Raw genomic sequence first — 60,948 nt, forward strand, 5'->3', positions numbered from 1 at the left:
TAGCCTCAGTGACAGTTTGATGAGAGCTGTTTGACGTGTTTGTCGGAGTTTGTGTGAAAAAAAAAAAGTCTTTGTAATTGTGTGAAAATGTCTCAGGTCCAAATATTGAGAGTTTTTGTGAACCAGAGACTGACTGCGGCTGCTGAAGAGATTTTTGAGCTGTTTGAAAGATCGATAGCAGAGTACGAGGAACAACTCAGTCGATCTAAAGAGGAAAACGAGCGACAACAGAAACTACTGGATTCTGTTTTGAGCCCTCAGCTCCGCATACAAAAATCAGGTTTGTTCCCTTTCTGCCCTTTTCCATCTGTTCTCCTCACTGTTTCTGTAGTTGTGTGTTTTCTTGTGTTGATGAACCAAGGATCCCACGTGGACTCACTTCGCCGTTAAGTCTAACATCACCCCTATAACAGGCCGCTCAGAGCCACCCTCACAGTAACATGCTGTCATAAAACTCTGCTGCTGACCAACGTTATTTACTGATGAGTGATGTACTCTTCTGTCGTTCGGCCAAATGGGCTGATGCTGATGTTAAATGTGTGCATCTGTCTGTGTAGCTTATCTTGTGGATAACTGAGCTATCTAAGAAAAAAACTCTGCACCAAACTTTCAAGCCTGCAAGTTCTGACCCATCAGGGCTGGCCATGCCATTTTTTTAAGGGGAAGAAATTAGAATCGGGTTCTACTGCTCATTATATTTTCACATACAAGGGATTGGACTTGGTGTTTGGTGCAAAATAAGAAAGGAAGAATTAAATTATTAAGAGTTTGTTCAAAACATAAAAGGGTGCTGGACTTAATGAGATGGTTGTAGAAAAGATGGTAGCAAAATAAAAATATAGAATGGAATATAAACATCACTAAAGTTATATACAGACTTGCAAATGGAGAAACTGTGCAGATATGCAGGTACACTGGTGAATTGGTTATGGTGCAGTTTTTCCTTTCTGTGTGTAACACACACAGTGTGCAGTTGTCAACAGAGAAGATGAAGTCTGGTGTGCATTAACATAAACTATAGATACGCATTGTTTTTGTCTGAAGATTCTGGAGTTCAGGGAGAGTTTTTTAGTGGGGAGGTCCGGAGTACTGTTCATGAGGCTGACAGCAGAGGGGATGAAACTGTTCTTGTGGCCGGCGGTTTTGGTCCTGATGGATCTCAGCCTACTGCCAGAGGGATGAGAGCCACCATAGCATTCTTGCCACTCTTAGCTGCTTTTTGATAATTTTTTAACACATTTTAGCCCGTTTTAGTCACTTTTACACTCATTTGTTTTCCATGTTTTTGCTGTGTTTTGGCCATTTTTTGCTACCTGTAACTCATTTTTTGGTAATTCTCTCACCTATTTTTGCCATTTTCTGCCCCATTTGGCCACTTTTTCTCCCTATTTCTCCCCTTTTCACCCACTTTTTGCCATTCTATGCCTACTTTACCTCTTTTCTCCCCCTTTTGCCACTGTTTGACCATTATTCGCCCCGTTATAGTGCCACTTCAATCAGTGTTTGTCACTTTTCAACATTTACATCAAGGCTCTTGCGAAGGCATTTGTAGTAGGTTTTCCACTAAAACCGTCCACAGGAGTTTATGGCTGACACGTGTTTCAAAAAGTGTGTCCTCCACAAAAGTTCGTATTCTCCGATTTATTGAACAAAAAATACAAAAATAAAAGACGTTTTCTGTCCAGACACAGCCTTATAATATGTGCAAATACCTAGACAGTCCGAACACGGTCAGAAAAACCGTGAGCTCCTCTCAGCTCTCATGCCGTCTGCCCACAAAATCACCTAGCATCACAGAGATCACCGGACCTTCTTAAAGCAACAGGCTCTTATTTTTTATCCTTACCACTTATGAGTACATTAACTTCAAATAACAAAATATTATGGCCGTGTAAATTATAATGATGTAAATGTTAATTAAATTAAGCATGTAAAAACTTTTTAACCCTTTAAAACCTGGGTTTCTGGACTCTTTTCTTATTTTAGCCATAAAAGGCCCAGAAAATGTCCTGTGAGTACGTGCTTTTGCCCATTTTTCCACAATACTTAGAACTTTTAATACATGGCAGTTATTTACATTTTACTGTAGGTTGGGACTTCTGGTTTGTAGATGAGACTGTAGACAGCTAAAACAAGGAGCTCCCGGCCGAATAAGTTTAAAAAACGGAGAAAACCCTTATAATCATAATTCAATGACAGAAAAATAATTAACATGGATAAAACACATTTTACTGCATGTTAAGATTGTTTTAACAGTTTAAAATGAAAAAAAAAAAAACGGGGGAACTTTATGCTAGAATCTTAGTGAGAAAAAGGGGAAATTACAGTAATAACCACATGCTGGCTGTGAAGCACAGTTTCTCAGCTTTCAGAAACTGTTTGAATTTTTCAGATAACACAAACAGTCATGCAATTATGGTCATGCAAAGTGTGCTTCAACAGCACACTAGGATTTAAAGGGTTAAATGCAATAAAGTAATAACTAAACTGAAGTTGTCATCAGTTAATACAAACTATGCATACCGCACCTATAGCATTTTTCAACCGCTTGGCTCTTTGGTTGGGCAGGGTTGAGTAATACTGGTTGAAACAGAGAAAAGAGGGTCAAATACATGCTGCCAACTAGTGGTCAGATGTTGAAATTACATCCAAAACTACCACACCAGCAGAGTAATAATTAATAACATATTGATACAGCATTTGAAAAAATTGATATAGCATTTTTAAATATGGATGCAGTATATCACAATATTTTAGCATATTAGTATTTTCTAACACCTCTAGTGCTACTGTTCTACCTGCACATCTTAGCGTCCTGGAGGTGCACAGGTCATAAATGTCTATAATGAATGTGGGGGAGTGTGAGCACTCCAGTGCTGAATTGACTGTAAATACCCATCTCTTTCATAAACAAAATAAGCACAGTTATGTTGCAGTGATTGCAGGCTACACCTTATTTCCATCATCCCTTATGTAAGACAAGTTTTTTAAGTTATCAGGGAAGCAATATTGACAATATTGGCTATGCTGATATTTCCAAGGTCATTTTAATCAATCCCAATATCTATACTGATATATAAATGTAGGTTAGACCTAAAACTTCAGTCCTTATTAACAGTTTAAAGTTTAATAATGAACAAAGAAACAAACTATACTTTATTGAACACAATTTAAAGTTTAAGGAATGAGGATGGACTAAGAAAATAATTGAAGCTGGCATAAGTCACAAACTTCACAGTCTATTTATAACTGCGGCTGATATCCACAGCTGATGTAATTTTTGGAAGAAGAAAATTTCATTCCTGCTTTAACCAAAATTAACTTTTTATGCCAATATCATGCTGATATTATTTATACTTACCTTGAAATAACCAGTGATGCTCGTGCATGCCAATAAGAGAGGCTGCACAGATTTGTTACCAGTCATATATAAAAATATGTTGAAAAATGTGAAAAAAAAAATCACCTCATCGTGCCACCCTCATATAATAACTTGTTTCACTCACATGACAGATGCCTCCTCGTAAGTCGAAGATGAATAAGAATTAATGTACAAGGTAAGTGCCGGTGCTTCTCAGTACAGTGCATGAACTTTAAAGGTCAGCAGCAATTTTTGTGTATGGTTGTCAAAAAAGGTTTAAAAGTGTGTTAAAGTGTGTTTGTTAAAAAAAGAAAAGAAGCCTGTGTGAATAATGCTGTATAGAGCTCTGATTCCTGGGATTGTTTATATATGTTAATTGGTATGCATGTTTATGTTTTTCAGCATGCACTGCAGATATCCAGCAGCTGTTGGTGAGCAGAAAGCAAGCCCCAGTGCAACAGGCGTGGAGCCTCTGTCTGGACCAGGAGGACACCGAGCCCCCACTCATTAAAGAGGAAGATGGGCAAGGGGAGGTTTACACCCCCAAGTTCACTTTCAGTCCTGTCTCTCTCAAGAGTGAAGATGATGAGGAGAATCATCAGTCCTCCCAGTTTCATCAATTTCCAACCAGACAGATGGAAACAGGAGCTGATTGGGAAGTTTTTGGACCAGAACAAACCAGGAACTTAAATCAAGGGGGACATTTACAACCAGTGATTGCAGTCAAGACTGAAGATTCCTCTGAACTTGTTGCTGAGGTTAGTGACAATAACGCGAAGGAGATCAGTAAACATCAGTCAGGCTTAAACTCGAATGATATTAATAAAATACCAGTAAAACCAAAGTCCCTTGGCACTGGTAGTCTTGAAAAACCATTTGTTTGTGGTGTGTGCGGTAAAAGAATGGGTTACAGTGGTCATCTAACCACTCATATGAGGACTCACACAGGGGAGAAACCATTCAGTTGTTCCATTTGTGCTAAACGGTTTACACAGAAGTGTAGTCTGACACAACACATGGTCCTGCACACAGGGGAGAAACCCTTCAGCTGCACTGTCTGTAACCAAAGATTCTCTTGGCGCTCACAAATAAGAAGGCATGAGTGTATTGCAGATCGTGCTTCAGAGCTGCTTCAAAGCCAAACAGAGGAGCAAAGAGAGGCAGAAACAGAAGCTGGTGAAGAGGAGAGCAAAGGAACGGGCCAAGCTTGGAACTCAGATCCAAACAGCCATTTACAACCAGAGATTGAGGTCAAGATTGAAGACTCCTCTGAATCTGAGAGTGATGACAGAGATGAAGACTGGAAGGAGACTAAAGAAGATCAGTCAAATGTGTACTCTCCGGATAATAAAGTGTCAGTAAGTTATAGGTCACATAAAACTGTCAAAAAACCATTCAGCTGCCCAGAGTGTGATAAAAGATTTACATGCCAGAAGAATTTGAAGAAACACATGAGGTCCCACACAGGAGAGAAACGTTATCACTGTTCAGTGTGCAATAAAAGATTTTCTCACAAGGAAACCTTGGTTCGCCACAGTAAGTTTCATTCAGGAGAAAAACCATACAGCTGCTCCGTTTGTAGCAAAGACTTCTCTCGCAAGGAAAACTTTGCCCGGCACATGAGATTCCATTCAGGAGAAAAACCTTTCAGCTGCTCCTTTTGTAATAAACATTTCACTCGACAAGACCACGCTGTGACACACATGAGAACTCACACAGGAGAGAAACCTTACAGCTGCTCTGAGTGTGGTAAAAAAATGAGCTGCAGAACAAGTCTGAGAGTGCATATGAGGATTCACACAGGAGAGAGACCTTTCAGCTGCTCATTCTGCTGTAAAAGATTTACACAGAGGGGAAGTCTGACAGAACACATGGCCCTGCATACAGGAGACAAGTCCTTCGACTGCTCCGAGTGTGGTAAGAGGATCAGCAGTAAGTCGAGTCTGAAGGTGCACATGAGGCTTCACACAGGAGAGAGACCTTTCAGCTGCTCGGTGTGTGGGAAAGATTTCACACAGAAGGGCAACTTGGCAGAGCACATGGCTGTGCACAATGGAGAGAAACTATTTAGCTGCAACGTCTGTGACAAACAGTTTTCCAAGAAGTCACAACTTAAAGGTCACAAGTGTGTTTCAGACAGCAGTGAGTCTGATTCAGCTGAAACTATCAGCAACGATAAAAATCAGGCGCAATCAAGTGTTGAGCAACCCTGTTTGAAACAGAAACATCAATGAAAGATGCTTCTACAACCACCATTTAAAAGATTTAACGTCTGCTCATGATGCAATCTTTTAAACGGTGGTTGTAGACTTCTGAATTTTTAGGTTTTTAGGTTTAGTTAGTTCCTTGAAAGTTGTGAAATTTTTATTTCATGAACTATTAATTTATGTCATTAAGCATGAGCTATATAATTTAACAATTTCAATACAAAACATGAAAGTGATTAGCTGCACATAGTGTTATTAGCTGTTACTAATTTCCAGCTTTTTCCCTAGCTGGGCCGTGTACTTACAGTTTGAAAACATAAACAATATTTAATACAAAAAATCCACTAAACACCACATATTAAGAGTATAATGGTTTGCAGAGGTCAAGCTTTTGTTTGCTCCTCGTTTTGATATTCAGTACAAGTTTGGATCAACAGAAGAAACATAAAGTCTAAGGTGCAAGTCTTCAGTCTTGTGTTGTTAAGATGTTGCTGTGATAGTTAGTATAGCCTGTATTTTACTAAACATTAAAATAAAACCAGAAGAAAACAAAATGATGCACAAAAAAAGGGAGCAATGCAGTATGTTAATGATAAATGTGGTGTGCAGTCACATAGATTTAAGTTCTATGCATCTGTTGTTAGTGAACAGTGGGTGCAGCAGTTATTGATGCTCAGTCACAGCTTATGCACGCCTAGATGGGTTTATCTGCTCACACGATGAGATTGAATCGGGCTGGAGCACTTTCTCAACACCTGAAGTAAAGTTCCTCTTCTCTTTCATATGCACTGCCTTTACAGTCTGATAGCTTCAGTGAAACCCTCTCTGCTTTTTAAAAATAGTGAGAATAAGTGGACATCTGCTTTGTTTTACCTAGCTCAGACAATTGACTCCTTTAGATGATGCTATCAGACAATTATTAGTATATTTGATATATTTCCAGTAACATACTAAACTGACAAGCAGAAGTTTCCCCACACAACTGATTAAAAGACGGAGATGATTTCATGTCAAATCCTGACTAAAATGAGAACCTTTTTTTATGACAATGATGACATCAAAACTAGAGAAATAGATCTTTGGTGAAAAAAAAATGTAGTTTTCACCAGACATTCAAAATCCATGATGTTTCTCCATATTGGTTAAATCCATCACAACACATCATGGCTTTACTGTAGCTGTTCCACCTCTCAGTCTAAAAAAGCAGAGATCCCAGGTTTGGCTGGGTAAATAGAACACAGAGGTATGATTTACTTACAGTTCTGACTGTAAGCGAATCATTTTTTATTGTTTGTTTTCTTCCACTAATACCATTAAGAGTTGAAATAACTAAATTGTGATAAAACTAATGAACATTTTATCCTGAAGGCCAAGAGTAAATTTTTAAAAAGCTGATCAGTGTTTTAAGAATCTGGTGTGTCCTCTATAACTCCACTGTGTCACCTTACTACGGTATAGCACTCTTCTGCGGTTTCTTTTCTCTACTTGTACTTTGTTTGTTGTTCAGTAGTGGTTAGCAAACTGCTAAAGCATTTCTGCCCACTAGGTTAGGGTGTGAATTCTGCTGAGTGTGATTGCCTTTTATCATACAGTTAGAGACATTTATCTTATCAGTGCATGCACCTCACCTACATGTCTAAACCAAGACTTAACAGTATGACTATATATAACATTACACCTAGTTTTATATGTGTTAAGATACTGCAAAATAAATACATCTGTTGTGTACACCAGTATGAATTAAACATTTAAAATGCAATAATGTAGAAATGAGTTTAGATCTGGTTCACTTTCAGCAGTAATGAACTTTTGTTTTGGGAGATTTTAAGCCAGGATTTATTTTATTTATGTGCTCCAGAAATGCAGACTTTAATGCATAAAGTTGACTGTCCACATGTGGATCTATGATGTGTCTTTTGTTACTCTGTTACTGTCCTGTTTTGGAACATATCTGTGATAAGGTAAAAGAATGAGGTTGCAGATAAATTTGAACTGAACTAAATTATAAAAACACAGATGCATAAGTCCCTCTAAACTTTTTAGGTTTTATCCTTCAAGCATGCAGCAGTGATGCCCCAGCTACGTTTTTTTGTCCATAATTTTCAAGCCTGTTTTTATAATGATGAAATGTTTGAATATAAAGCGTGAGCTCAGACTGCCATAGTTTGTGAGATATGAGTGACAGCCGTGGAGCACATGAACTTGTGGGCTGCCTGAGATTGTGTGTAGTGCCTGATGAATTTAAAACGATTAAAGTTGGTCCTTTCTGTGCTTGACATTTTCTTTACATTTTTATTAAATGTGGAAATTATTCTCACAAGCTTGACTTGAGGAAAAAAAACTTTCAAGGGAGCACTATTATCTAATACAGAAACACACTGAAAACATTTTATACACACTCCCCTCCAACAGGATTTGGACAGTGGGGCCAATTCGTTTATTTTTAGTGTAGACTGAAAACATTTGAGTTTGACATGAAAAATAAATACGGGACAAGAGATCAACATTTCTGCTTTTATTTCCAGGTATTTTCATCTGGATCTGATGCACAACTTAGAAGAAAGCTTTATTCGTGATGGAACACTTACAAAGCTAGTGAAACTTAAGGTACTCATAAACTTTTCAATGCCAACAGTTTTATATCAATAACATCTCCATTATTTCATAGATTCTCTGAATCAGCTGTTATGTATGCTAGCTTGCCATCTATAAACAGATGTGACGCAGATAAAGAGACCAAATAAACGTCAGCTACCGATGTCAGAGCGCGCAGTGGTGAAACAACGGTGCTTCAAATAGAAACAGGATGACAGTTTATCAACTCAGCCACACATCCCTCAGCCTGCTGAGCATTTACATGAGAATATTCCACCCCTGATGTTTGCTTTCACCTTTGCATTGAATTGAAGCAGTAGATTAATTCATTGTTGATGTTTTTTGGATAAAACTTTCAGAAACCTCCTGTCTCCTTCCTTGTAGGTATAAACCCCCAAAAATGAAGCCTGAAAGAAGTATTGCATCCACTCTACACGCTTGCATTTCCTCATCTGTATTCAGATGAAACTGCTCTATCCAACCTCAGTGATGTAATTCGCATGTCTTATCTCTCTCAGCTGGATGCTGGGAGTTAAATATCATCTTGTCTCTGTGATCCTCGTCAATAAAGTTCAGCTGTCTTGGATGACACTCACTTTGAAGGTTTTCTTTTGGATTGGATAATGGCTCTGATTACATCACAGCACAGACAGATGAATAAAATCAGAGAGATTCCTTTAATAGAGGGAATCACTGAACTGTCCATTGGTTTCTGAGAGATGTTACAGAGCCAAACAATGCTATTTCTGCCTAACTTGATACATTTAATAAAGAGTTGGACCTTCAGCCTCCTGGCAGTAACAACACACCCCTCTGGCAGTAAACTCCATGCTAAATGGCAAATCTGTGCCAGACTGAAACACTTAAAAGGTCAAAAATAGATGACTTATAACAAAAATAAAAGGTGGTACATTTTTGACATTAAATACATAAGATAAGGGGAAATTAACAGGCACAGTACAGCACAGTAATCAGACATGTTATTAGATTTTGCATGAACAAAATAGTGAAGTCAAATCAGCTTTGTCATACAGAATAGTGATGAGTGTCGTAAGGATCTAAGAGTAGAATGATGAGAGATAGACCATATCATCATAATCCAGCAGAGACAAAAAAAGGCTCAACCAAACTATTTATTACTGTCAATGTAAACTGAAAAGAAGGAGATATGTTTGGTAGATTTTTTCTTTGTAACAGTGCTTCTTGCATACATCTTGTACCATTGGAAAGCATGTTTTTTCATTTATATTGGTCTCAGAGATCCCGAAAACATGCCTGTGAAGTTTGTTGCTGAAAAAAAACACTGTAGTATTGGATTTTTGAATGTCTAAAAACCCCTCTGTTTCAGCCCTGCTCAGAACGAGCTGTTTCTGTGTCTGTGGCTTTAAATGTTAATGAGCTGTCTGACTCCGCCCCTCTCAGGAAATGGATGTGGCTCTTCTAAATTCAGCTGAGAGGAGGATCAGAAGGAGGGTGGAACTTTCTTCCAAGCAGGGAGGAAATACCGAAACATGGGGGCGGGACTAACTCCCCACATGACACCACGAGGGGAAAATCTGAGAACGGCTTGTTTCAGCACACATTTTCTGAAAGATGGAGAAAGGAAGGGGGGTTTCTGGTACTTTGGGGGATTGTGGACAGGCCGGGGGAACATATTTTTGTTGGAAAAGTCTGGAAAAGGTGATGTTTGTATAATATGTCCCCTTTAAATGGTGTCACATCTGTAAGGATCCTGCATTTGTGGGATGAGTAGCAGAGCTGAGTATGTGGGTTCTCTGCCAATGCCAAACAGCTGATTCTGCTGTTGACTTGGCTGATTGGCACCTTATTGTCAGCACCAGTGAGCATCGGCCCTGCTACAGTGGTCAGTAGGTGTCTGCTCCAAGAATCGACATACCACATGTGACTGGTACGATATGGAAACTTCAACCTGGTGTTCCACTAATCCAAGTTGTGGCTTTAATGAGCACCTGTATGTCCTGGTCTCACTAAGTTTTTTGTGCTAGGATCAGTCAGTCTTCCCTGTCCTGCCTGCAGAATGAGCAGAAAGCTGCTGCCAGATTTTATTTTTTAAAAACAGTAATAATGTGTTTGGTTTTTCCAGGAAGAACGATGTTGACCGATCAGTCTAATATCAAAATTTAGCAACAAAAATGACAATGATAGAGGGAAGGAATGATAGCATTTGTTGTTGAGCAGCTCAGACATTCTCTCTAACATTTATCAATTATTCTAGATGTAAGGCTGATATTTATAGTAGTTGGAGTCCACAGCAGAGAGACATCCACATCAACGATCCAGACGCACCTGAGACATGAGGAGCTCTCAGGTAGATGAGTGTTGCATGAAGAGTCACAATGACATTTAGTAATATGAATGCCTACAGAGATGTAAAGAGAGCTTGGTGTGCCTGGACCCACACTCTTGTTTAAAGGTGTTCTATAAATAAAGAAATCTTTGACTGTCTGTGGCCGTGTGGTGTAAACCGTTGACTTCACTGCTGTCGTCTGACTTTAATAAAGGTTAATGAGATGTTGGTGTCCAGCTCGTGCTGTCGTTTCTGTTTTGGTGTTACTCATGGAGTGACGAGGCCTCGGGGCTGATCAGCATCTCTGGGGAACTAATCAGGGAGGATTGGTCAATGAAAATGATTGACTGGAGCCTGTATTTGTGTCGCTTTCTGCGCACAGTGAAAGTATTTTTACCTCACAGTTACAGAAAACCCTGACTAGAAGCAATTAAAGTCCTAATCCAAGTTCTTGTTTTCCAGTAAATTGAATAATTCCCTCCTCTGATTGGCTCTCTGAGAGTAAGGGTCTGTCGCATGTCAGAAGTCCAGGTATCAGTGTTAACATGAGTTCTTTGTTGTCCACTATTGCCATGAAAATAACGGGGATAATGTTGCACAACAGTGAGAATAAAGAGAGGAGAAACCAGTGCACAGTGTGATGTTACCAAGCCCAAAACTCACATTTCCCCTTTCCACATCTTACCAACTAGTTTGAACAGCCTAGCTCCCCATTACCCATATTTCACGTCTCATTTTCATCAGCTCTGTCAGATAAAGTCAAAAATTGATGAATGAATATGAGGATTTCAAAAAGTGAAGGCCACACAGGTCTGGTAAGTTAAGACCTGGTAAGTTAAGTTAAGAATGTATAAACGAGCTGCCAGCATAAGAACACAGTAGATAATGTAGCTATGTAGCTGATGTAGATAAAGCTAGAGCTCATGAAGCTTCACTATATACCAACAAAGCTAGAAAGCTGTGTTAAGACACTTTAGCTACATAGCTACACCATCTATGTAACTTACACACCTACCTTACCTTTAGCTATGTTTGCTAATGCTCATTATGCTAAGCTAACTTAGCTACATTGGCTTAGGTAGATAATCTTACTATGTAGCTAGCTCAGCTATGTTGGCGTTGGCTTAAGCTTTAATTGAGTTCAATTTTAACAGAAGCTGCAGGTAAACATCCTCATGTATCAGTAACACTGCATATATATCTATCTATATATATATAGATAAATTTATTAGACCACCTGTCATATTTGTCTCAGAGGCCATCCAGCTTCATGAAGTGCTTTAATGTGGACTCTTCATTTTCAGTCAGCTCTCCACGTTGTATCATTTTGAACAGGAATGAGGAATTTCAAACTGAATTCACCTTTTTATACCCAAATTGGAGCCGGCTCACTGGGTTTCTCTGAGAAGTCAGAAATGAATCAAGCATAACATTCAACCACTAAAAGTCATTTTTCTGTTTAGGAATGCAAGTAAATAACTATAATTTGACATATTAATCAAGAAATATTAATGTGCTTTACTATTTTTTCAGTTTTTTGTAAATCAGTAAATTTTAAAATTCATGGATAACAATAATAATTATATTTTAACATTAAAAATATCATTTAGGTTAAAGAGCTTCTACATATTGGTGTATTAACCATTGCAGAAACATAAAAAATGATTTTGGTAATTACCAATGCTTTTAATTTAGGGCAGCTGTGGCATAAACCTTACTTTGGTTAGGGTTAGGGTGGTCTAATAAATTTGTTAAGCACTGTATTTCAAGAGAGATTCTTTTTAAGGACAGCGGATATAGTCGGAAACAGGGACAAGTGCATGGGGAAAGACATGCAGGAAAGGGCCACAGGCCGGATTTGAACCCGGGCCACCTGCGTACATGGGGTGGACCTTAAACCACTAGGCCATCTGCACCCCTGTGCATTTGATATTTCTCAGTAAGTTAGATTTTATGGTGTTTATGAGATCATGGTACTATTGGGGCTGTCAGGGGAATTATAATTTTAAATTGCGGTAAAACTCTGAATTCCAATGATTTATTATTGGAATTCTACTGAATTTCATAACATTTTAATGCTTTAATTTTGTGTTTTGTACTTCCTGTTTTGATTAGAAATAGCTTTAATTTTGAAATAGGAAAGTGAGGAAGTTTAGGTAGCCTGAAAGCTAGAATTTTCACTTAATCATGGAAAAAGAATTTGATACGGACTGGAAAGCTCATAAAGATAGCTGAGGGAAGGCAGGGATTTTTTTCTTTCAAAATGTGCATTTTACTTTCAACTGCTGTGGTCTAGGAATTTTTGTTTGTTTGCTTTTTTGTTTTGTTTTTAAATGGAAATGAGACATTCAAGGGTGCACTGGCAGGAGTTTTTTTCTATCACAGAAAAAAATCAAATCAAATCAAATCATAACATTTTGTGTCGTACTTTGTGTTTTATCTCTGTGTATATGTCATACTGTATCATCAGCTATTCTCATCCCCTGTAAATATGTTTAATTCTGCTGCTTCTTAACATGGGAGTCTATGGAGTGTGACTCGCTCCAGGAGCCAGCCTCTTGTGGACAGTGGTGGAACTGCAATTTTTGGACACTTAAGTGCTAACTTTATTTATGGCCCCTGAAATATTTCATTGAGATACTGCCTCAACAAACTTCACTGATTTCCTTCCTTAGATGATGATGTTGATAAGAAGCACCTGTCAGACTAAACTCAGGGCATAGAGTTGGATCATGAATCATGAGGTCGTCAGAGCCAAGCAGCTTTATGAAGAATCTTTATTTAACAAAATAAATGAATCTGAGGGACAGACACTGAAACTTAAAGACAGAAACATGCAGATACAGCCAGGTGAGACAGGTGAGACAGGTATTCTATGTTTATGAGGATATTTAAAGCTGCTCCTCGCTTCCTCAAACATCTGTTTCAGGATTTACGCTCATGCTGATGTGGGTCATATCCTCACAAGTATAGAAGTCCAAACATATGAGTGTTAGAGTGAGTTCAGTAGCATCGCAGGAAGAAGGTGTTACAGGCTGTTCCTCTCAGACAGTCACAGAGTCGACCGATCCGGGGTCCGTGTTTCATCGCACAGCGCTCGCCGACGTCACACTGAGACAAACAGACACAAACACAGGAACAGGTTATGATACAAGTAATCATCAAATACTTAACTAGGAGAAAAGAACTTGCAAAGGGCTGAAAGAAAAAAAAAACAACAGTGTACATTCTGGTAAGCTCCTGTATTCTGGGGTCAGCATCTGTTTTATAGAAATGTCACCAGGAAGCCTTTTTAAAGATGATTGACTGCAAATTTGCATTTAGGTTGAAAGAGATTCAACTTAAAAATAAAGAGGTGGAGCCTAAGGTGACAGCCGTGTTCTTACCCGAGGGATGACGCTGGCTTTCTTCTCCACAGAGAGACCCACACCGCTGTCAGCCTCATCCAGGAAACCCTGCAGAGCTTCAGCCTGCACACAAAGAGTTAAAACTACAATCAGTCAGCAGAAATGCTGAAGATGAAGACAACATTTACTCCAAACCTGCTGACAGAAACACTGTTGTCACTACACTGAACACAGGAGTTGTTGGTCTGCCTCTGCTGCGGTGTTAGACTGTAACTCCTGTAAAGCACAATAATCCAAATTTACAGCTTTATCGTACTAAAATATGTCGTCTGCTTTATTGTTCATGAACATATCACATAAAAAAAATAACTGTTCAGTGGATTAGTTGCACTTTTAATTCAATCCAAACTTTCTTACAGACTCCATTTATCTAACTTTATTCATTCTCTTTTCCTCCACTTTTCAATTGAATATACCTGCACCCCATTATCCCTTTTTTAAAATTGATTAAGAATACATTGTTTTGGCTTTGTTTGCCTTTATTGTAAAGACATGCACTATTTTGCATTAATTCACATGGTGGCAGACTAGATGATTGAGGGGCAGGGGTGAAAATGATAAAAAAGGGACCAGCTGAGTGCAGAGGGCAGAAGTGCTCAAAAAATATTCACACAATTGTCCACAGAGGAGGACCTTAAGACTATTTGTCAAATTTTGTTCACTCAGAGGGCACTTAAGATGGATATTTATCAAATTTTGTCCACTTGGAGGGAACTTCAGAGGGCACTTAAACAAATTTTCAAAAGCAGGATGTCAAATTTTGCCCATTTAGAGGGCACTTAAGGGGGATATTTGTCACATTTTTTGCACTAAGAGGAAACTAAAGAGAGCACATTTTTGCCTGCCAAAAGGGTTTGAAGGGGACTCTTGTCAAATTTTGTCCACCTGAAAGGAACTGAAGACACATTATGTCTAAATTTGTTCCCATAGAGGGCACTAAAGAGCTTCCTATGGGGGCATCAGAGCAAGCAAGCATTTTAACAGCAAGTTTTTCTCTTCTTTAATATCTCTTGCACTTTGTTTCTTTTTTCAAAATTCTTTTTCTTCCCTTTTTTTGGCTTTTATTTTTGTAGGGCAGTGCAGAGAAAAAAAATGAAGGAGAGAGAGTTGGTGTCACAGAGGAGCCATTTATGCAACTTGTTCCTCTTTTTCATTATGATATTGTTAATTTGTGATTTTTAGATTTTAAATTAAATCAGAGGTGAGGAGGAGTTCTGTGCATATGGTTAAATTCAACATCAGCTGTAATGAAAATGATGTTTATTTCTGTTCGCTGTTATTAGGATAACTCCACTTTTGTGATGATATACCTGAGGGCAGATTTTACATTTTTATCAATAGAATTAATGAAAAATATAATTAGATGGTAATGAAAGTAAAAAGTTTGCATAATGCAACATTTATGGAGCTACAGATCGAGGGATTGATGATCTTTTTTTTGTTCTCCATAGAATAATCGAGGTTCAGTTTGATCTCTTTCTTTCAGAGCTGATGACAGCGAGTCTGCAGCGACATTTAACGACCTTTAATAACCTTCAACAGACGGTTACACATGCGGAAACGTTTTCTATCTTTTCATCAGTTTCATGCTCCTGCAGAGGGTTTTTTAATCTCCTGTTTTGTTCTACTTGTTGAGACCATGATTCAGTTTTCCATCACTACTTGCTTAAAATATTTCTGTATGTCTCGTCTATTACATACCGTCTGTATCTGTTTGTCTTCTTTATATGTGCTTTATATGCTGCCTGTTTCTGCACATATATATAAATATATACTTAAAACTTCCATAAGCTGCCAGTAAGTTCATCTTTATTTTGAATAAACCACTTCATGCCCCTTTATAAGTTATGATTTATCTATAATTGTAACCTTACTTTGTCAGAATCAGCTGATTTGCCTTTTCATTAATACCAGTTTCTTCCTGGTACGCTTTGATTGGAATCTGAACATCTTCACCGGCTTATCTTTGAAAACTAACCCACAAACAAACATTCATTATTAATGCCAGTTATTTCTAAATTAGCTGTATTTACCATTATATTGATGATTTGAAAAAGAAGAGATGTATTCACGACTGCCCTTTAAAAAAGCTAGGCTATATTATTGAATGCTTTATAGTAAGTTTTACTCTTTGTAAATCTCACTTTCTTGTGTACTTTGAATCTAAAGACATTTCAAACTCAATTTATCCAATAAAGCACAATTTTAACATGACAATCTGGCAGCCTTAATTTACTGTCTTTTATGGACACAAAGAACATTTTGAGACACACGTTCAACCTTAATTTGTTCAAATTTCACCGTTAACGCTGTCTTAATTATTCGCCCACATTTCAGGCACCTTTTAACTGTATTTTTCACATTTTTCAGATAGTTTACTTCTTAAAAAGCTCACCTTCCTTTATCAGAGAACCACGTTGTCAATGTGAATACCTCCGACCAAAGTTTACGTCCTACTTTTTCCCTTTATTCAGACATTTTTACCTTTATCCACCTCACTCCTAGTCCCCATGATACTTTGCGTTGCGTGAAATGTGGGCGCAACTTCCGGTCTTTCAAACGCGATGCTAAACGCGATTTTAGAGCAATTAGAGATTCAAATATTTAAATTTCGTCTGTTACACCTCAAACTGGATATTATTATTTCTCCGCCCTCTTTTAAAGAGGACAAAGTGAACAAAATGACCTAGAATAACCAGGACAAGCATATTTAGCTCACTTTATTAGCTTTGTATCAGTAGTAACAGACGATCACGTTGGACACAACCTTAAAAAGCATTTCTCTATTTAGTTTATAGGTTGCTGAAATTATTGTTTCACCAACTAATCCCCCTTAAAATGCAGGAAATATACTGATAGACATACATTTATATGTTACTGTCACGTTTTCAGTACCGCGAACGGAGCAAAGGTACTGAGGAGTACAGAAAACAACATTTATAACTTTCAGCTTATTATAACTTTAGCAAAATGTTTGATTTAACAAAAATGAAGCAGCATTTACAACAGCGGATATTTCTTTCTTTCAGAACAACTATCGTTGACGCTAAATCACTTCAGTTAGCCCTTAGAAGCGTTTTTGCTATCGTTGTTACTGAACCGGAAGTTCCACCCACACCTATCTACCCCCAGGATTAAGGCGGATAAGTTCAAATCTTTTACCATTGACAGTGATTTAACAATCAGTCTGTATCCAGCCACATCATATCTGGTTGTTTGGGTATTATTTACCTTCATTTTTGTTGATTCAGTATTTAATTGTCGCTTAATTTAGCATTACATAACTCGAACTCGACTTTAATGGAAATCCCCAGAGATCCTCTCGGATGACAGATGACTCACCAGGTCTTTGGTCGTGAGTCCCATGAACGGCTCGTCCGGTGCGGACGGCAGATGGTTGTCGGCCGACCTCTGACTTTGGCAAAGTGACGTCATCACGGACAGACAGACGGACAGGTAGACCACGGCTCTCACGCTCTCCATCGCCAAAAACGTTAAAAACCTAAAAGATCAGAAAGTTTAACATTTAAGGAAGAAACCTAAAAAGACAGAGCTGAAATCTAAGTGAGAGAAATGAACTCACTGGAAGATAAAATCCTACAAGAATAGACAAATATGCTGATACTTCTTCTTCTTTGGTGTTTTTGTACCCTCAGCAGCTTCTTCTTCTCTTTCTGATGAATCCCCTCCCTGCTCCTCCCGTTTTATACCCTCATCCTCCTCCTCCTGTGATGATGAAGGTGATGATGCTGACCCTCACGTGTTATTCATGTATTCGTAGTGTCTGGTAAAGCTGATTGATGATGTGTCTGAGTTTTAATGTTAAACAGGTAAAAGACTCACAGGTGAAGGTCAAACAGACCTCAGAGGAGCAGAGGGAACACCTGTCTGCTCACCTTATTGATGGTTATCTATTGATTTTATCAGTGGTGGAGTTAGGAAAGTTGAGGGGCAAAATAACAACAAGGATACCTGATGTTTGCTGCAGGGCACAAAAAGTTATCACACATTTATGATGGAAAAGATAGAAATCCTGGTGATGATTGAATGATTTTCATTTTGTGATTATACCGACTGCACCTCTGGATTAAACCAGACAAGAAATTTGGACTATTTAAGCGTTTCACAATAGAAGTCTTCTTCATGTCTGTGTTTGGATCAAATAGGAGGTAGTAGCATGAATTTAGAGAGCCTGTCTTCTCCACATCTGATCCTGATCTGGGTCTCGGTCCTCTCTACTGAAGCAGCTGTCACTTGAGATGTGGCATAAACAGGTTTTCAAGGAGCCTGGTCAGATTAGAAAAGGGCTTTTTCACATTTAGCTCAACAAGAGTGCAGTCGAGTTTGCACTTTATCAAGTTTTGTCTGTATGAATGGTGCCATAGAGGGCACTTTATCATGTTTCCTTCGCTGGGAGTGCACCTTAACTTAGTAGGAAGGCACTTAACTTAGTTTTGTCCATTAAGAGAGCATCTTAGAGGGCAGTTAAGTACCTTTGCAACCCAGAGGGCACTTCAACACATTTTCTCCTCTGGAAGAAAACCCCATAAGGCACTTGGTTGGTTGTATATTGCCAGTGAAAGGGCACTCTAGAGACTCCACCTGACATTGTGCACTGCACAATGTCAGGTGGAGTGCTTCATCACTTTTCCTGCAACATAGACAGCCTGGAGGGCACTTAACCACATTCGGTCCATTAGAATGGCACCCAAGAGAGCATTAACCATGTTGTTTCAACTTTATGGGCACCCCAGAGGTCATTTTTAAGGTCACATTTTGTCCACCACAGAGTGGGCGATGGGGCATTTTGTCCTCTGGAGGGACAGACTGAAAGGCACTTAAACAGGTTTATCACCCTAAAGGGCCCTCACACTAGAACAGCACTAGAAAGGCACTTTGTCACCTTGCCCATCAGAGAGGCCCAAGAGGTCACTTTATCATATTTCTCTACCAGAATGGCACCTTAGAGGACACTTAAATCAGTTTTTCTGACTGTAGCACATTCTTCCAGGGTCTTGGACCAAATTTTGTCTACTTAGAAGAGCACCAAAGAAGACACTTTATCACGTCTTTCCACCAAAAAGTTGCCCTGGAAGACACTTAACTATGTTTGGTCCGCTAGAAAGGCATCTTTAAGGGCACTTTGTCACATTTTGTCCGTCAAAATAGCATCACAGAGTGTATTAAGTCACAAAGTATCCACTGGAAAGACAGTCTAAATGGCACTTTATCATGTTTTGTCCACTGACAGGTTATTGGAGAGGGTGCCTTAATGAGTTTTGTTTATGAAAGGACACCTTGGAGGACATTTTACCATGTCTGTCCACTGAAAGAGCACCCAAGAGGGAACTTAACCCTGTTTTGTCCACTATAAGGGCATCCTTAAGGGCACTTTGTCACATTTTTCCAATGGAAGGTGCATCCTATCATACTTTGTCTGTTGGAGGGGTAGCATAGCGGGCAATTTATCAAGTTTTTCCACTAGAAGGTCACCCTAGACAGCACTAAAATAAGTTTTAATTATTAGAGGGCCTTCTTAGAGGGCACTTGACTGAATTTTGTCCACTTTTTTGTCCACCTTAGAGGGCACTTTGTCACTCAGTGTCCACTGGAAGGATGGCCTAATAGGCAATTTATCATGTTTTGTCAACTGAAATGACACTCTGAGAGAATTTAATCACATTGTTGTTATTTAAAGTGCTCTTTAGGGCAGCGGTTCTCAACTGGTCTACCCTCAGGAACCATCTATATCTTTGACGAGAAATCACGACCCAAGTTTCCAAAGATTTTCAACATTGCAGGTTTGGTAAATAAAAATGTTGCACTTAAGATCTTGGAAAGAACAGAATTTACGACATGAACAAAAGACAGGATAAAACTGATATGTTTTACAGCCCACTTTTCCCCATGTTGATGTGTAAGTTTTAACCAATTTTCTAGCGATCTTGAGAAATAACTTCATTAACATGGTAAAAGCAGCTATTTTATTGCAAGAATAGGAGATAAATGAGTTGAAATATTGATAAAACATTCAAATGTACCCATCATCACAAAAAAGAGTAAAATAAATGTTATGGTTGCATGTTTTTCAGACTTCTGCCACCATTTTTTTCTAGACACACAATGGCGACCCGCTGAAAACTGCTCCGCAACCCACTTTTGGGTCCCGACCCACCAGTTGAGAACCACTGCTTTAGAGGCCACCAAGCTTTGTTGTCTTTAAGAGCACCCTTAGAGGAATTAACCATGTCTTGTTAGTTGTCATGGTGCCCTAGGGGCACTTTAACGTGTTTTATGTTCCCTAGGAGCATCCAGAAGGTTTCTCTTCCTGGCCCCATTCTGTGTCCACCATGGTGATTTTATATTGATTTATCTGCAGGCTGTTTAGTGTCTTTTGTGTCGTTTACGGTTTCTGGAGTCTGTTCATGTGCTTAATGTCTTCCTTTTTCTCTCTATTCATTTTTTTGTCATTTTCATCGATTTCATAGAGTCCTAACCAGAGTTTGCCACTATGATGTTATATTAAATCATCAAAACATTTCTGTATTTTTAAAAGCTTGTTCAGAAAACAAGAATCATTTGAACAACACCGTAATTTTAAAAGATTTCTCAGATTTGACTTAAAATTGTACACTTCTTTTGATGCAGGATTAAAGACTATTTTAAATTAACTGGATTCTCCGAACTTTAGAGGAGACCAGGCAAACATGAATCCTCAGGTAGACGACAAACAGGAGCAGCTTTCTGTTGTTGTGACCACACACTGATTCATTAACAGCATCTCTCTCTCCACCAGTTGATTAAACTACAGCTCCATCCTGTCAGAGGTCAAAGGTCAGGACGGCTGGGATTCACTTCTTTTTGTGGACAAATTTCCCATCATCCACCTGGGCTGACCCCTAGATCAGGAGGGTGTTCAGTGATGACGCAGGGGAAAACAGTTTGTGCCCTTTTCTGCGTCTGGCTTGCGTGGTGAGGCGACCTGCGGTCTGACGAGTCGACTCGATCAGAGCCAGTTTAGCCTCTGCCGCTTTCATCTCCACTCTCATTAACGGCCAAATGTCAAACTGAGCAACGCACAAAAGGACCGCCAACGGCTGACAGCTGCAGGACTGTCAGGTACAAACTAAAGGACAGTATTTACCTCTGAAGGTCAAAGAGTGAGCCACTGCAGTCAGAAATCCTTAATCACACATGCATCCTTCACTTTAATTTGTTAGGTTTTCCTGTGACAACAAAAAACTTTGTGTTGTTTCTTCAAGAACTCCACTTGTTATTCACCATCTATCCTCAAAGTTTGAAAGAATAAAACAAACGTAGAAACAGTCTTAGCCCATGAGTGTGGCCCATGGCAGCAGCTCAATAACGACTAGAGATGGCAGAGCAGTTTTCATTTTAGCAGTCACACTATATGGACAAAAGTATCTGGACACATGACCATCACACCAAGAGAGACTGTGATGACACTGAGCTGGCCCCCTTTTACAGCTGTAACAGCCTCCACTCATCCTGGAAGGCTTTCCACAAGATTTGGGAGAGCGCCTGTGGGAATTTGTGCCAATTCATTCGTTAGAGCATTTATGATGCTGGAGGATATCGATCCATCTCCAGTTTGACCCGAAGGTGTTTGATGGGGTTGAGGTCAGGGATCTGTGTGGGCCAGTCAAGTGACGTTCTCCCAGCATCTGCCAAACCCTGACTCCCCCGTCTGACTGCCAAACAGAGAAGCGTGATTCGTCATGCCACAGGACACACCACCACTGCTCCACAGTCCACCCCAGTGTCCATCCAACACCTACCATTGGACTTGGTGATGTGAGGCTTGCACGCAGCTGCCATGAAAACCTTTTCATGGCGCTTCTATTGCACAGTTTCTGTTTTCTATATTTATGTCAGTGGAAGTGCTGAACTCTTCAGCTCTGGAATCAACAGAGCGCTGGGAACTTTTACCTACTGTACGCTTTAGCAGTCTTTCGCCCTGCTCTGCGACTTTATGTGGTCTTCCTCTTCATGGCTGAGCTGCTGTTGTTCCTAAACTCTTCCACTTTCTGGTAACATCACATACAGTTTATTGTGGAATATCCAGCAGGGATAGACTTTCACGAACCGTCACATTGCAAAGGTGGCATCATCACAGTACCAAGCTTGAAGAACTGTGCTCTTCAGAATGACCCATTTAGGATCAAAAATGTTTGTAAATGGAGGCTGCATAGCTTATACACCTGTGGTAACAGGTCTGATTGAAACACCTGAATTCAATCACATACAGGTGTGGCCAAATACTTGTTGTCCATTTGGTGTATTTCAAATAAAGTGTGTGTCTTTAGATTAAAATCTTGTTTAGTTGAATCCACATTTTAGTCATTTTAACCTTAGTTTTAGTTCAGTATTTGTCGACAAAACTCAAAAATATATGAGACCAGTTTTAGCCGATAAACAGTCCTTACACTTTAGTCTTTGGTTTTAGTTAAAACATTTGTTTTCGTGGCTTAATGAGGAAAATGGTAAAATTATTATGAATCTAAAACACTCAGTAATGCTCCGTAAATGTCTCCATGGGTTTAAGAGGCACTGATGAATTTACTGAAATGCCTCACTAGTATCATGCACTTCACAATCATAAATCCAGCACCAGAAGATTCTGGTCCCATTTTTGCCTCCTTGACAAAAATGTACTTTTGTCTAATTTTTTTTATCACCAAAGATCTCAAAGAAGATTTTGAGTTCATCCTAGGGTGAATCCCTCATCTTCCCCTTAGCCCAGGGCTATTCAATTACAAAATTAGCTGGGCCAAATTTTAAAATCAAGAAATGTTCGACGCCAAGTGAGCAGCTGGTAATGTCACATTTCTAACCAATACGGATCAATTCTGTGAAATTCTGTTAGTAATAATTTTGGTCACATCTTACCCAGGCATATCTTAAAGTGCATAAAAACTAAATTTGGACAACTGTAGCTACCGTTAAAAAGAACATGTTTTATACTCGGCATTTTGGAGTGACTTCTGTCAGCATCATGAGCCACGCTTCAAAACAACGCAGTGCATTGTGGGTAGACTGTTGCTAGGCTACGCACAGTGTTGCATTCACTGTCTGAAACACTGAAACTTGGTTGCCCTCTGCATCCCTGGCATGACCACAGGCTGGGCCTGCCTTAGCCCTTCTCCTGGTGAGGGGTGTCCCAGTTCACTTTTGAATCGAGGGCCGAGGGCTACATAACCCTTGACATGGGGATTCTTTAGGACCACACTTGAAACCAAGGGGTATGATGAATTTCCCACCATGCACTCTGTTCACTTGCAAAATGGCACAACAGACAATGAAGGAGATGCATAAATGTAAATATTTTCAGCATTTATCAATGATTATAGAAAATAAAACAGCTGTTTTCTCATATTCAATCTTTAGCTACTAAGGATGGAAGTTCATTGTATTTTCAGTATGTTTACATGTAAACCAGGGCTATTAACTGTGTGAATAAATGGAGAAGATCATCACATAGGTCGATAGTATGAAGGAGATGGTTGATGCTTTATTGTCACCTCTGATGACGCACTGTTTATCTGCAATGTGTGATAATGAACAGCACTATCTTAAGGGAAGGTTTTCACCCCTACCCTTTACCACTCTGCTTCAAGAGGAAGAGCTAAGGGGGAGAAATGGGATTGGCTGTCTAGTCTTCATCATGGAAAAACGTTATTTAACAGATACTTTTGGTCACAGTTGTAGCTCCAGATACAACACAGTACACACAGGTCCCATGAATGTTTCTTAGGTGTATCAGAGGTGTCAAACTCAATCACAACAGGGGCCGGCTCTCAACTTAAGTTTAACCTGAGGGCCTAACAGGGTCAATATTTAACCATAAAATGCAACCTTATTTTCACTAGAAATGAATTATGGAGGTAAAAAACTTGGCACTGATGATAAATAATTTTGCTATTAAAAGGTGAACATGATAAGTTAAAAAAAAGTCAAATTTAAAAGTTTAAAAGTTAAAAACATGACATTTGAAGTCAAAATAATGTTTTTAAAAGGCAAAATATGAGCCAGAGTATTGAAACCATGATTTCTAAAAGTAAAAAACTGAGATAAAATTCAAATCGTAATTTTTAACAGTCAAAATATGAGGTAAACATCGAAATCATGAGTTTCAAATGTCAAAATATGAAATAAAATTAAAAATTATGCGCTTTTAAGTTAAAAAAAAAAAAGTGTTAGGAATTGAAAATGGTCAAAACTTGATATAAAAGTCAAAACCATGATTCTAAAAGGTAAAATACATAAAATTAATTATCCTGCATCTTTAAGGTAAAAAAAAAAAAAGGGATTAAAGTTAGGAGTTGAAAAAGTTAAAAACGTGAGATAAAAGTCAAAATCATGATTTTAAAAGGTAAAAAACACTGAGTAAGAATTAATAATCCTGCATTTTTAAGGTAAAAAATGAGATTAAAGTTAAAGTTAGGAGTTGAAAAAGGTCAAAACATGAGATAAAAGTCAAAATCATGACTTTAAAAGGTCTAAATAGGATTTGAAATTATTAATCTTAAAGGTAAAAATATGAGATAAAAAGTCAAAGTTATAAGAATTAAAAGGTTAAAATATGAACTAAAAAGTCAAAAACATAACGTTTAGTCATAACTGGGAGATGCAAAATTGAAAATATAAAGAAAACACTAATTTCCTTCCCCGTTCCTGACTTTTTATCAAATTTTTTTTACTGGGTACTTTTTCTCATTTTATGACTCAACAAGGATATTTTCAATCATCAAGGTTAAGTGTACATTTTAATACTGGGGGAACTCTGCAGACCTCATACTGATGGGCCAGTTATAATCAAAATATATGACCAGGAGAGCTGAGTATAACTACACCACGGGCCAGATTTGGTCCCCGGGCCTTGAGTTTGACACCCGTGTTTTATATCCGTCCTGAGGTAAATGAATCCAAAACAATGGGAAAGACAGACCTTACTGAAAACATGGAAACAAGAAGAGATCATGAGAAATAGACTGGAATGAACCTGTAACCAGAAAAATGATGTTGGTTTCCTATAATAACAGGATAAAAAAGTCAAGATCTCTAAACAGTCATTCTCAGTATCGTGGTTACATTGAGCAAATCAGATCAACAGATTCATTCCCACTCAGAGCTTTTTAGTTGATAAAAGGCAACTGTGCATAAATCTTACTATTGTATTTAGAAGATGAGCGATCGACCTGGAGAGGCATAAAAAAGCAAGAAAGCATCTAATTAGATAGATAGCATTTTTATCAGTGTGAAATTAAAAAGGTGAGAGAGCTGGAGATGAACAGAAAATGTGAATAATTTTACACCAACTGTTTGTCTTTCTGGTGTCCCTGGTTCTTCACATTTACATTTTAACTGTATTTATTTGATTCTCTTACTTCCCTGACCTTTATTTCAATATCCAGTCTGCACCTCTGGCCTCGGCATAAACAGGAAGATAAATTTGCAGTCGCAGACATCAGACAGAGTCGAGGCTGAAGCTGACATCACACACACGCTGTTTATTCAGTTTTATTCAAGAGAACCACAGAAGAAGAAGAGAGAGCGACCTCTGAGCCTCGGTGACCTTCAGGAGAAAATAATCCTTAGGGGACGACGTCCAGCTCTGAAAGAGAGGGGAAAAACTTTAGAAGAGATAAAGAGTGACAGGATGACAGGATATCAGTCTGTTTCAGTACTTTATGAAGAAATGTGTTAAAGTTCAAACACTCTGGTAGAGAATGAACTGTTTAGATACCAAATTCATCATTAAATACTGAAAATAGCAGCCTGATATCATTCATAGGATTCATATGTGATCACTGAGGTAACCATAAACATCTGCTTCAGGTTCCTGTGCATATTTTGTTCTTCTGCATTCCCACACTGGCTTCATTTTTCAACCTTAGAGGTAGCTGCTTGAGATAAAGGCACCCAGACTAGAGGTGCACTCACACCTGCAGCATTGAGGCTGTCCACTTTTACCAGATCACGGGTGTTAATGTTAGGTATAAATGGGGTCACTGTCAGAGGGGTGTATGTGACGGAGGAGTATGTAGGGGTGTGTGTGTTTGTGTCTGTGTGTGTCTGTTATCTGCTCACTGCAGAGTTTAACTGAATGTCACAGACTGAAGAAACTCAAACACCTTTAAGCCCCATCACACATCAGACACACCTTTCATCCTCCTTATATGCATCACATTAACTTTAGATTATCAGCCTGTACACCCAAATTATTATGCAAATGAAATTTTTCTCTGATTTTCCTAAATATTAATGCAAATGACAGTCAGTATAATTTTCAAGTCATCAACGATTAGAGCATTTTTCAGATTTTATTGAGCAAATCTTCCAGTGAAAACTTTTTTTCATCAAATATTTAAAAACTCAAAATGCACTGTTCCACATTATTAAGCACAACAGAGTTTTAAAAGATTTTATAGGCTGCAAGAAACCTAAAATGGTCATTTGTTGAATTTGCAGCATTAGGAGGTCACATTTACTGAAATCAAAGCTATTTCAAACAAAAACATCTTAACAGACCAAGTTACATAGGAGCCCTTCTTTGATATCACCTTCACTATTCTTGCATCCATTGAACTTGTGAGTTTTTGGAGAGTTTCTGCTTGAGTACTTTGCAGGATGTCAGAATATCCTCCCAGACCTGCTGTTTTGATGTGAACTGCCTCCCACCCTCATAGATCTTTAGCTTGAGGATGCTCCAAAGGTTCTCAACAGGGTTGAAGTCAGGGGAGGATGGGGACCACACCATGAATTTCTCTCTTTTTATGCCCATAGCAGCCAATGACACAGAGGGATTCTTTGCAACATGAGGTGGTGCATTGTCATGCATGAAGATAATGTTGCTACGGGAGGCACTGCTCTTCTTTTTGTACCATGGAAGAAAGCGGCCAGTCAGAAACTCTATATACTTTGCCGAGGTCATTTTCACACCTTCAGGGACTCTAAAGGGGCCTACCAGCTCTCTCAAACATGACTACGGCCCAAACATGACGCCGCCCCCTCCTTGCTGATGTCACAGCCTTGTTGGGACATGGTGGCCATCCACCAACCATCCACTACTCCCCCATCTGGACCATCCAGGGTTGCACGGCACTCATCAGTCAACAAGACCGTTTGAAAATGAGTCTTCATGTATTTCTGGGCCCACTGCCACTGTTTCTGCTTGTGAGCATTGGTTAGGGGTGGCTGAATAGTAGTTCTCATTATGCCTTTATTTGCACAAACCTGTCTGTTCTCTGAATCAGCCACAAATTTCTTCGCAGTACAATGATCATGCTTAAGTTTTCCTGAAATATCTAATGTTTTCATACCTTGTCAAAGGCATTGCACCATTTGAGGTTCTTCAGCTGCAGAGATCCTTTTTCTTTCCCATATTGCTGAAACCTATGGCCTGCTTAATAATGTGGAACGTCCTTCTTAAGTAGTTTTCCTTTAATTGGGCTTACCTGGCAAACTAATTATCACAGGTGTCTCAGATTGATTTCAGTGATCCAAAGAGCCCTGAGACACAACACCATCCATGAGTTTAACTGAAAAACAAAGGAATGAATGTTTATGACACTAAAATCCAATTTGCATAAAAATTTGGAACTTGGTGTAGTGAGCACAGCAGGCTGTAGGGGGCGCCAGTGGGGATCTATTCTATTTGATCAGTTATGACAATGAATGTCTGTCATTGTAAATGTTGTGGCCTTTCATTAGAAGAAAAAATACTCAGACAACTCTCCTGTTGGTTTAACAGCAGCTTTTCTCTGATTTTAAATAGAGAACTACATTACCCATGAGGCTTTAGTGCCTCAATTTTTTATTCTAACTGCCTTTCATAAGTGTGACAACAATACATCAAACCTAAAAGTCTTTGAAACAGCAGAGTGGTAAGCTCAGTGAGTGGATGTTTGTAAGGGAAATGCATCTTGGGAATTGTAGTTCACATGCTTTTGGTAGCTTTATAGACTTTTATTTCAATCAAAGAGGCTGATCCTTTCTGGAAAAACTGAGCTTCACATCCATCAGAATGAATCTCTCATGTTCAGTCTCCTCGGCCTCATCGAGTGTCTTCCACCTGGGGAGTCGGTGTTCTTCGTGTGGAGGTCAGTCTGGCGAAGCTGCCGGTCTCTGTCCGGGTGTCGTGCCGTTTCCTCCTGGACTGAAATAAAGCAGCGCCTCGGGCTCCTGTCACTTCATCCTCTCGGCCCCTGTCATCGCTCGCTGTGGGGCGCTGACACTGATGGAGGTTTTCTCCTATAAAAGACATCTCAGATCACGATCAAACCTCCTTCACATGCCAACCACAGCTAACACCATAACCACGAATAAACCAGAAATAAACCAGCTAGAGTGGAGCCGGAGGGCTTCCTGTTCCACACGGAGCAGGTCAGAATAACCACATCAACAACAACCACTCCTGATTCAAACAGAAAGAACTGGCTGAATTACAGATGATGTTTTTGGGTCTTACAGGGTTAACTCTACATTTACTGAAATAGAAATGCACACACCTACTATCAGTTCTGTTTTCTATTTCTTTTGTCCTTACTTTTTCCTACTGATTGAGTTGTATTTGTAGTTTTTGTCCCTTTTGAAATCTTAAATCATGAATGAACTGATTTTCCACTTTTTGTGGAAAGCTGAGTTCAGTGTCTCTCTCCACACCCAGACCTGATTACTGCCAGACCTGTTTAATCCAGAGATCCCTCACATAGAACCTGTCTGACAAAGTGAAGTAGGCTAAAAGATCTCCAACACATCATGGCACCATCTAAAGAAATGTAAGAACAGATGAGAAACAAAGTCATTGACATCCATCTGTCTGAAGGGCTTACAAAGACATTTACAAGGCTTTGGGACTCCAACAAACCATGGTGAGAGCCATTATCCACAAATGGGGAAAAATTGGAACAGTGGTTGACCCTCCCAGGAGTGGCCGGCCTTCCAAAATGCTCCAAGAGCGCATCGACAACTCATCCTGGATGACAGAAAAGAACCCAGACCTGCAGGCCTCACCTGACTCACCTAAGGTCAGAGTTCACGATTCAACAATAAGAAAGAGACTGGGCAAAAATGGCATCCATGGAGTTCTAAGGCCAAATCCACTGCTGACCAACAAGAACACAAAGGCTCGTTTTGATGATCCCCGAGAGTTTGGGGAAAATAATCTGTGGACTGATGAGACAAAAGTTGAACTTTTTGGAAGGTGTGTGTCCCGTCACATCTGGAGTAAAACAGGACAGACAGGAAAAGGAAGAGAGAGAACGGGGAGAGACCTGCACCAAACATGCACAGAGATCAGGAAACACCCCATGACCAGTATAAGGGATCCTGCTCCACCAGCTGAGCTACACTGGCACCCCTGTCTGTTCTTTGTTAAGAAAGCTGAACTGAATAAGATCAATAAAATGAGTCTTGATAAAATATCTATAAACACCAGCTAACAGTCACAAGAGTCATCCTCAAAAACTTAACATTACAAATAATCAACAGGAACAGGAAGTTTTTTTCAGTGTTTTTATTGAAAAATTAAAAAAATAATAATTAAAAGCTGTTCTAGATTGTTCTGGAGAATCATTCTCCATTTAACTTCTGCTCACACAGCGAGACAAGGGCCGTAGAAAGTGGACGGATGGGTCAGTTAAAAACTTTTCTTTCTCTGGTTCATTAGACGACATGCCAGCTTCCCAAAGCTGCAGCTGAAACATTCAGAGCTCCCCCTGCTGGTTGAATGATGTACATGTCATTAGTGCTGCTTCCTCCATGTTAACAGATGCAAGAGTACCTTGCTGCAGACAAGATGGCCAACATACATCCAATCCATACCGGAAGTCTCAACCAGAAGTCCGTACGTCTAAGGTTAGGCTTAGGCATTAAAACCCGAGTGGTTAGGTTCAGAGTAAGGCAGTAGGGAAGGTGATATATTTGAGATCCAGCACCAAGGATTAGGCTTAGATGCAAAAAAGACTGAGAAACACTGGCAGCTGAGTCCAACACGAAGAAGAAACTTCCGCTTGGGACTTCCGGCATGGATTGGATTTATCGCGACGCCCATGCCGGCCATCTTGACTGTAGTTGGGTCCCTCTCAAAAGATGGGACAACAATTAAATAAAATCCAGTATATTCTTCTCTAACATGGTTTCTGTATTTTTACTTACTGTTGTGCTCATTAATGTTTATTTATTCTGAAAAGTTAAATGCATAAATACTACTCATCTATGCCTCCAGATATTATGACCAACACAACAAGTCAGCATTCATCATCGGGTTATTTTAGCCTCACTTTTGTACAACATAGGAGGATGGGACACGTCTTCAATCTAAATATATGGTCCGTAAAAAAAAAAAAACATACATTTGACATCAAATTTGATGTGATAAAAACGATCTCATCAGAACAATTTAAAACAGAAAATCAACTAAAACAAACGTCTCTAAGTGCTGATTGTTCTCAAAGTGCTGGGAGTTTAAAAAACGGTTTTACAGATAAAATGGAAATAAAAGTCAGAGACGAGGAAGGAGAGCAGGTGTTTTGTTTCTCTGAAATATTTGGTGAAAATGAAATTCACACACGCACAAAACTCCTGAAAACCTCAGAATGAGCTGCACGTGTGAACGCATTTCAAACCTGACTTTTCCTGGAGGTTTTCTGTCAGACCTCAGCAGGAAACATTCAGGAAAAGTCAGAGCGAACAGCTGAGAGGGAGAGGCGACATCTTCATCCTGTAGATGGACAAAGTCCCACACTGTGAGGTGAAAATGTGAACACGCAGATCAGGAAGAGTTCAGGAGTTTCTGTGTGAAAGCAGCTTGTGTCAGAATAAGACCTTAGTTCCTGTCTTTGGATTTCTGGAAGTGGAGCAGGAAGTGACAAAACTGTGAGAGAACTTTCCAGAAGGACAGAAGAAATATTTTACATGATTCAATTAAAAACAACACCCATTCATTATAAAAGTCTTGACTCATCAGTTTTGTCCTTCATAAGCTTCCATACTCTGTGAATAAACATAATCTCTGTCAGACGGGATCTTTGTTTGTTTGCTGAGATATTAAAGTAAAAACAGTGAAAAGGTGAGACATGAAGGTCGACTCTGTGGTGCTGAAGAAGCTTTGTGATTGGCTGAGGTCCACCTGCAGCCCCGTCCTCTCCAGAACAAGGCTTCCCCCTTTTTAAGAAGGCGTTGGACTATGTAGAGGTCAAAGGTCAAAGCTGAGACTGGTCCCCCTTACTTCAGGTCAGGTGACCCAGGAGTGTTTCTGCTGACCCAGGATCAGCTGTGAACAGGAAACAGATTCTGAGTGAACATCAGGGTGATCATTTACAACAGAGACAGAGATAGTGGACCCCTAAAGGAAACGGGGCTCAGTGATTTGTGCTGTGGCGTCTTCATTTGGCCACAGGTGTGACTGAGGGGCAAAGTCAGACTCAGAGCACAGACAGAAGGAATCAAGTGAGCTGATTATACACGGGTGCAACTACGATAAGAGGCAGGTGATCCTGAAGGCTGGTGTGTTGGTATTTACACTGTGGATTTTAGTTTTTATTCTTACACTTCTGTCCGCTCTTTAAACTTCTCTTCTTTCATTTTGTCTTTGAACAAACAGAACACACACAGGAACATGTTGAATGAGGATTTAGAGTTGTGTAGCAGTGTTAACTTCCAAATAGAGACCAAAGAGTATAACTGCATTAATTATTACATTTTAAATTAACATTGTACAAGGTAACACTCCACCCTTGTGATAAAAAGACCGTCCTCATAGTTTTACAGCCTACTCTTGTCTTGTTTTTGTCATCATTTTGTCAAATGTATCTGTTTATACTAAGTTGGTACTGCTTCTGTCTTTAATGTGACTATGTATCCGTCATCAAATGTCACTGAAGATTTCAGTCAAATCTTTCTGTTTACAGAAAATCCTGCAGTGAAACACGACCGAGCGCACGTTGATGTCTGATTTATTCATGCTGGTCATCATTTATTCATTCGGTCTGTTTCTGTTTTCACACACCAGAGAAGACTCAGTTTCACACGTTTTAATCTCAGCTGTTTACACACAGGTTTCCTTTAGTGACACTCTGTGCTGCTGCTGCTCCTGATGGGGCTCAGTCTGCTGAGAGGGACCCCTAGAGGCTAAAGAGTTTATTACAGCCTTAAACAGTCCTGCTCCACTGATTTTATTTTGTTTTATAGTTAAAATTAAAAAGGTTATCTGAGCATGGTCAGACTTCCACAAAAGAAAGTGTTAAAAAAGCACAATATAAAAACGACTTTCTTGTCAGCATGAGATATTTTTCTGTGAGCAAAAGAGACTTTAACTTTTTTTCAGCCCATGCCCCTTCAAGGGCTCCGTAGTAATACTGTCAAACACTATAATAATAAAAACATGAGCTTCTTAGTTACAAAAACTTTTAGTGGACACACATTAATTAGTCTGGATTAATGTGACAGCCTGGGCTGAAGAAATCTGGATGATCTGAAATTTTTTGTTCCTTTTATCAAAAGTATGATAAATAAAGGTTACTAGCATTAGCCCTTTAAATGATATTATTAACATATGATGGAAAAATCTTTATTTTACCTCATTGTTTTTTTCACTTATAAGCAGAAGTGTATGGGCAGGCACAGATTGGTATAGAATATTATCTCCTTTTTTCCAGTTACAAAATGCAGTTCCCTATGCTTTTAAATCAGGATTTAAAACGTATTTATGTGGCTCTCCTAATACAGAGATGCTAGATTTCTCATGATAACAACTTCACTTTGTCAGATCTCAAGAAAACAAGTGAAATAAACTTTTTATCACCAGAAAACCAGCATTACTAAGTCAAAAAGGTAAGATATTGCAGTTTGAAATCTTAAAAAACAAACAAATATTCTCTTTATCATGGGAAAACACTACAGAATCAAACATCTGGATCCTATCTTGATCATCTTTGCAAGGGTTGTCAAATTTCAGGCCCGGGGGCCAAATCTGGCCCATGTTACAGTTCCATCCGGCCCACAAGATCACCACATATTTTTATTATAACTGGCCCACTGGTATGAGGTCTGCAGATTTCCTCCACAATAAAAATGTAAACTTAACCTAGAGGATTTAAAAAATCCTTGTTAAGCCATAAAAATCTGAGAAGGAAGACTCAAAGTCAGGAATGTAGGAAGAGAAATTCATTTGTGTTTTTGTTTCTTATTTTTAATTTAGCATCTCAACATTATGACTCAAACTTATGGTTTCAAGTTTTTATAAGTGGGGATGCTGAGCATCCACATTATTGATATTCGAGTTGTTTATTCTTCTTCTTCTTTCGCGCCCGCTATCTCGTACTTTGACGTATCGACACCGTTTAAACTTTTAAAAAATTCAGTTTCTTCATCATTCGACTGCTATGACTTTTCTCATTTCTAACTTTTATGATTTTTAAATATAGCTATTTTCATGCTATTTTCAGCTATTGCTATGCTTTTTCAGCCATTGAATGCATTTTTCAGCTACTTTTAGGCCGTTTTATGCTATTTTTGTGCTTTTGGCTGTTTTCAGCAGTTCTTCCACAATTCAGCTCTCAGCATCCCCACACAATTTCAGCTGAAATTGCAATTTTGATCTAGTTTTACACTCTGATCTTTGAAACTCATAATATTTGCTTTTTATGTAATATTAGATTTTTTTTACTTTTTTGAATATCTTTGTTTTAGAGTCACAATTTTAAATTTAAAGTCACATTTTGACTTTTTATTCACATGTTTATTTATTTATTTGTTTGTTTATTTATTTATTTATTTATTTAACTTGTCAAATTTTATCTCATATTTTGCCCTTTTCAACCATGGTTTTCGTTCCCATATTTTGAGCTTTAAGACTCCCAATTTCATATTTTAACTCAAATTTGACCTTTTAAACTTGTGATTGTGACTTTCTTCTTTCATATATTTGCCTTTAAAAATATTTTTCAAGTTTTTTATACATATTTTATTAGTTGACAGTTTATGACTAAATGTTGACCCTGTTATACTCTTGATTAGACCTAAATCCAGATTCTGGCCCTGCTGTGATTGAGTTTGACACCCCTGATATTCTCTGATTCCATCTGTGTGGCAGCAGCGCCTCCCAGTGGACGCCGTGAATACTGCACTGTGAGTGTGTGTTACCTACTGAATGAGTGGCGGCCTCATAGTGTGTGTTGTAGCTGCTGTGTGTTCAGGGCGATCAGGATCATCAGAGTCCAGATGAGCGTCCAGATTTCCTGCAGACAGTAAACACATCGTCAGCTGCAGAAGCAGCCATACATCATGACAGTGAAGACACATAGTGGAAACAGAGCAGTAAAGTTTAAACAGAGACGAAAGCTCTGCTAACGGCTGCTTTCCTCGCCCACTGAAACAGGAAAACTGTTTTTATGATGGACCTTGAGAGTCTAAGGACATATGTGCTGTTTTGTGCTGAGTTTATGGGGAATAAGGAGGTAAACAGATGGAAAAAGCTGCATTAATGTTGCAGAAATCTGGAAGAATGTAAATCACAAGGGCACCTGAGGTCCTCCAACTCCTCTCTGACAAGATCTGCTCCTTCTCCATCAGAAAACACCAGTGACTTCTGAAGAACAAACTAGCAGCTTTAAGTATGTACGCATACTCATAAGCTCTGTTTTTGCTTGACTTTAAAGGGACAGTTTGTTTTTTTTTTTAATGGGGTCGTGCATTAGAGATTCCAGCCAGTGTGGCCCCTTTCAGGAGAAACCAGTCAGAGTGAAGGAACAGGATCCAGGCTGTAAGGACATGGAGACCAGGTCATAGACAGTAAACCCTCTAAATCCCACCCAGAGCGCCAAGCTGCTCTGAACGTTGAAGATTCACTGACATTTATCAAAGGTTCACAAATTAAATCAGAAACCAGAGAATCTGAACAGAAGTTTGTCCACAAAGACAGTTTAGCTCTTTATTGGATAGAGACTGAACCCGTGGTCCTCATAGTATGTAAACTTAATTAAAACACACACAGTGTCTGTTGTTGAAGAGGAAAACTGAGCAAGAAGAACCAGCTTTACAGCCGTGACTGTGCTGGGGCTGACTAATAATCTTTGGACATTTGTGCAGAACTTTGAGCCAAAAACTGAGGCTGAAGTGAGAGAAAAAATGTGGGGCACCATCAGACTGGAGGGAGGATTGACACAACCCCAGGTTGTGCTCTGGATTTCCTTGCATCTTAAAACATAGCAAGGTCCACACTAACAGACGGGCTCAGCAGATTTTTGTATTACAGCTGAAAGATTAGGAATCACACAGTTAACAGCTGATGAAGGCTCACTGACTACATGATTACTCAAACCAATTACAGCCAACTGAGCGCATCAAACTTGCACAAACTCTCGCGAAGGCGCCAGTTTTAGGGATGAACAAACACACCAGTTGGTGGTGGTGATGATACAACTTGTTTGTCAACTGCTGATAAAACTTTAAGAAGGAGAAGTTGTAAACAAACATGGAAGACACTGGGCTTCCTGCTTCTGTTGTCTGTGTGGGTCGTTGTCTTCTTGTTCTGTCTTTTTCATTGGCTGCTGACGACACGTGTTTGCACCTGGGTGCAAAATCAGTTCACACGACCCGCTTGTGCCCAGATGTGAGGTTGGGTCGGTTTCCCTCACACACTGAGAGATTTTTGTGCCAACTATCCAAGCTGATTGTCCCCTATACTGCAGACTGGTGCTGACTTTGCCCACTTGGGAATCATGGGTAAAATCTGGCAAAAAATCTCGTAGTGGGTCCTCAGCTTCAGCGCACCGTCTGGGCAGGTTTTTGGGGTTGTCATGAGCCCCTGGTCATGCTCTGGATGTCCCAAGGGCCTAAGAACCAGAAGCAGATGACCAGAGGTGAAGAGGCCCAGACAAAAGAGATGCCGTCAAGCTTGACCTTGGCTGCCAAGTGACACAGTGGAGCAACACGTGTGTGTTGACATGTCACCACATTTCTTTATGAAGACAAGAGCAAAGAGCCACCAGCAAAGCTCCTCTAAGCAGAGATGGTTTTGCACGACTCCCAGTCAGCTTCAGCATGATGTTTAGCTACAATATGCTTCGCTGCTCACTGGAGCTGCACATTAAACTACCTCTTTGAGCATTATCGACCTGATTGGCCTGTCATGAGTATGACAGACAGAACGTTCACCCAGTCACCTTCCAAGATTTGTTCAAAAAGTCCTGTCCTTCCCAAACGCTTTCTATGGGAGCTTTCACAGATAAATGTGATTTATGAGGCAATCTATCAGGCGTGTTACTGCCCCAGCTCTGTCTCTAGGCCGGATTCTCAAATCATATCCCACTAATCATCCTCAAGCACCAATATTCCTATGAGGTTTTGCAGCTTTGTGCTCTTGTTGTGTGTCTAAATGTGAAAATAAGTCATCATCAGTCATTAATAGAAAGCCATGATGTAGACTCTTTTGGGTAATAATAAACATATTTGAACTCTAATAAACTAAAGGTGAGGTATGTCACCGTTGACCTGTCGGCCTGATATTTTTCTGTATGTGGCCCTCAGTGAGAAAAGTATGCATACCTTCTTCTATACTCGGTTGTTTTTCTAACTTTAACATGAAAGGTGAGGTGTCCCAGTCATCCTTACATTATTCTGCCATATGGGCTAGTCTCTGTTGTAGTCCTTCCGGTTGGTTTCTCCTAAAAGGGGCCACATAGACCAGCACCCCTTGTGACTATCATTCTGAGAAGATGCACCTCAAACAACCCCGCTTCAAAAGGACCAAACTATCTCTGTAACTTCCTCCCCTGTCCAGTAACTGAGGCGGATGTCAGGAAAAAATAAAAATAGCGAGGAGATAATCTGAAGATGTTCTCAGTTAAAGTTCTTGTGGTTTCAATAGAAGAAAAATAGTCCTTTGTCTCAGTGAATCTAAACTGTGTGAACTTCTTCTTCTGTCTTTTTTCGAGGAGAACCATGTGTTGTGAGATTTATTTTTCCTTCTGGTTGACATGTCTGTCTCCTCAGACAGCAGAGACCACAGACCACAGAGTGGTCTCGGTCCTGTCCCCCAGCTGTTTACTGTCTGATTGATTCAGTTTTATGATTCTTATTACGACACAGAGCAGAGTTTAAACACGACTTATGAAAATGTGGAGTGTGTTAGAGTTTGTTGATGCTGGCAGAGATGTGCTTCACAGAGTTTTACTCTTCCTTACGGGTCATACTGCTCTCATTCATGTCGTTCTGAATAAATTAAATAAAACTTTTATTGTTTCCTCATCAATGGATGACGTGAAGTTTAAAGTTCATGTCTGCTTTAAGACTCAACATCAGGTGAAGCTGTGCAACATCAGCTCTTTAAGCTGAGTCTGAGGTTTGTATAGGAATCCAGCTGCAGGGGAAACATCTGTTTATCAGATGAAGAAGAGTACGAATCAACCAGAGTCTCTCACTTTAATATTACTGTGTTTAAAAGCTAAAACATGGTTTGACTAGGATTCTGGTGTCCCACAAACTGCTGGTTCTCATGGAAGAGATGGGAAACCTATGACCAAAAATCATTGTCAAAAATAATCCAGGCCAAGACACAGAAGATGGTTTGAAAAATGTAAAAGGCCTTAAATTCACAGGGCTGGAAACATTAAAAATACACCTTTTTTAGTTTATAAAGCACTTTTCATACAAGACAATGTCACCCAAAGTGCTTTACTAACAGAGATAACAGGAAATTTGACCCTAATCCATATATAATCTTGGCAAAATACATCATTGATAAAAACACTATAAGAATAGAAACATATGTACGCAGTATGTACTGAGGAAACGCTGTCTTCAAGGTTTAAATGAGGAAACACTGGAGGTTAGGATAAAGTGTAGAATAAACTATCACCAAATTAAATAAAAATGAAATAACATAAAATGAAATAGAATAAAAGAGTGCTGAAATAAGAATAAAAACACTAAAAGACAACTCACAGAAAAGCAAAGATAAGAAAATAAAACACTTAAAGGTCACATATTTTGCAAAAATCACTTTTAAAGGCTTTTCTAACAAAAACATGAGCCCCTGGCCCGTCCACAATCCCCCCAAGATTCCGAATAATCCATTCCCTCCCCACTCTTTCTCCACTTTTCAGAAAATGTGTGCTGAATGAGGCTGTTCTCAGATTTTCCCCTCATGATGTCATGTGGGGAATTAGCCCCGCCCCCAGTTCCGGTTGGCCCTCCCCGCTTAGAAGAAAGCTCCGCCCTCCTCTCCTGATGTTACTCTCAGCTGCCAGCTGAGAGAAGGATCGGGAGAGCCACATCCATGAAGCCACATCAATTTCCTGAGAGAGGTGTGGCCAGGGGCGGAGTCAGACAGCTGATTAACATTTAAAGCCACAGACACAGAAACAGCTCGATCTAAGCAGGGCTGAAACAGAGGGGTTTTTAAACATGCAAAAATCTAATACTGGAGTGTCTTTTTTTTTTCAAACAACAAAAACTTCCAAACGAACTTAACAGGCGTGTTTTAGGGACCTCTGAGACCGATATGAATTTGTCTTAAAGGGGAAATATGGATGAGGGTCAGGGCCACTGAAAAAAAAGAGACTTTTTTTATACTTGTGAGAAAAAAAGTCAGAATTCTGGCTTTCATCAAAGAATTCTGACTTTTCACACTTCTACCAACCAGCCTCATTATGAGTTTTATCCACCAACAAGCTCCACTGTCCATAGACTCAGCGCTACCCCTTACCTCATTTTGTCTTCTTGCTCTGATTGGTTCATAATGAATTTGACAGACAGAGCATTTGTCCAATCACCTCACAGAATTTTTGAAATGTCCTGCCCATCCCAAAACACTTTGTAAGCAAGGTTTAATGGATGTGAAATATATCTCATGCAGAGGATACATGAACAGTCTGCCTGGATTGTCAGGTTAATAAAACTGCTGCTATAGCTGAATCTATACTGATCCCCTCAGCAGCAGCCATTGTTCACAGACATGCTGTCTCTTCAACCAAACCACACCAGTAGCCATCGCCTCCCTCTCCTCTAACCCCTGTAATGATGGAACCCTTCAACACTTTTTGAAGTTTGAAGAGATGCACTGCTCAGCTTCACTGAACGGTAAACCACTGTTTTGGTGTCATGGATGAATTTGTAATGAGTGAGGTCCCCCCTGGTGGCAGAATTAGCATACTGCATGTTCAAGCTAACTATAACTCAGACTCTTCGCTAACATCGCTCTTACCGCAGAAACTGGAAGCGAAGCAGCATCGCGTACATCAAACCTCCCCCGCTCTGTGATTGCTCTGGTGGTTGCCACAGTAACAGTCACATCTTGCTCCCTGACCTCTCCCTGTTCTGTGGTTTCTCTGATAGTTGGCATGGTAACAGTCACTTCTGGCTCCTGCTGCTCTCCTCCCGTGTCCTCCTCCTCTTCTTCGTCCCCGGGGCCTTCAAACATTTCACTGAGCTTGTCCAGATCCTCGCTGCTGGTGTTACCTGTGACACAAAAACACCTTTAAAAGTCAGTAAGAAGGTTTGTTTTTCCTTAAAAAACTAACTCCAGTGTGAGACTTACTGAAGAGGCTGTACTCGAAGGTGGCGTTGTAGTCCAAGTCGTAGTCTGGAGCGGGCGTGTAGTCGTAGTACTGAGCCTGACACGCTGAAAACACAAAACAAATGATTTCACAGAAGGATGCTCACCTCGTTTCACATCACTAAGGGTTGTTATGATGGAGCCAGGCTAGGCTAGCAGTTTTCCTCTGCTTACATTCTTTTTGCTAAGCTAGGCTAACCCCTGCAGGCCTGCAGAGTTCCTGCAGAAAACACACCCAGATTAAAGATGTCAGAAAGGTGTGTCTATCAGTGAGGTATTTTATTTTCCATAAGTTCGTCCACCTCTGCATTCCTTCTCATCAGCCTTTCATCTTCAAACATCTGCCTTCAATAGAAACTCTGCATGATGGTGTCTGTGTGTCAGTTCATGGTGGGTGTCTGGGAGTGTTCAGGGTCTGTTGTTGAACACACTGATCAGGAGCCGCTATTGTTACTTGTGTGCTCATCTTCCTTTCCCTTAAAAACACTTTGAGGGATTTTCCTCAAACTTTGCTCAAAGAAGAACTGATCAGATGTTTGAGGTCAAAGGTCAAGGTGATTGGGTCTCATGTTCATACCATGCTAAAGACCAATGCTAGAACTAGTCTGATGAACATTAAGGTCACTTTACTAGCTCTCTGGGTGATAAACTGCCAGGTTTATCCACAAAAATTGGGATGTGTGTAAAATAGGAATCAAAAAAGTATGTAATGATCTGCAAATCACGACATGATATTCAGTTTTGAAACTGCTACATATCCTGAATTTGATGAGTGCAAGATGCTCCAAAAAAACAGGACAGAAGCAAGAAAAGGAAAAAGTTATGGATGCTCAAAAAAGCCTGGAAAATTCCACAGGTATGTAGGTTGATTGCTAACATTAGATAGTAGCATGACTGGGTATAAAGAGAGCTCTGCTGAAACGTTCAGTTTGTCATAATCAGTGATTACAGTGGATTCTCCACTTTGTTAAAAACTGTGATTAATGGCTTATGAACAACTCAACGTTTCCCTCAGCATGCAGTTACAAGGAATACAGAGATTTAACATCTACAGTCCATAGCTGCCTGTGACCTTTGACCCCTCATGCAGTACTACATTAAAAACCAACATCATTCTGGGACAGATACTACAACATGGGCCCCTTCAGAAAACCACTATCAGCTAACAGTACGAGAATTTCAGGTAAAGACTTTAACATACAAAGTTAAAGCCATTTAATTCACTACCAGAAGCCCCGCCCACTTCTCTGAACCTGTAAGCCTTTGCTGGTACAAGGATTTCCAGTTTTAGTTTTTTTTTTTTAATTCATAACAAAGTCTGGCAGTTACATTAAATAATCACACTACAAACATTACAGACAAGGACAAATGTCATAGATAAAACAGAAGAAGATCAAATGCTAATTTGAGGTTAAATTACATATAAACCTGTTTGAGAAGTAGTAACATAAACCGTGGCTCACTTTAGCTTCGTTAGCTTTATCTGAAGCCAACATAGCTACTCTAGCTACATAATTAACATTACAACATAAGTCGTAAGTTGGCTTTAGCAATGTGAGCTTTAGCAAACATAGCTATAGCTAACATTGCTAAAGCTACAGGGCTAAAGCTAAATTAGATGCATAGATACATAGGTTATGTAGCATCTTTGTGAGCTTAGCTTTAGCTTCATTAGCTTTAGCTAAGCTTACAAAGCTACTCTAGTTACATATTTACCATTACAACATAATTCAATGTAGCAATGTGAGCTTTAAAAAAACTTGCTATGGTGAAGGTAGCTAAAGCTAATGTAGCTTAAGCTAACCTAGCCACGTAGATACATAGGTTATGTAACGTCTTTGTGAGCGTAGCTTTCTCTTTGATAGCTTTATCTAAAGCTCACATTGCCACACTGGCTACACAATTAAAGTTTCTACATAAGCCAATGTAGCTAAGTTAGCTTAAACAATTCAAACTTAGTAAACATAGCTAAAGCCAACTTAGCTATCTAGTAGACGTAGATATGTAGCTAACACAGCTTAGCTTTAGCTATGATAGCTATGTAGCTCCATTTGCCCATCTTTGTAGCTTACTAAGTAGCTAACAGATCTATGAAAGCTATTCTGGCTGCATTAGAAGCTTTTTCCACTAAGATGACTGTTTACTTGGCTTTAAATGTTTTATAATCAAGTGTACAGTTCAGGTTTTTGATGTTAAACTTTTGGTATCCTAACTGCTACCTTAACCCTTACCCGAAACGAAAGTTTAATCCATTTTAATTTGAACATCTTAGTGTGTATTTCCACTCTGAGATATACTGTGTCCTAGAGGAATGGTCTGAGAGAGCTGCCATCAGAGATGTTCGGTCTGCAGCCAGATCCCTCTCACTAGACTGGCATGCATGCAGTCCAGACCTGTCTCCTCTTGAAAATGTATGAAGTATTATGTAGCACAAAATACAATAACAGAAATCTCCACACTGAGGATATACATCAAGAAAGAATGGGAAAGAAACCCCTTAAGCAGCTAATGTCTCCAGTCTCCAAATGCTGACAGAGTTGTTTGAAGAAAATGTGATAGAACACAGTGGTAAACATGCTCCTGTCCCAACTCTTTGGTAACATGTTGTAGGGATCAAATTCAGGATGTGTGTACATTTCATTGTGGTATTCTTTTTAATTCACTTTTCACAGAGTACCAACTTTTCTGGAATCAGGGTTCGTTATATTAATGTATCATTAAATATGGTTGCACCCTTTTGCTATATTTTACATTATCTCTTGTCTGTAGCCTTGCTGGTTTCCTCTCTCTCTCACTGAATCTGTAAAACCCAAAACATTCTGTTTTCTCTCTGCAGGTCTACAAACTTCTGCTTTTCTCACAGCCTGACACAGGAAAACATTTTTTATAGCAAGCCATGAGAGATTAAAGACAAACATTCTGATTTATGCTGAGTTTATGGGGAGATAGAAGGTAAACAAATGGAGAAATGCGCATTTATGTTGCAGAAATCCTGCGGGACATAAATCACATGGCGTGCTGAGTTTCCTCATCCAACGCCCCCGTCCCACCACCACCACCAGCACCAAAAAACTGCATCTGCTCTTAAATCCAGACTATCTGAACTGGTCATCTCCCAGCAGGACACTGGTGTGAGTGGAAACAGTCATAAAGCTGAGATCCAGTTGAAGGATTCCCACAGAGGTGTGACACGACAGGAAACATCAAGAGAGCTACAGCAGCAGGAGGGTCCCGCGAAGGAAGAGACTGTTGTTTTAAGAGTCTAAATTCTTACTCTGACCGGTAGACCCTTAAAGACGGCAAATATTTAACCACCCCAACCAGGAAGCTTTCTCCAACAGTGTGTCCTATACACACATGTATGTCAAACATGCACCAAACTCTGCACCACCTCATTTTTGATTCTATAAATAATTCATATGACATTTAGCACTGACATCAAACACTCAGTGGTAATCCTGATACTTCTGAATGCACTAGAATGTAAACTGAAAGTGGTTTTATGTCTGAAAGTCTAGACTGCATGCATAAAAAAGTAATCCATTAGAGTACTCAGATTACTCTTTTTGTTGTACTGAGTAATGTAATGGGTTAGTTTGTAACTCAAGTTACACAGAAATATCCATATTTCCTCTCTATTTTATGGCCACAGAATGAAGGAAAGAAGCTTCACGAAGCGTCTGCACTGTTTCTGTTTCTCTCCTTTATGTTTGCTCATGGGTAGGTGCTAGTGGAAGGTAAACAAAGCAATGTCAGGAAGTGTACGCCTGTCATTAGCTTAATAAGCTGGTGAATTGGCAGAGAGGATGGCATTAAAGTACTGGCATACTAACCAGTACTTCACAAGGTTTGCTTGCCAAGCATTACATCACTATGTGGTAAAACGAGGGAGAAAAGCTGTTAAAGATGCATGCTAGCCTCTTAGCTCGTGGCTAATTTGTCCTCATTCATTCTTATGGCCTTTAGCTTCAATGCACACAGCAACAAGGGATGCAAAGCTTCAGTCAGAGAGCCACAGAAATGAAGAATGTTTGTTTAAGAGACCGGCAAATTAGTTCTGACATCAGTTAGTGCAGTCACTCTGTGTCCAAAGGTCCAAAACACACTGATCCTTGATAATGCTTCAGTAATGGCTTTAAAAGTACATCTAAAGAGAATATTGGTGTATGTGTGTAATAACCAAAAGTTTCATAAACTCCAGTAAACATGAAAACCTCTCATGAGATTTGGAGTCGAAAACCAGTGTTGTGTAAGCATGACTGTGTAGGTTTAGAGTGTAACTTTAGTGTATCCCAGCTGTTTTTATACTTTAATGAATGAAACCAACAAGTGAAACCTTCTTCTTCTGTTTCCTCCTGACTCTCTCTCTAACTGACACTGAATGAGGTCAGTCTGTGATAATCTCTCCACATTAATCTGACAAATCTGTTGGGACCTCTCCGTCTCATGTGTGTTACATGTTGGCACACAGCTAAACGGCGTTGGCGTAACGTGAGATTAAAGGCTAACTTCACCCCAATTTACAAAACACAAACTCACTAGGATGGGAACTGAGGGGGTGGGCAGTTAATTGTTCCCAAACAGGAAGTGTGTCATCCTTTACAGCCCGTCAATCACAGATTAGAAAATGAGAAGCAGGTGACACACACGTAAGACAAATATACGCTCTGGATAACACACACACTCAACACACACTGAACACACACTGAGAGGGATCATGTGTCAATCAAAGAGTGTGTCTGTGAGGAAAAGGGATGTTTTCATGAGTGGTGGTGGGAGAAAACAGAAAGGAAGGAAGAAAAGCAAAAACAAGGACAGTAAGGAAAGAGACAAGGAAAGGAAAGAGACAAGAGGAGAGGAAAGAAAAGGAAAGGAAAGAGACAAGAGGAAAGGAAAGGAATGGACAAAGGAAAAGGACAAGGGGAAAGGAAAGAGACAAGAGGAAAGGAAAGAAAAGGAAAGGAAAGGAAAGGAAAGAGGGATTTCTGTGAAAGGACATGATATAATGAAGGAAAAGGCATAAAAAAGAGAATTAAAAGGAAAAGAAGAAGAGGGGAAAGGGAAAGAAAGGAAAGGAACTATAAAACGAAACAAAAGGAGGAAAAAGGGACAAAAACAGATAGGAAATAAAAGGAATGGTAAAAAATAGAAGTGAGGGAAGAAGTGGAATCAAAAGCAAGGAGAAGAAAAAGAAGAAGAACTTTCTAATAAAGTTTTAAATACAGTGGAGACACAAGGAGAGGAAATGAAGAGAAGGAGCCAAGTGAAGGAGAGAAAAGCTAAGTTAAGAAAATGAGAGCACGCATGTGGGGGGGTCTCTTACAGTTCACGGGGGCGTTTGCTGGCACATGAACCTCAGAAAAACTTTACAGAAACCAGCTGTTCATCAAACATGCTGAAGGCTCCAAGCTGCTCCCTCCTCTCCTCTCCTCTCCTCTGTCGTCTCCTCCTCTCCTCTCTCCTCTCCTCTGTCGTCTCCTCCTATCTTTCACTGTCTCCTCCTCTCCTCTTCTCTCCTCTTCTCTCCTCTCCTCTCCTCTCCTCTGTCGTCTCCTCCTCTCCTCTCTCCTCTTCTCTGTCGTCTCCTCCTCTCTCCTCTCTCCTCTCCTCTGTCGTCTCTTCCTATCCTTCACTGTCTCCTCCTCTCCTCTTCTCTCCTCTCCTCTCCTCTGTCGTCTCCTTCTCTCCTCTGTCCTCTCCTCTCCTTCACTGTCCTCTCCTCCCCTCTCCTTCTCTCTTCAACCTTCACTTGTCTGTCTTTTATTTGGAACCCTCTCAGTCCCTGCTGGCGTTCATGTCAGCTTCATGTCTGATTGTTTTGGCCAAAAGATTCCTGATTTCACAACAGCTCTTTGAAAACAATTCAGTGTTTGAGGTTTTCTTCTATTGTAGCAGGCTGTAAATCAACTGTGTGGACTGTATAGAAAGACTGATGACATGACGGCTCAGTGAAAGGAGAATCCAAAATATTTAGAGTTTCCACTACTTAGTGGCAGCAGTACAGGTATGAAGCTCAGTCTCCTCCATGTTAACAGATGGGACACGGGCCAAAGCATGAACCTAAAAAGTAAGTCAGTCAGTGTTATTATAGTCAGTTCACACGCAGATCTATGTCCACAAAGTGAGTTATGATTTAAAGGTCTGCAGACAAAAGAGGCTGCTTCAGATTATCAGAGAGGAGATGTAAGTGTTCCTACCAAATTCAAATGCTCATTTATACACAGATGACACGGTTATTTATTGAACTGCTTACGATGCTTTCAAACTCAAACATGAAGCCACTGATCTTTCCCTCCATCACCATGTCTCAGGGTGATGTGGTTGTCTCTGTCTTAACTTATCAATATCTTGGATTCTTGATAGACGATTCTTTGATTTTTAAGCCTCAAGCTTCATATTGAGAAACTAGTCTAAAATTTAAAGTTGTGCTGGGTTTTTATTTCAGAAATAAGTCTGATTGATTATGGTGATGTTCTGTACATGCAAGCATCTCCTCAATGCCTTAAATCTTTGGATACTGTCCCATGAGGTTTAGAACAAATCAAAAGGCTTTAACTCATCATTGTGCCCTATTGCTATGGTGACATAACTGCGCTACTTACCTACTGTATTTATGTGATGTAGCTACATTCCCTATGTACCCTATGTAGGTGACGTAGCTATATTACCTACATACCCTATGTAGGTGATGTAGCTACATTACCTATGTACCCTATGTAGGTTATATAGCTACATTACCTACATACTGTATGTACGTGATATAGCTGCATTACCTACATACCGTATGTAGAAATGTAGCTGTATAACTTACATACCATATGTAGGTTATGTAGCTATATCACCTACATACCCTATGTAGGTGATGTAGCTACATTATTCATGTACTGTATGTAGGTAATGTAGCTATGTCACCTACGTACCCTATGTAGGTGATATAGCTACATAACCTACATACCGTACGTCAATGATGTAGCTACATTAACTTCGGATTCAGCAATGTAGCTTTGTAACCTACAAAGCTTGTGTGACTAACATAGCTACATAGCTTTAGACTCAACTATGTTAGCTACGTAGCTAATATAGCTTTGCTTACTTCAGCCTTAGCTATGTTAAAATGTTTTTATGTTAGATTTTTTTCCTTTTTGTTTATTGAATGTTTTGTAATCAGGTTTTGCAGGTCCGGTTTTTACTGTTTAACTTCTGGTATCCTAACCCTTACCTTGTTTCTCTCTGTGGTCTGCAGCCAGACTGTATTGAAAAAACATAATTGGGTTGAAATGTTTATGTTCATAAAAAGGGCTGTCTGGTTTCACTTTTGATATTTCACAAAGAGAAAAACTTTTGCATTGTCAGTTTTCCCAGCCTTAGAACGAAGTGTTTTGAACCTCATCTCTCCAGATAACAGAACTATGAGACATTCCTAAATCTGAAATATAAACACCCAAATATCCAACAGCACTCAGCTCTTAGAGGAGCATCATAACTCAAACTCAGCACAGAGTACTCTAACACGTCTCTGGGACAGGTGGGACTTATAAAGGAAAGAAATGCATGCTCACTGCTGCTGTTTTACCACTCTGCTACAAATCATTTAGATTTACATTCAAAATACACATACCAAACACTTTAAGTATTTAACCCTTAAAGATCCGGACCATTGTTGGGGCTGCCTGTCTCATCCGTAGTTATTTATACATTTTTAACCTCTTCTACCTTCAATTTAAATACATTATTGCAATCAGGACAACCAAAAGTTTAATTCTCACTCATTAAAGTCCCAGTTTTACCTGTAATTGGTCTTAGAATGGAACAATTTATCAGAATTATAAGAGGACCTTTGTTTTTATTTAGAAAGTTATGCTTGAATGTTTTGGTCTTACACTCTGATCTTTCAGCAAGTTGCAGCTGTGTGTTTTACATGTGTTTTTTTGTGTTTAGATGTTAACTGTTGCAGTGATTTCTACTGTTTTTTTTGGTCGTGTTTCTGGTGAATTGTTGCTGTTTGTTGATGTGAGACATATTTGCACCATGAGTGAAGTTATCCACTGAGTTAGAGTTTTAGGTGCTCCTAAAGGACTTGTAGGGTAGAATATATGCATTGCCTTGTTCTGAGGTTGACTTTCAACAGTGTAGTTAAACTTTATGCAGTGTTTAAAGAATTACATTTTAACTCTTTGAGTTTAATTAACCCTGTCAATTTTGCTGCATATTTTACTTTGTTATTGAGGAGTGACTTTACCTGAACAACCTGGTTGGAGATCTATGCTTTTTCTGTTCTTGTCAGTATGGAAACATTAGATTTTAATGTACAGCTTCTCAAAGTGCAGTCAGCGGGAGGAATTTCGTCTCTGCTGTTTGTAGATGATGTGGTTCTGTTGGCTTCCTTGGCTGGGGACCTCCAGCGGGCTCTGAGACAGTTTGCTGCTTCCTACTCAGCAGCTGATGTGGAATAAGCTCCTCCAAGTCTGTGGACATGTTGGGGAGTGAGTCTTTGCCTCAAGTGAAGGAGTTCAAGTATGTGTTCACGTGTGAGGGTAGAATGGACCATGAGATTGACAGGCAGATCGATGCGAAGCCCTGTCCCTCTTTATTGTGGTGAAGAGAACTGAGCCAGAAGCCAAAGCAGTGGATTTACCGATGAATCTATGTTCTAACCCTCACCTATCGTCATGAACTCTGGGTAATGACTGAAAGAATTAGAGCGCAGGTTCAAGTGGTCAAAGTGAGTTTTCTCAGGAGGGGGTCTGGGCTCAGCCTTAGAGACGGGGTGAGGAGCTGGGACATCCGGACAGATCTCAAAGTAGAGCTGCTTCTCCTTCTAATTGAAAGGAGCCAGGTGAGGTTTTTCTGCCATCTGACCAGGATGCTTCCTGGTCGCCTCACTGTGGAGGTCTTTCAGGCATGTCGAACAGTGAGAAGACCCCGGGGTAGACCAAGAGCCCACTGGAAGGATTATTTATCCCATACGCCAGGGCCGTCCACATGCATGGGGTATGCCTTAAACCACTAGGCCACCTGCGCCCCTTTCACTTCAATTTTAACCAGAGTAACTGTACTTTTTCTCAAGTGCAACAGTCACATAGTTTTCCACTTCTGCATAATGGTAAATGAATTAAATCTAAAACATAAAGGTGACTTTAAAAAGTTGTGTGCCTCTTCTGACGCCACAGCTGGTTAATTTTTGTGCCAAGATGCAAAATAAAATGTGGCAAAACGGAATGAAACGTGATTAAATTGTTCAAAGAATGAAATTTTGCAGCACATCTACCCTTTTTAGGATATTTAGCATTTTTAGACAACTAAACAACCAAGAAGAAGATTGATGAAAATTACAGATGAATGCATTTGAGGATTAAACCAACCAAAAAGCTGCTGGCTGAAGCTCTGGCCTACTGAGAGCACTTTAGTGACACTTTATACTTCATTAGGCAACTTTTAACCAAAAAAAAAGGATGAATAACAAGAGTTTGGTGCTATATAACTACGCACATCATGATCTACACCTCTTTTATTTACAGTCTGTGTTTCTGCTCGTTCTGAGGGCTGCTGTGACGTTCTAAACAAAGACGGGGATTACCATCTCACTGTGAAAACACTCTCTGAGATAAGTGCTGACTCGCTGTAGTAACAATGGCTCTGGTTGATGGAGAAGTTTAAATAGTCAATCAACTACAGGCTGTAATAAGATGGACTTTCCTCTTTCCTTCTTTTCTCTTTCCTTTACTTCTGCCTTCCTTTGCTTTCAGTCTTCCCTCCCCTTCTCCCCTTTCCTTCCCTTATTTCCTCCTCTACTCTCCTTTGTTTCCCTCTCTTGGTGTAAGCTCTCCAATGTTTTAAAGATTGTAATCACTGAATGGGTTTTTTACTTTTCTTGTTGAGTGGTAAATGGTCTATCATCAGCACACTTTCATATTTGTCAGATTCAAACAGGAACTCAAACACTGAAGGCTGAGGGTTCATCAGTTTAACTGATTCCACTCATTCACAGCTGGCGATGCCGCTTGGGAGTAATTTAGGGCTCAGTGTCTTGCCCATTTCAACATGTGGGCTGCAGGATCTGGAGATCAAACTTTAACAACTGAGCTGCGTGCAACATACGTGCAAGCCGAACAGCTTCATACGTACGTGACATCAGCACTTTCACCCTCACTTGTTTAATAGCTGTGAACTTAACTTAAAAGTTCTCACTGCATTCGTGCACCATCTCACCTAGAGTTCATGCAGCAGGGCTGACTGGAAAGTTCAGTTGAAGAGACTTGCTCTAGCATCAGAAACTTCCACGTTCTCATTCACGGTCGAGATTTGCTTCTTTGCTACTGCTCTACAGGCCTGCCATCACCCAAAGTCAAACTAGGTGCCTAAAATTACAGCATGTAATAAAATCCATGACACCTTTTCGATTGCACTCTCACGGCTGTCTAAATAAAACTGAAAGTAAAAAATGTATTTTAGGGGCATAAAAATGTACTTTAACCTCATCATGATGCACTGAAATAACAACTGTCTCAGAGCTGACCCGCACACTCCTGCCTCTAATCATAAGACACAAGAGTGTTAGTCTGCATGACCATCACACCATCAGGGACTGTAATGATGTTGCATTTAAATACATGTGCTTTAATATTGAGTTGGCCCCTTTCTGCAGCTATAACAGCCTCCACTCTTCTTAGAAGGCTTTCCACAAGATTTTGGAGAGTTTCTGTGGAAATTTGTGCCCTTGCATTCTGTAGAGCTTTTATGAGGTCAGGCACTGATGTTGGATTAGAAGGCCTGGCTCTCAATCTCTGTTCCAATTCATCCCAAAGGTGCTGGATGTGGATGAGTTCAGGATTCTGTGTGGGCCGGTCAAGTTCTTCCACAATGAACTCATCAAACCATGACTTTATGGTCCTTCTTTGTGCACTGGGGCAGTCATGCTGGATTAGAAAAGAGCCTACCTCAAACTGTTGCCACAAAGTTGGAAGCATAGAAAATATCTTGGTATGCTGAAGCTTTAAGATTGGCCTGTAATGGAGATGAGGGGTCTAGCCTAAACCCTGATAAACAGCCTCATACCATCATCCTCCTCCAAACTTCACAGTTGGCACAGTGCAGTCAGACAGGTAACGTTCTCCCAGGATCTGCCAAACCACTCTCACCTATCCAACTGCCAAACACAGAAGCAGGATTCATCGCTCCACAGTCCAGTTTCCATGTGTTTTACGACCTTCCAGCCAATGCTTGGCATCGGACTTGGTGATGTGAGGCTTGCATGCAGCTGCTCCGTCATGGAAACCCACTCACTTTCAAAGTTTGATTCATTTGACCACAGAACAGTTTTCCATTTTGCCTCAGTGCATTCTAAGTGAGGGGCTCCTTCTTTGCATGATACAGTTTTAACAGACGTTTTTAAATGCATGGCCTCTCTGTGTCGATGGACAATGATTTCTAGAAGTGTTGCTGAGCCCATGCAGGGGCTTTAGATACAGAATCATGTCTGTTTATAATGCACTACTGCCTGAGGGCCTGAGGATCACAAGTATCCAATGCTGACCATCATGTGTACAGAGATGTCTCCAGATTCTCTGGATCTTTTAGTGATGTTACGGACCGTAGATGGTGGGATCAGGGGCATAGCTAGGGATTTTGGTCCCAGAATACCCCCCCCCCCCCAGCTAGCCAACAACAACAATTGCATCATTTTTTACAAATATATTTGCATTTTAATGTATTTTTAAGCATAATTTCCCCATTTATGAGCACATTTTTTTACTGTAATTAAACTGTATTTTTCTTGCGTTATTTCTCAGTGCTGGACTATACCATTTGAACATATTTAAGGGAGGAGCAGAGGCCCCCCAGTATTTATTTGACTCTATTTGATACAAATTTCAGTCTGTTGACCTATTCATTTCGTCGCTTTGATTTAATAATGACACTGATTACTACGAAAAAATAGATAAAAACACTCTTTTCATCGCAGGCTCCTTGAGGGCCCCTCCCTACTGTGGACACGGGTAATCAGTACCCTTTTCCCCCTGTGCTCCGCCCCTGGGTGGGATATTTTAAAGTCTGCAGTTTTATGTTAAGGGACACTTTCCTGAAACTGTTCTGTGGATTTTGGATGTAGTTTTTTTGCAGACCTGACCTAATGCCCGTATATCTGATTAGTTGCAGCTGTTTTTCATTATTGCCTCATACTTTTCCAGCCTTTTGTGGCTCTGTCCCTACTTTTTTGGGTTGTGTTGCTGCCATCAAACTCAAAATGAGCTAATATTTTTCATGCAATGATAAAATTTCTCAGTTATGTTATTTATGTTCTATCATGGATAAAATATGGGTTTATGAGATTTGCAAATAATTTCAGTCTGTTTTCACACAGTGTCCCAACTTTTTTGGAATTAGGGTTGTGCTTAAACTGCATTTGCTCCCATTTTTCTAAGTATTCGACCAGCATGGATGGTAGTGTAACTGTTAAAGCATAGCTGTGCTGCGTGTGTGGATACACATGTCATCCTCAGTGAAACAGTCAGATTAATCCAGCGTAACACACTTACACGCACAATGTGAACAGGAAGTCAAACAGCTGCAAAACACACACACCGCACTCATGAACAAGATGTCAACCCACACACACACTCACTCACACACAGATGCATGTAGAAAGGACTCACCAGCAGTCAGCAGGAGGATCAGTGAGGCTCCACTCAGATAAACAGACAAGGAACTGAGACAAGACATCGTTCAGAGAGAGAGAGGATGAATGGAAGGACGAGAGAGAGACAGAGAGACAAAGAGAGCAGGGCAGAGGTGTGATGGTCTGAGCAACTGAGCTGTGAATGAACGTAAAGAGAGAGAGAGAAACAGAAAAGGGGAGGAGAGAGGGAGGGAGGAGAAAAGAGGTGGAAAGGAGGAGTAGGAGGGGGGAGAGGAGAGGAGAGGAGAGGAGGGGGGGTTGTTCTGGTTTTCCTGCCAAGTTTGTTCCCATTTGCCAAACATGAGCTGAACGAGAGACAAAGAGAGAGAGAGAGGTTAGAGAGCATGGAGTATTTGTATCTGTGCTATAAATGTGATAAAAAAATACATATCACATCCTCTGTCTATAAGTCTTATTTTTACTATGATTCATACAAACTCACCTCTCTACAGGGTCTCTAATTTACCGGACTCTGAAGGGTTAAAGGTGTGTTGGTCTTGTGGTACAAACAGGAGGAGTATTTAAACAGAAAACACAGAACCAGCTGGGTCCTAAGTGGGCCAAAAGTAAACCATATGGAGCCATCAGGGGCCCTTCATCAACCCTCCACCCTGGCCCATGTGTCTTCTGATGGGGCCAAATAAATGCATGAACATTTACTCCTTTATGGGTGTTTAACAACCAATTTAACCCTTCATTAATGCCTCTGCTGATGAAAGCAAAGTTCAGCATAGTCCCGCCCCTCTGTGCTGTGATTGGCTGAGATTAGCACTCATGGCTTTAGAGAGAAATTCATTAAAGAGACAAAAGAGTGAAAAAGGAGGGAGGGAAAGATGGATGTATGGATGGGTTCACGGTTGGACTGTTGACAAATGTAAGAAAACCTCACAAAGACGATGGACTGGCTGGATGGAAACATGGATGGATGGAAACAAAGATGATGGATGGATGGATGGATGGATGGATGGATGGATGGAAACAAAGATGATGGATGGATGGATGGATGGATGATGGATGGAAACAAAGATGATGGATGGATGATGGATGGATGGATGGATGGATGGATGGATGGATGGATGGATGGATGATGGATGGAAACAAAGATGATGGATGGATGAATGATGGATTGATGGATGGATGGATGATGGATGGATGGATGGATGAATCATAACAATGAAGTTAACTTAAGTACAGTTGGCAGTATATTTATGGTGGAATGATGGATCAATGAACATAGAATGATGGATGCATGAATGTAAAATAAAGACGGGATTAGTATAAGACAGCGTTAATTTTGTTGACTCATTATCTTCATTACAGTTTTCATTAATAGCCTTTTTTCCCCTGATGAAAACGAGACAGTAACTAATAAAAATAAGGGCACATGGACAAAAACTAAAACGAAATCTATTGACAATTTAGTCAACAAATAAAAACGAGACAAAAATGTTTGACAGAGACTTTATCCAATCAGACCTAATTTCATCATGTAGAAAGTAGGGGCAGATCAGGCATATATCCAATCACAGCTACCCTGGCTGTGTGGAAAGGTGGGATGAGATATGGGGGAGATTCAATCACAACTGCTTTGCTGTGTGGTGGTGGAATAAGTTGGGGAGAGACCCAGTCAGTCGACTAAATTTACTGTAAATTTCATCGACTAAAATGTTGGGAAGTTTCGTCAACTAAAACTAGACAAAAACTAAAACAATGTGGATGACTAAATTATGAATAAAACTAAAAGATGTCTTTGGCAAAAGACTATAACTAAAAGTAAATTAAAAGTGCTGTCAAAATTAACACTGGTATAAGAAAATGTTTTTCTCCAACATTAACATCCTCAACCTCTGACTGAAGGGATGTCTGAGAATGCACATATTCAAGCTTCTCTCTGATCTGAGTCCCTTCATTGAAACCTCACAGTAAAGATCCAGTCAGACATGTGAGTCATGGTCTCTGCGTCCTCTCTGGGATCAGCTCTCTGCCAGACAAACTGACACCAACACTGGTTTGTGTTTAAAGGGTTAACGTGGAGTTTTACAGCTGGATGTGAAACAATGGACTCGTCTTATGAGTCTGTTTTCTATTTTCAGTCAACAAGGAAGTACAACTCACTGTGACATCATAGGTGATGTCAGTGACGACCATATATGGACTTTTATATGTATCCTCCATGGGAAAATCTCTCAGAACACCAAGTGTTTGCAGATGAATCTGGATTTAAAAAGCATGCAGCATCTTAAAGAAACAGTCTGTGAAAAACAAGGCCTGGTGCTTTTTCATTGTAAATGTTTCTGTAGTTAAACCTGCAGCTGAAGCGTCCTCATCCTCACAGCTGGAGCCCTGCATTAGCAACCATTAGCATCCCTCTCACTAGCATTAGCATTATGAATGGTTTCCCAGCATGCAGCCTGTTGTCAAAGTGTGAACAGATGTTGCAGAAAGGAAGTTTTCTTTTTTCCCTCATTTAAAGGACGGCTGCTGTTCTCTTGTATTTAATGAAGACTTTCGCACTTCAACTAAAAGTCTGAGCAGAAGCTGAACCTGCAGAGTCTCGTGTGTGAAGCAGTTTTCATATTTCAGGCTGTCTGCTCCGGCCAGGATCCAAAACCTCTAATCTGAAAATCACTGCTCACTCAGATGGATTAAACCTCCAAATCTCTGATAATCACAGTCCTGACTCTGGGTGTCCTCCTGATCTCTGGCCAAAACACACGGTCTCCTCCGGAACTGACCCCGGATCAGATTAAACCCAAAGGCTCATAAAACATCAGGTAAACCTTCAGTCCGGGTTTTAATCTCCGCAGATATCTGACCTGTCACATAAAAAGTAGCTGTTGGTTTTAATCCCATTTAATCCAGCTCTTTCATCAGATTACAGCACGGCGCTGGCATTAGCATCTCCCACTGTGTGTGTTTTTATACTTTGCTATGATAAGCTAACATGAAAACCCTTCACTGATCTGCAGCAGAAGGAGAAGAGGAAGAACCGTTTCTAAACTTATTGTCCAATTTATCCTTGAGATGCAGCAACGCATCACAATGCAGTTTAACATCAATACAAATACAGACAATCTAGAGCGCACTGGAATTCTTGAAGATTTGTGCAGTTGTATCATGCTCTGGTACATCATATGGAGCCCAAGACATGACACAGTAAAAAAAAAAAAAAAAAAATTTAAATTGTCGCCAATATATAGCTGTAACGTGCAGACGAAATACTAATTCATGGCCACAAAACACTAATTCGTGGCCACAAATACTAAATTGTGACCAAATAATACTAACTTGTGGCCACAATTTGGTATTTTGTGGCCACAAAATACTACTTCGTGGCCACGAAATACTAAATTGTGGCCACAGAATACTTCATTGTGGCCACAAAATACTAAATCGTGGCCATGAAATTCTAATTCATGGCCACAAAATACTAACCCGTGGCCACAAAATACTAATTCCTAATTTGTGGCCACAAAATACCAATCTGTGGTAACGAAATACTAATTAATAAAATTGATATCATTCCTTGGTATTTTGTGGCTAAAATTTAGTTGTCATGGCTACAAATTAGTGTTTTGTGGCCATGAATTAGTATTTCGTGGCCACAATTAAGTATTTTGTGGCCACAATTTAGTATTTCGTGGCCACGAAGTAGTATTTTGTGGCCACAAAATACCAAATTCTGGCCACAAATTAGTATTATTTGGTTGGCTCCGTAGCATCAGAATCAAACAGTCAAACTTGGGGCCGGACGGCTTTCTGCCCCATTTAAGGAAGGGGGTCCTCCTCTGAGGCCGTCTGAGTCAAGTCCAACCTGTGGCTCCTTTCCTGCACATCCTTCCCCACTTTCTCCATGTTCTCCTGTCTGCTGTAATACCACATAGAGGCAAAAAAGCTCCAAAATAAACTTTTAAAAAGTGTAACTGAAGCTGCACTACAGATTGCAATATAAATGAATACAAACCTAATTTTTAAAAGGTTGGGACATAGGAAAATGTGAATTAAAAAAGACTAAAGAGATTTATAAATCCTTTTCAGCCTTTATTCAACTGAATACAGCACAGAAACAAGATATTTAATGTTCAAACAAATAAAACTTTAATGAATTTTTTGGAAATAAACATACATTCTGATTTTAATGCATCCATCGAGTTGTTGGGACAGGGACAAAAACAGACTAGGAAAGCTGTGGAATGCTCAAATTATAAAGCTGGAACTTTCCACAGGCAAGTACAGAGTTAATAACAGATAGAACCATGACTGGGTATTAAAGGAGCGCTTCTAAAAAGGTTTATGAAAAATGATTTCAAGGAATTTAGAGATTTCACCATCTAGAGCAGGGGTGTAAAAGTCAAGGCCTGGGGGCCAAATCTGGCCCATGTTACAGTTCCATTCGGCCCACAAGATCACAGCATATTTCTATTATAACTGGCCCACTGGTGTGAGGTCTGCAGATTTCCTCCAAATTAAAAATGTAAACTTAACCTTGATGATTTAAAATATCCTTGTTAAGCTGTTAAGTGTGTTTTCATTTAATATATTTAATTTTGCATCCCAAAATTATGACTCATGCGAATGGTTTTGACTTTTTTATTTTATACCCTGATCTTTTAAACTCATATTTGCGCTTTATATAATATTTTGAACTTTAAGTGCTGCAGTTTTTAAATTTAAGTCACATTTTGACCTTTTAAACTCATTATTTCATATTTCATCTCATGTCTTGACCTTTTCAACTCCTAACCTTGGCTTTTTGATCCCAAACTTTGAGCTTTCAGTCTCCCAATTTAATATTTTTATGCATATTTGACTCATGATTATGACTTTTTTTGTCTTATATTTGCATTTTATAACATTTTTTAAAGTTTTTTTCACATTTTATTAGCAGTGAAAATGAGGTTGACAGTTTATAGCTAAATGTCGACCCTGTTAGGCTCTCGGGTTAGACCTAAATCCAGACTCTGGCCCCTGCTGTGATTGAGTTTGAAACCCCTGATCTAGAGTCTGTAATATCATCAAAACATTCAGAGAATCTCGAGAAATCTCCTCACACAGGACTAAAACCAATTTTGAAGGCCTGTGACCTTTGACCCTGCATTAAAAACTGACACCATGCTGTGATGGATATTACAACATGGACTGAGGAACACCTCTGAAAACCACTGTCAATGAACCCCTCAAGCACTAGGCTACATTTAATCATTGCGTTTCGCCTGGACTTTTTGTCTTAAAAAGTTTTTAACCCTGTGGTGCACAGTCAAGCTCTAAACTTTATTTTTAAAGGACAACTTGGGCTTCAAGAATAGATGTGCTGCAGCAATGTCACTTGAATTTTTAGAATGTTTTGGGACTATAAAGACAAAAGAAAAACTACTGTGACACAGAGTAAACAATGATGGCTAAGCTGGGCGTACACTGTTTGAATTTCATCTGATTCAGCTGCTTAATTCGAGCTGCACAGCACATTTGGATGTCACGGGGACTTTAAGTAAGGTCGAGTGTCATTTGTCGGGGATATGACAACTGAGCATCACCTGACTACAGCCTGACCAGCAGATCCCAACTGGCTGGATGGATTTCTGACATGTATGATATTTTGGTCATACAACTCCAGGCGACACCAGAGCGCAGAACCACGAGCAGAATCCTCAATTTTAGGGTCTTTTTTCCATTGTAACTGCCAGACAGCATCTTAAAACATCATGACAACAGCAGGAACGACTTTAAAACTTGTCTGAGACGGACTGACCTAAAGTGGAAAAGTGCGCTATGGTCTCACAGATCTACATTTCTAATCATTTCTGGAAAAGTGGCTGATGAGTCCTCTGGGTTAAAGGGGGACATCCCTCCAAGAGTTGAAAAGCCAGCATCCGTGGTGGTGTTTGGGTGTATTAGTGCCCATGGCAAGGATCACTTGCACATCTGTGAAGGCACCATTAATCCTGAGAGGGAGGTTTTGAATATGGATATGCTTCCATCCAGACGCCTCTCTAGCATGTCCCGGCTTATTTCAGCGAGACATTGACAAACCACATCCTGCAAGAGTTACAACAGCATGGCTTTACAGAAAAAGAGGACGGGTACAAGACCGGCCTGGCTGTCTCCCTTTGAAAATGTATGGCTCATGATGATCACAAACTTAGACCAAAAAGCAGCACGCTGAGGAGTAGCTTAAGATGAAAATCCAGCAAGAAAAGGAAAGAGGTCCATCTTCAACATTCATTGTCTTCAGTCTCACGTCACTCTCAGAGCTGTGAGAAGAAAATGTGCAACCCAGTGGTTAACATGCTCCTGTCCCAACTTTTGTGTAATGTGTTGGAGGCATCAAATTCAATTTTGAAAACCTTTACATTCCAAAAAAACAATTAAACGTATCAGTTTAAACAATAAATATCTTTTCTTTGTATTTGACTGAACTGAGGTTGAAAAGGATCACTGTAATCTGTTTTAATTGAATTCACACAACGTCCAAACGTTTTTTGGAAGTGGGCCTTGTTCAGCACAGTCAAGGGAGGATGAGGTGTCAGGCTACTAAGATTTAGTCAGCAGCTGAGGATGCTTCTGTAGGAATGCATCGTGGGAAAAAAAAGGCTGAGAGCAGAAGAAGAGAAAATAAATGTTGACAGGCGATTAGATAAAAAACCCCTCAGGTTCAGACATGAAGACACACAAACAAACACACACACACACTCTTGTGGTCGATCCCCGTGGAGTGTGTGTGTGCGAACGTCCTGTAAAAACCCCAAAAACCATCTGGAGACTGACGGAGTGTTTCCTCTCAACACAATACACCAGCAGAGGAAGGAGATGAACAAAGAGAGAGGAACATTTAAGAGTTTAAACGTAGAAACACACCGTCTCCATTAGACATCCTTTACTTGTTGTTCACTTATGATACCTCCCTTTATTTCCTGATAGATTACAGCTAGATCTTATTTTTATAATCCTTCATATAGTCATCAGTACAGCATGTGCTATTTACGCTAAAGCAGGGGGCTCAAACTCAAACATAGCAGGGGCTGAAATCTGAATTTAGGTCTAACCTGAGGATCTAACAGGGTCAAGATTTAACCCAAAACTGTCAACCGTGTTTTCACAGATAATGAATTATAGGGGAAATTAAACAGTGATGATAAAGGATTTTGAGATTTCTAAAAAAAAAAAACTGGGTGTCCATGTCAAAGAAATGCGAAATAAATAAATGAGTTGAAAGGCTCAAAATCTGCAATAAAAGGTCAACTTTATGGGTCCTTAAGGTCAAAACATAAAATGAAAAGTTGAAATAAAGTTTTTAAAAGGTAAATGTATGAGATAGAGTTGAAATCAAGAGTTTAAAAGGTCAAAATAGAAGATGAAATTTAAAATTGTGACTCTAAAAGATAAAAAAAAAAAGAGATAAAATTCTTAATCAGGGTTTAAAAAAGTGAAAATTTGGGATTAAAAGTCACAGTTAGGAGTCAAGGTATGACTTAAATTGAAAAATTGTGAATCTAAAAGGCCACAAAATGAGAGAAAAGGTCAAAATTAAGAATTTAAAAGGTCAAAATATGAAATAAAAAGTCAAAACCTGAGTTTCAGTCCAAATCTTGGGATGAAAAATGAAAATATGAAATGAAAACACAAATTAATTTTTCTCCTCATCACTGATTTTTATCTGATTATTTCTACGTTCTACTTTTTCAAAATTTTATAGCTTACAAAGGATTTTTTCTTAGGTCTTCAAGGTTAAATTTACATTTCTATACTGGAGGAAATCTGCAGACCTCATTCTGGTGAGCCAGTTCTAATTTAGATATGACATGATCTAGCAGGCCAGATAAAACTGCACCTGGGCCGCAGTTGGCTGCAATCAACACAACTAAGACTAAAGAAATAATGAGACATCAGGAGAAACAGATCTGACCCTCAGCCCATACACATTAACGGGGACTGTGTGGAGAGGGTCTTGGACTTCAAAATCCTGGGCCTGAACCTGAACGATGACCTGACCTGGAAAACCACAGCGCTGATCAAAAAGGCACAGCAGCAACTCCACTTCCTGAGGGTCCTGAAGAGCAACGCCCTGGCCAAGGAGCTGCTGGTGTCCTTTTACAGATGCTCCACTGAAAGTGTACTGGCATACTGCATCCCAGTGTGGTTCTCCAGCTGCTCAGGAGAAGACAGCTCTCCAGAGGGTCATCAACACAGCAGAGAAAATCACTGGCTATGCTATCCAGTCCTTAGAGGAGCTGTTCAGGTCCTACTGCCACAGGAAGGCCCTGAGCATCCTGAAGGACTCATCCCACCCAGCACATCCCCTGTTCCAACTGCTACCCTGACACCCGTGCGACAAAAATAATGACACTTTGATGTTCTGAGCTAAAAGCAGGAGTGGTGTTAAAACAACTATTAAATGTATTTATGACTAACACCTGATGTGACCAAAATGGTGCTTTCTGGCCATCAGACAAGACGCCAAACACTGCACGCCACCACAAACACACCATCCCCACTGTGAAGCACGGTGGTGGCAGCATCATACTATGGGGATGCTTCTCAGCAGCCAGCTCTGTAGGACTTGTAAAAGTAGAGGGTAAAATGAATGGGACAATCCATTACAAGTTCCTTTTTCTGCAGTTAATTTTTATTTTTTTTTGTCCTTTATTTTTTTTCAAAATAAAAGCAGGCCTGTATCCAAACAGAGTCAGTCACCATTATTTTAGCTGGTGAAAGCCATTAAATCTGGCCAATCCATCTGCTTTGCAAGGATAATGTTAACCAGCCATTCAGGAAAAGACCTAATGCTAATAAAAGAAGCTATTATAGAAGGGAAAAG

General features: G+C 39.8%; 3 protein-coding genes across 6 annotated transcripts in view; 1 reads left to right on the plus strand and 2 right to left on the minus strand.

The window, feature by feature from the left end:
* Positions 1 to 8,754, plus strand: part of LOC121523540 (zinc finger protein 2-like) — an 8,975-nt gene extending 221 nt beyond the window's left edge. The window contains exons 1-4 of one of the 3 annotated variants that reach the window (XM_041808462.1): positions 1 to 280; positions 3,764 to 4,119; positions 8,094 to 8,175; positions 8,548 to 8,754. The exon at positions 1 to 280 is cut by the window's left edge and continues 221 nt beyond it. In XM_041808462.1, the coding sequence (XP_041664396.1) occupies positions 88 to 280; positions 3,764 to 4,119; positions 8,094 to 8,144 (600 nt within the window). In that variant the 5' untranslated portion in view covers positions 1 to 87 and the 3' untranslated portion in view covers positions 8,145 to 8,175; positions 8,548 to 8,754. Of the gene's footprint in view, positions 281 to 3,763; positions 8,062 to 8,093 lie in introns of those variants that run through there. The other 2 variants (XM_041808460.1, XM_041808459.1) reach the window with 2 other exon arrangements.
* Positions 8,755 to 13,231: 4,477 nt separating this feature from the next.
* cart4 (cocaine- and amphetamine-regulated transcript 4) lies at positions 13,232 to 17,540 on the minus strand. 2 transcript variants are annotated; one of them, XM_041809734.1, is made up of 4 exons: positions 17,462 to 17,540; positions 17,221 to 17,380; positions 13,858 to 13,941; positions 13,232 to 13,582 (listed from the first exon to the last, which is right to left on the minus strand). In XM_041809734.1, exons 2-4 carry the CDS (start codon positions 17,359 to 17,361, stop codon positions 13,475 to 13,477), a joined length of 333 nt encoding a protein of 110 aa, XP_041665668.1. In that variant the 5' UTR covers positions 17,362 to 17,380; positions 17,462 to 17,540; the 3' UTR covers positions 13,232 to 13,474. The 2 variants fall into 2 exon arrangements, 1 of the variants encoding a protein (XP_041665668.1); XR_005993108.1 differs by lacking the exons at positions 17,221 to 17,380; positions 17,462 to 17,540 and adding an exon at positions 16,274 to 16,413 and having other exon boundaries at positions 13,532 to 13,582.
* A 12,659-nt stretch (positions 17,541 to 30,199) lies between these two features.
* Positions 30,200 to 52,268, minus strand: si:ch211-191i18.2 (uncharacterized protein LOC564095 homolog). Its single transcript, XM_041807940.1, has 5 exons — positions 52,111 to 52,268; positions 39,440 to 39,523; positions 39,107 to 39,360; positions 34,049 to 34,139; positions 30,200 to 31,174 (listed from the first exon to the last, which is right to left on the minus strand). Exons 1-4 carry the CDS (start codon positions 52,175 to 52,177, stop codon positions 34,065 to 34,067), a joined length of 480 nt encoding a protein of 159 aa, XP_041663874.1. The 5' UTR covers positions 52,178 to 52,268; the 3' UTR covers positions 30,200 to 31,174; positions 34,049 to 34,064.
* Positions 52,269 to 60,948: the final 8,680 nt, after the last annotated feature.

The sequence above is a fragment of the Cheilinus undulatus genome, linkage group 16 (genome assembly GCF_018320785.1).
Source record: "Cheilinus undulatus linkage group 16, ASM1832078v1, whole genome shotgun sequence".
Classification (NCBI taxonomy): Eukaryota; Metazoa; Chordata; class Actinopteri; order Labriformes; family Labridae; genus Cheilinus; species Cheilinus undulatus.

Coding starts and splice junctions, on each gene's coding strand:
- cart4 (XM_041809734.1), bottom strand. CDS start 17,361: ATGGAGAGCGTGAGAGCCGTGGTCTACCTGTCCGTCTGTCTGTCCGTG. Junction 13,942..17,220: donor GACTCACGACCAAAGACCTG/GTGAGTCATCTG, acceptor CTTTGTGTGCAG/GCTGAAGCTCTGCAGGGTTT. Junction 13,583..13,857: donor AAGCCAGCGTCATCCCTCGG/GTAAGAACACGG, acceptor TGTTTGTCTCAG/TGTGACGTCGGCGAGCGCTG.
- si:ch211-191i18.2 (XM_041807940.1), bottom strand. CDS start 52,177: ATGTCTTGTCTCAGTTCCTTGTCTGTTTATCTGAGTGGAGCCTCACTG. Junction 39,361..39,439: donor CTTCGAGTACAGCCTCTTCA/GTAAGTCTCACA, acceptor TTTGTGTCACAG/GTAACACCAGCAGCGAGGAT. Junction 34,140..39,106: donor CTTCGCTTCCAGTTTCTGCG/GTAAGAGCGATG, acceptor TACTGTCTGCAG/GAAATCTGGACGCTCATCTG.